General features: G+C 50.5%; 1 protein-coding gene and 1 long non-coding RNA gene across 7 annotated transcripts; both read right to left on the reverse strand.

Annotated features, from left to right (window-relative positions):
• Window positions 1-26,947: 26,947 nt before the first annotated feature.
• On the reverse strand, window positions 26,948-32,568 carry LOC133221876 (uncharacterized). Its single transcript, XR_009728081.1, has 3 exons — window positions 32,328-32,568; window positions 28,928-29,025; window positions 26,948-26,975 (listed from the first exon to the last, which is right to left on the reverse strand). It is a non-coding gene; the product is annotated as an uncharacterized LOC133221876 (long non-coding RNA).
• Window positions 32,569-45,281: 12,713 nt separating this feature from the next.
• KIF23 (kinesin family member 23) lies at window positions 45,282-60,638 on the reverse strand. 6 transcript variants are annotated; one of them, XR_009728103.1, is made up of 25 exons: window positions 60,607-60,638; window positions 60,384-60,453; window positions 60,170-60,298; window positions 59,356-59,461; window positions 58,882-59,018; window positions 58,152-58,261; window positions 57,433-57,603; window positions 56,439-56,480; window positions 55,903-56,015; window positions 55,638-55,759; window positions 54,999-55,101; window positions 54,607-54,686; window positions 54,397-54,516; window positions 53,890-54,049; window positions 53,206-53,373; window positions 52,817-52,974; window positions 52,309-52,482; window positions 51,442-51,621; window positions 50,770-51,075; window positions 48,792-49,022; window positions 48,009-48,091; window positions 47,642-47,723; window positions 47,452-47,522; window positions 46,371-46,589; window positions 45,282-45,976 (listed from the first exon to the last, which is right to left on the reverse strand). XR_009728103.1 is itself a non-coding variant. In XM_061371111.1 (24 exons), the coding sequence occupies exons 1-24, from the start codon at window positions 60,615-60,617 to the stop codon at window positions 45,961-45,963; spliced, it is 2,943 nt and encodes a 980-aa protein (XP_061227095.1). In that variant the 5' UTR covers window positions 60,618-60,638; the 3' UTR covers window positions 45,282-45,960. The 6 variants fall into 6 exon arrangements, 5 of the variants coding, with proteins under 5 accessions (XP_061227095.1, XP_061227096.1, XP_061227097.1 ...); XM_061371111.1 differs by lacking the exon at window positions 46,371-46,589; XM_061371112.1 differs by lacking the exon at window positions 46,371-46,589 and having other exon boundaries at window positions 60,384-60,450; window positions 60,607-60,618.
• Window positions 60,639-60,948: the final 310 nt, after the last annotated feature.

Here is a 60,948-nt window from a genome sequence, read left to right on the forward strand (position 1 = left end):
GCCTGAGTGCATCCCTGTTCCTTGATACCTTCCTGAAACCACCATCTCCTTGCTTCTGTGGGGTTATTGCACCCTTAGAGGCTAAGAGCAAGTGGCTGGGATGAAGCCATCCCTGAGCACTGGCACCAGGCAGCTTCCCTGTCTGTTCCGACCCGCACACGAGGACACCCACCCCACCAGGAATGCACCAACAAAGGTTAAAGAGCAATTAAAACCCAGAGGAAGAAAAGGAAGCGCCGCTTGTGATGTTCCCAGCCCCGGGGCACGGATTGAAACCCTCTGATGTATGGAGCCTGCAGCACCCTGAGGGTGCACTGCACCAGGGTGGGTGCGGGCTAAGCCCCACATGCTTCACCCTCATCCCAGCCTTATCCCTGATCCCCAGCACAGGGAACCCACCTGGGAAAGGCTTTAATCAGCCCAGGGCTGAGCATCCAGTGCTTTCCATAAGAAGAAAGGGGAATTAGAAGCTGGCAGGTAGGGAGCTCTTCCCTCTGAAGTGAGCAGCATCCCCCACATCCCCACTCCTGCAGTTCCTGCCTCTTCCCAGCACTTTTATCTCTGCAGATGGAGGTGATGAAGGAGCACCAGAGCCAGCGGGGATGACCCCAGGCTGTCTCACAGGCTCTTATCAGGCTCCTTCCTCCCCCAGCAAACACCTCCCATCCCCACCTGCCTCTGCAGCTCCCTGCCTGCTCCTCTCCCACTCCAAACCACCCTTATCCCATCAAACACCAGGGCAGGTGCTCCTCCTATGCAACCCCCCTCAAAGCCCATCCAGTGCCATCAGGGAGGGCTTTTATGTTCTTCCCAACCCCTAGAAAAGCCCTGGATTGGATTCCCTGAGCCAAAGCACAATCTCTGCCAGGTCTCCCTGCTCAGCCCTCCTTAGGAGAGCACCGGGCAGCCCTAATTGCAGGGCGGGAGCTGGAAAGCTCACAGATGTCATTAACCACCCTCAGGTTTGTTCTGGAGCCAAAGCAAGCAGCGAGGGTGCTAAGAGCACCCGGGAAGGCAGCACTGGGATGGCTCCAGCAGCACGGTGCTGGTTTAGTGGCACCAGTGTGCACTCCACCAGTGACCCACTGCAGCCATGGGGATGGGTGAGGAGCACTGAATGCTGCATGTGCCCATCCCCGTTCCTCTGGTCCAGTGCCCCAGCCCTTCTGAACTGAGCAAACAGCATCCATCATCCCTAGAATGGCTCGGGGTGTGTGTAGTAACTGCAGGGAAAGGAGGAGGCAGCTTTAAGTGCAGCTGAGCAGCCAAGTGGCTGCTGCATCGAGTGATGGGAGGAGGCAGCAGGGACATGGAGCAGGGATGGGGGACATGGAGCAGCAGCAACCGGTGCTGTGAGGCCAGGGAGGACGGAGCAGGAAACCACCCACAGCGCCTGTGCGAACCAGGAGCTCTTCCAATGTGTCTAAACCCTCGATTAAAGGATCCCACAGGAATGCTGGCCGCCGGCCATCCCGCTTCACACCTTCTGCAGAGCAAACCAGCCTGGAGAGCAGCTGGCACCGAGGGCTCCGGGAGCCTGTGTGCTCCATAGAGCCACCTCGGCCTGCGGGAGCATCCTGCACAGCCTGGCTGTGGTCCCTGCTCCCATTCCCTTGGGGAAAGCTCTGCCTTTTGCCTTCCATCAGCATCAAGAGAGCCTCTGCCTCTCCCGGTGCCCTTTCCTCAAGAGCAGCAGGTCCTCGGTGCCTGAATAGAGCAGTATTCCCAGTGCAGCTCCAGGTTGTGCAGGGGAAGGAGCATCGGCATGGCTGGGAGGGCAAACAACAGACCCCACCAGGGTACAAGGCACACGTTTTAACCTGTTGCAGTGAGAAACCGGATAGTGCTATGAGCTGGAGCTGCTCAAGAGCAAGTGTAAAGCCTGTTGGTTAATGAAAGTGCAAATACCCACTCAGGATGTGTCACCTGCAGACGGTGACTGGCTCCAGCAGCCTGGCTCAGCTGCTCTGATGGTCCCCAGCCCCGCATCATGGCCAGCAGCACCAGGATGCTCTGCCCGTCCCTGGCCCTGGCAGGGAAAGGAGGCAGGATCCAACCTGTGCTATCACATCAAGGGTGCTGCCCAAACACCTTGGCCTGTGCAACGCACTGTGTCACTGCAAGGGTTAATTACTCCTAATGAGAAATGAGTGCACTCACAACAGTACTGCAAAGCACAGCCCGCTGCAGCAGGGTCAGCCCGAGGAGCTCTGGGATCCAGTGCTGGATGCATGATGAACTGCTCTAATCCCAGTGCTGCGGGTGCATGGACAGAGATGTTTGTCCTCCCATGTGCTCAAGGGACAGACAGACATGTCATAGAATCCCAGACTGGTTTGTGTTGGAAGAGACCTTAATGTTCCTCCAGTTCCAACCCCTGCCATGGGCAGGGACACCTTCCACCAGAGCAGCTTGCTCCAAGCCCCATCCACCCTATCCTGTTACCTCTCCCCCTGCTGGCATTGCTGGATGCAGATCCCATTCCCTTCATCCAGCCACCAGCGTGGCAGCATCAGCACAGGGCAGCACCTTCAATGCTGGGTTCAGATAACCCTGATGTCCAAACCAGCTCCTTCTGGTGCAGCTCATCTTCCGCAAGGAGCGGAGCGAGCATCACCGCATCCCTCCCGCTGTTTATTCTAGTGTCTCTTTGGGAAAGCGGCCCTTGGTGGCAGGCTGGGATGTTGAATCAGGTCCGTGTTTACTTTCAGAGCCACTGTACAAACACCACACTGTGGGTAAATTAAACAAACACCGGTTATAAAGTCTACATAATCAGCTTAGACTCAAAGGGTAATTACAAGAGTCAAAACCTACAGCATCATAAAGATAGGCAGTCAAGGACTGGCTCCAGCACATGACAGAAATATAAGTTCACTTTGAAAGATAACCTTGTGAGCTACAATTAACTCACAGGCTTTGACAGTTACCGAAACCCTAAATGAAAATAGCCCAAGGAAAACGAATACAAGGTTTGGCACTCCTGGAGAAACTTAAACCTGAACATACAAATTAAAAGCACCTCGAGAGGCAGGGTGGGATTTAATAACATAATGTCTCCCATTCACTTGGAAGTAATTGATGCGCCGTAAAAACCCCCTCTGTTTCAGCGCAGGCAGTGGGAAAACCAGCCGAGTGGCTGTGGAAATGGGAGCCCTTTCATGGAGAGCTTGGTGGGTTGTTGTGTTTGCATAAAGGAATGACCTGACAGCAAAAAGCCTGCAGGGAACTGGCTGATTCCAGGAGGTTGTTAACAGAAAGGGTCTGAGCCAGGCTAGCCCACGCACTGCGCCCGCTGCAGCAAGTGCAGCATCCATCCCTCCCCATGGGTGCAAGGAATCAGGGTGGAAAACGCCTCTGGGTGCCCGCAGTCCCAGGGAAAGCTGTGTTATTGCAGCAGGGAGGGCTGCCAGGGAAGGTGAGTGTGGATCCGCCGTGCCCACTGCCCATCTAGAGGAGAGGGCATGCGGGTGATGCTGTGCAGGGATGGGGCAGACACCACCTTGCAGCAGTGGGGGTGAAATTATTGGGAGCTCTCAGGCAACTCTGTGGGATAAAGGTGAAAACGTCCCGGCAGCGCTTCGGCCGCTTCTCCTCCCCATTCCCCACACGGTTCCTGCTCGGAATACAAACACATCCACACAACCAGGGGAACATTTCCCAACTCTGGCTCTCCGTGCTCCCCTTGGATGCGAGCCCAGGCGTGACCAGGGATTGTGAGCGCCTGATGGCCGAGATGGAAGGAACCTGCTCCTTCTCATCCAGCTCCCAGCAGCCAACTCCCCTCATCCCAGAAATCATCACCGCTGGGGCTAATTGGGATGCTGGCTGGCAGCCTTGGCAGGGAGAGAAAAGAAAACAACCTGACACGTTATGACTTCCAACAAAGCTTCAGGGAGCAGAAGGCTTTCCTCGGAGACGGGAAAACAAATGCCTTTTAAAATAAAAGCCGATAAACTGACGAACTTTGAGCTGCTTCTCGCTCATAAATCACAGCGCTGCTCTCGCTAATGGCTCCGGCAATGGGAGTTCAAAGGGAAGAAGTAACCTAATTATAAAGTTTGTTAGATTTATTGTCAGTTAATAACAGCGTTTTCAAAGATGCTCTGAGGAAGATCAGTGGGTTCCTCATGCTTTACTCATTTTTCTCTCCTCCTAACAACTATTCTAGGTCAGATTTATTGCGCTGCTCTTCTTTTTCCGTCACGGGGAGCGAGGACACTTAAAGGCAAGGCTTGTGATGCTGTGATTAGCATAATGAGGGCAGGGGAATATATTGTACTTCCTCGTGGCTTTTTTGGCTCAGATCATGAGTGAGAAAAGGTGTCAAGAGCTGCTGGCAACTATTGCAGATATTAAGGTAATGAAACAACTCGACGGCGCTGAATTATTAAAGCTTTTCCTGCGTTTCTGATATTTTATTCCCTTTATTAAATGTGTAAGTGAAGTATCAGGGAGCCGAGCTGCTTTCCTTCTCCCACACCTTTCCCAAAAGCAGTGGAGGGGTGGGAAAGGCAGATGCAGCCCCGAGCGCTGCACAGGGATGGATGGATGGATGGATGGATGGATGGATGGATGGATGGATGGGCCCAAGCATCCCATGGCAAAGCAGGAGCATTTCCCATGGTTTGGAGGTGCTGGAGAGCTGTCTTTCCCCCCTAGCATTAACCAAAATACCCTGCATTAAGCACTCCAAAAGAGGAGAAATCCTCTCAGCTTGATTCTCATTTCAATCTAAGAGGAATGCGATGTTTCCACCAGGCGAGCGTGTGCCAGTCAGCCAGCAGCGAGCACCACGGCTTCTAAACAAACCGTTATTAACTTTAATAGATTGGAGGCATGGAGCAAGCTGGATCCAATTTTAAGTGAAAATTAATGGCAAATCCTTGTAACCACATTAAGAGCCATCTTAGTTCATTTGAAATCAGTTAAACATGAAAACAATATGAAAGCCATCTTGTGTGCCTGGAATATAAATATTTGTCCTTAGCCTTGCCAGAGCAGCAAGAGAAATGCAGCGTGGTTGGCATGTGAGCTCTCTATAAACATGCTCACAAAAGGCCGACGTTTGATGGATTAAACTATTTGTCAATTTTTCCATTTCCTTCATCAAAAAGTAATTAAACATTAAGCAGATGTCGGAATCTAATTGGGTCTGGAGAATATTGCACAATAGGATTTATGGCAATGGGGAGGTTGTATGTACATGTCTGTAAACAGGCAGCCGGTTGCCAGAAGACGCTGGTCACAGGGCTCTTGTTTCTTCTTGAGTATAAAAAAGCCTGGATTTGAAAAGCCCTTCCCAGATTCCTGACCAGCCCGGGGGCTTTGGGATGCTGGGAGCTTTCAGCCTCCCAGTCCCATCAGCTGCATCCCACAGGGATGCCGCAGGCTGGGGGACAGGGACCATGCTCCTGCTACCCCCACTCAGCACCTTGTGAAGAAATGAAAGGGTTTCCTTTTGGTTGAATCCTTTTTTCCCTCTTTCCTCCATGGAAGAATTAGACATGGGAAAACAAATAGGAAACCCCCTTCTCCTTGGGACTGCCTTTGTATTTAGCTTTTTCTTTTCCTGCTTTTTAAACTGAAGGGAAACCCCAGTACAGAAGAAGGAAAGACCCATTTTGGAGCATAGGCTCAGAAGTTTATGGTCAAAACTGTGTTTTCCTTTGTATCTTCTGCCCCAGTTCCCCGTGGTCATCTCAACCAGGAGCCTTAGAGGAATTATTCCCCCTGACTGCATTGTGTTGGGGTGGAGGCTCCAGCTTCTCCCATCAGCCCTGGCCACCAGCACTGGCAATGAGGACATCTGTTCCCAGAGCAAAGCTGCCTTCCTGGAAGAGGATGTGCCCTGGATGATCTGTGCTTTGTGCCGAGTTCCTCTTCCCACCCAGTCCTCACCCACGCACCGGTGCCAGCAGAGCCTTTCCCCCGGCGCTGGCACAGAGGATGGGGAGCTCTTGGACCCTCCAGATAAGCGGGGATGAGGTGTGCGTGGAGCCTGGGACATCCCCCCAGGCAGTGGTGCGTCAGCACGGCTGTCACCACTGGTGATCTGTCTGGTTTTCTTGAGAAAAGGATGACAAGTTCCTTGTTTTCATTGGAAAGACGCAGGTCTGGAGCCCGGGGTTATTCCCTGGGAAAGTACAGCAGGTTTCCGGCTGGTGAAGCATCCATGGGGGATGCTGATGTGGGAGGCTGCTCTGCACAGCTCCACCGGTGGCTGTGGTCCTCTTCCTCATCACCACTCTCTGCAGCATCCAGACTGGGGCGACCTCTGCAAGGACCAGATTTTGGACTAGACGATCTTTTAAGGTCCCTTCCAATCTCTAACATACTGTGATACTGTGACCACATCCATCTCGGACATTGAACCAGGTTGGAAAAGACCTTTGAGATCACTGAGTCCAGATCATGGATGCAGCGCTGATGGCAAGCGCAGGACTCAGCATCACGCAAGGAGCTTTGTGCAGGGATGCTCCCAGCGCTGGAGGGCAGCAGGATGCGGGCACAGGCTCGGCCCCTTCCAGAAGCTTCCCCTTGGCTCGCGTTGAGGCAGCGTGTTCTAAAAATGCACATTATAATTTCCAGTAAAGACATGGGCACGGTGACATTTACTGCAGCCCTCGTGCTCATTAAAACAGGCTCATTGCCTCATTAATTCCATTTTTCAGAAATTATGCTCGTTTTTATGCACTGTATTAGCTCCTCATGCATTTCACATGCTGCTATTCCACATTTAAGGAATATGTCTCGGAGAGGTTTCCAAATCAGCAATCCCAGCGCCCTAGAAGCGAAATAATTACTTTTTCCATTGCTAGTTCCTGTTAACCCACTCAAGATAAATAAAATTAATGTGACTACATTTGTCATGTGAATTTAATTATTCCAAACAGCATTAGCCTGGGCTATAATTGTAGAGCAAATGTGCTCCATGGTATCAAGATTCACCGAGTGGAATTTAGTAGTGGCGGGGTTTATGCTTTCAAAAGCCCTAAGGAAGCAGAGCACTGATGGTACAGAGGGATGGGGCTGCCCCAACCCCACGCATGATTGTGGCTAAGGGGGACCCATGCAGCAGCAGTGATGCAGGGAGTCAACAATAGGATGCTTGCAGAAAATCACAGCAAATCACAGAACCCAGCCTGGTTTGGGTTGGAAGGGACCTCAAAGCCCATCCAGCTCCAACCCCTGCCATAGGGACCCCTTCCACTGGAGCAGCTTGCTCCAAGCCCCTGTGTCCAACCTGGCCTTGAGCACTGCCAGGGATGGGGCAGCCACAGCTTCTCTGGGCACCCTGTGCCAGCGCCTCAGCACCCTCACAGGGAAGAGCTCCTGCCTAAGAGCTCAACTCAGTCTCCCCTTGGGCAGGCTCAAGCCATTCCCCTTGGCCTGTCCCTCCATCCCTTGTCCCAGGCCCCTTTAGGCACTGGAAGACTGTGACAAGGTGGCCTACAAGAAACACATGTACAGTATCCGTATATATCAACCCTTCCCTATACCTCAGAGCTATCCTCCTTCTTTAGAATCAATTATTTAATCCCCCAGAAGGATTATTAATCTCTTTGAAGCATCCTGGGCTGCATTTTGCATGAGGAATGCTACACAGACCAAACCAGTAACACAGCGCATCCATCCCCAGTCAGGCCGGGGTCCAGGGGGAGAGGGGCCATGGGACCAGGACCTGCTGCCCCTGAGCATGTGTATTTAATGCTCCCTATAAGGAAAGAATCCTGGGCTGAGGATGGGCCACAGCATCCCCACTTTAGCATGCACATTGGGCACATACATTGGGCTATACAGTATTAATGAGGGCTTATTGGCTTTTGTTCCCAGGGCCTCACAAAGCGGCACCAAGCCCCAGCCAGCGGGTTATAAATAGGCATGTGTCACTGGGAAGGTCACGCAGCGAAGCCTGGAAAGTGCCAGGGACTTAACAAGAAACAGGGAAATGCAAATTGGAGCGGAGTGAAACAGGCGCTGCCAGCCCCGGAGCAGCATCCTCGGGGCAGAGAGCTGGGAGACACCCCCAAAACACAGCCCTGCTCCTCCCAAAGAGCTGCCTTTTGATGGAGAACTGCAGAGCATGGGATTGCCACTCTGCTTCCCCTGGTACTAAAGGCTGGGAGACCCGACAGTGCCGGTCCCAATGGCAGCAGAGCCAGCAGCCATTCCCCATGCCTGGCTCTGCTCCCCGAGAGCTTCCAAGGAGCAGCCACAACTTTTAAGGAAGCAAATCTGCACTATAATAACGCCGACTCCTCTCCCCTAAATAGAAAACATTCCCTGCCTGGAAGCAAAAAACCCCTTTTTATTATTGTGATTATTTCAAAGTACCCTGTTCAGCAGCAGAGCACACAAATACTCATAGCTACGCAAATAGCAACTCTTTATTTGCTTTGTTTGCTCAGCTAATATTGACTTTCCAGCCTAACACTGCTGCTATTGAGTTTGGCTATTCACAATGATGTTTGACTAGCATTAGAACAGCACGGCGATAACAGCATGCGCAACCGAAAAAGCAATCCATCACCCCTCCGTGGGATAGTGCCACCAGGATGGGGGGGGGAAACCCCCCTCTGCTTATTCAGTCAAGTACAACTGTTGAGGAGAATACAGGCAGTGACACCCCGGGCTAGTTCAAACAACCCAAGGTTACGGTGTTATTGTGCACTGGTGCAGAGCAGACGCTGCGGAAAGGCTGCGCTGCTGCTTGTCAGCCTGGGTGGGACTGCATGGGGTTGGCTTTGGGATGGGGTCAGGGAATGCTGCTCCTTGCCAAGGTACCCTCGTGCCTCGTCCCGGCGCTGTGCCTGCAGCGGGAGAGCAGCACCGCGCTGTGGATGGGTGGATGGGTGGATGGAGGGGTGGATGGATGGAGGGATGGAGGGAGCAAGGTGTGGATGGAGGGGTGGATGGATGGATGGATGGATGAAGGGAGCAAGGTGTGGATGGAGGGGTGGATGGATGGAGGGGTGGATGGATGGACAGATTGGTGGAGGGATGGAGGGAGGGGTGGAAGGGTGGGTGGATGGATGGATGGATGGATGGAGGGGTGTGAGGGAGGGAGCAAGGTGTGGATGGAGGGGTGGGTGGGTGGATGGATGGATGGATGGATGGAGGGGTGGATGGATGGATGGGTGGATGAAGGGGTGGGTGGATGGATGGATGGATGGATGGATGGATGGATGGATGGACGGAGGGGTGGATGAAGGGGTGGATGGATGGATGGATGGATGGATGGATGGATGGATGGATGGACAAAGGGATGGACAGATTGGTGGGTGGGTGGATGGATGGATGGATGGATGGATGAGACCCATCTGCAGTGGGAAGGAGGGTGATAGAAGGGTGAGGATGGCTGCACAGTGAATTTGGGCCATGTGGAGCACCAACATGTCATTCTGTACCCCACATTCATCCACCTAGAGTGGGTTGGCACCCCTGGCATGGTACTTGCTGCTCTGTACTCCCCTTTCTCAGCTCCGCACACTCCTCACTTAGCACTCCCTTTGCAGACACACTCTGTCTCCCTCCCAGATTGCAGAGCCAGACTGATTGCCTTCTTACCTCCCACGGGCACCCACTGGTTTATATAAACCACTCTGTGGGCATATTGGGTGCACGCAGAGGCAGAGAGCAGCGCCCGTCTAGCAGGCGGCATCAGCCAGCTCCCTTCCTAGTAGGGCCCAAGCTGGGGGGACGCAGGCAGCCTGTGGAGGAGAGACCCTCCTCTTCCTCCTCCTCTGGCCCTCAACAGAAGGCACTGGGGGGGAGCAGAGCAAGCACTTGAGAAGCACCCGTGTGAACAAACACTAAAAGGCAAACCCCATGCTGCAAACAGCTCGGAGGGGAGGAAACAAAGAGGTGATTCTCTGTGCTGCGGCAAGGCACAGCTCCCTGTTTGCTTTGGCTGAAGCAGCAGCCCCAAGAGGCACCTGCACACAGGGTTGTGCACAGTGGGGCCATCAGCGCTCGGAGAGAGCCCAGGCATTGCTCAAAGCTGGCTGTAGGCACTGCAAGGCTCCCTCTTGCCTCATATGGAATCCCTATGGGCTCTGCTAGGCTGGGGCAGTCCCAGCCACCGAGTCCTTGCAGCCCATCAGTGCGTGGTGCAAGAGGGGCTCCTTCCCTGCCAAGGGCTGGTGGTGTTTGGATGATGCTTTGGAATCCCTCCACTGCTGGAGCCCAACACGGTGGCCCCTGCATCCCCTCACTTGTGAATTCCCTGGTGCTGGGTCATGTGCAAGTGAAAGACGTTGGCTCTAACCTGAGCTCCATGAGGAAGGGGAGGCTGCTCCTGCACCCGAGCCCTTTGGATGCTGCTGCAGGAATAAAGGCATCCACACGCTCCTTTGCTCTTCAGCCCCCTGGGCAGCCACACGTACCAAGGCTGTTCCCACAAAACATCCCAGCTTCTATCACCCCCATGGCCACACAGCTCCAGCCCCTTTCCCAGCCCATCCCTCCTGGCACCCACGGCGTTTCCAGGCACACTTCCCCAGCCCCTGTCCCAGGATAAGGCAGCACAGTCAATGCAGAGATGGTTTTCCATGACCTCCACAAACCCCAGCTTCACTTCCATGCGCACAGCCCTGATGAGCAGAATGGGCTGACCATGGATGCAGGGGTGGCAGGACATTGCCACGGTCAATTAATACCTTTTGGATGAGATGAGCACCCTGTTTTGGGGAACTATTGGTACCCGAGTGGGGAATCACTAACCTGGAGGGTGCCTCCAGTGCATGGTGGAGCCTGGACATAGAAATGCCCTTCTCCAGATGTCCTCACGCATCAGAGCAGCATCTCCCTTTTTGGGGCCTAAAAAGGGAGGAAAAAAACCCCATTGGGCAGTAAATGACTCATAAAGGCTCTCTTGAGAACAGTGAGTATCCAGTTGCATGAAACCCTGTTTGGAGCTGTTTGTGTCCCGGGAAAAGGCCTAGGGAAACTTCAGTGCCTGTACCCGAGCCGCGAGCGGGTCCATGGCGGGGTTTGGAGAGCAATTGTGCTGTGATTATATGATATTATTTTAAACCATTGCACAGACTGAAGCTCTCTGCTCTTTATGAGCCTGCTCTGGGCGTGCCTGGGCCTCGGGTCTGCCCAGTGACAAATAACAGCCTGTTATTAATGTCATTATTATTATTATACAAGCACTTCTGCAGAGCCCATCACACAGGCTCTCAATTACGCTTTGTGCTCGTGCAGCACCTTCCATTTCGGGGCTCGTGCTGCTCTGCAAACATGAAACCAATGGTGGAATTTTTGCCAAAGGCAGAAAAAAAAGGAGTAATAATATTCAGGGGAGTGGGAGAGGAGGAGGAAATCCCAAGCGTGATGCCTCCATCCCCGCCTGCCACAAAGCCAGGACTGTGTGCAGGAGAACAGGGAAAGTGCTTTCATTTGGGGGTTTGCTGGTGTTTCTAATGAGCAGATTTGATGGAGTGAAGGGATATGGGAAGAGGAGAGGACCTGGTCTGGGTGGATGGATGAGTGCTGGGGCTGGACCCGTCTTTCCTCCCGTTGCACTGTGTTGTATTTTGCACCATCGCATTTAATGCTCAGAGCAATTAAACCCTCCTGCTGCCAGCCCAGCCCAGAGTGTTTTCTGTCTGCATCATCACAGGGGAAACACCATCACAATCCAGTGCCTGCTGTAGGTTTTTAATGGGCCCTCAATATGAAGACACCCAGAGCTCCCATAGGGCTCACTCCCAGTGAGGCATCGTACCAAGGTATGGGCCCGCTGCCCCGAGGTCCTGTCCCTCTGCCTGGGATGCTGGGGGATGCAGGAGGGATGCTGGGGGGTGCAGGAGGGGTCCTGTGGGGGTGCAGGAGAGATGCTGGAGGGTGCAGAGGGATGCTGGAGGGTGCAGGAGGTGCAGGAGGATGCAGGGGGGATGCTGGGGGTGCGGGGGGGTCTGTGCTGGTGCATGAGGGATGCTGGGGGTGCAGAGGGATGCTGGGGGTGCAGAGGGATGCTGGAAGGATGCAGGAAGGATGCAGGGGGGATGCTGGGGGGTGCAGGAGGGGTCCTGTGCGGGTGCATGTGGGATGCTGGGGGTGCAGAGGGATGCTGGGGGTGCAGAGGGATGCTGGAGGGTGCAGGAAGGATGCAGGACAGATGCAGCGGGGATGCTGTGTCCCTCCTTATTATTCAGGTCAAAGCACAGTGCCATGTTCAAACAATTACATTTCATAATGAGTTACAATTAGCCTGCTGGGGTTTGGAGGCCTCAGCGAGGGTTTTATCTACAAGAGCCTGCTGGCAGCGCTCCACCAGGAGGGATCCTGTGTCCCTCACCCTTGGGTGCCTGTTTCCCCATCCTGACAACCTCCCCATCACCTCCTCTCTCAGGGTTATTCATGCAGAGCTGGGGGTTGCTCTCCACCGTCTCTTCCCAGCCAGCTCCCTCCTGGATGGTACCCACTGTGGTGGCTGGTGGGTACCACCCTTGACTCCAGCACTCCAAGGTGATGTCTGGCAGAGCCATCACCTCTGCATTCTGGTGCTTTCCTGTTTCTGAGCTCAACCCACCCACAGAAGAGCACCCAGCTCCTGTCATTAACCACCAGGGCCTTTCCACATCACCGATCCCCATCACCACGTCCTTATCCACCACACAGGCTTCCTTTGCTCTTTGGGCACACAAGGGCTGGCTCCTGTGGAAGCCCCTGTGAGCTCCAGGTCAACCCTGTACCCTAAATAAAGAGCAGTATGGGGACACGTGTCCCCAAACTGGATGGGGCAGGAGGAGGACCAGCATGTGGGTTGGTGGTAATGGCCCTTCCCACCCTTCCCCAACCATGTTGTGTGTCCCAATTATGAAATCCAAGGCCTTTCCCTACCACTTTTCCTCCGGGATAGCTGGTTTGGGGTAACCAAATGTCCTTTCCATCGCAAGTAGTCCCTCATCATGCTCCCTGGTCCGTGGAAGCAGGAGTCATCCCAGCAGGGCAGCAGTGTTTGGGGTACCGCATCCATCAGGACATTGTACATCATCCCTTGGGAGTTCACTGCAACCTAGATAAGGCAAACAGAACATATAATGCTGGCTTTGTAGTTCATGGAGGTTTCTCAGTGTGTTAGTTTGGATGTGGGATAGGGAAGAGCTCTGGAGCAGCAAAATCACTTGTAAGTTGGGAAAAGGTTCCAGCTGGTGGGAGCCGTCACCCCCACACCAGCATTTCCAAACTGTGCACTTTTGAAGCCTTTTGGGAGGCTTCAAAGGAGAAAGAGGCATTTTAATGAAGGATTAATAGATCATAGAATGGTTTGGGTTGAAGGGACCTTAAAGCTCATCCTTAAAGCCAACCCCTGCCATGGGCAGGGACCCCTTCCACTGGAGCAGCTTGCTCCAAGCTCCAGCCTGGTCACTTCTCTTTCCTGGTCCTAACCTCAGTGCAAGCATGGGTCTGCTCGAGCGCATCAGATGTGAGCAAGGCTGCAGGGTCAGGCCCTGCCTGGGCTGCTGGAGCCTGTGCTGGCATGGCCAGGACCACACTGGCTGCGTGCTGGGGCACGGCAGGGAGCGGGCTGAAATCTCAGCCCAGCTTTCTCAATTAGAGAGTTTCACAACTGGCTTCACTGGGGCTGGGGTTTCACCTTGAAGGCGGTGGGACAGCAGCTGGCTCTTGTCTCGAGAGCTTCAGCTGGGAGCAACAGCAGCCGTTATTGTGCAAGCCTCCAAAAGCATGTTTGGGCAGCACCGATGCACCTCACCTGGCAAAGCAACCTGGAGCAAAGGTACGGATGCGATGGGATGCAGGAGGATGGCTCCCGCAGGGTCTTGTTCTCCACCTGCATCACTTCTTGTCCTCTTGTGCAAGCCGCATCCAGGCCAAACTGCAAAGCTCAGGGCAGGCATCAACGGGTGGCTTCGTGCCCAAGGCCTCCTTCCATCCGGGCAGGCACAAGGAACCCGGCTGTGCTCTCACAGGTGCCCAACAGCTGCCCCGCTCCTGTCTCCTCATGATGGATGGATGCTCAGCAGCTCCTCACCTGGAGCATCCAGGTTAATTGCTCAATAGCAAAACACCCTTAAGGTTCTTCAGGAAACGCAGTGTAGACGGTACAAGATGAGATGGGATGCTCTGACTCACCTCGGTGTCTAGGAAAACAACCCAGCAAGGACCTGATAAGGAAAATCAGGCACGACACAGCCGTTCCCACCCTGCAAATTAGAGCACAGCCTGGATATAAACTCAGAGATCTCATTGGTATGTCTGGGGCTCGGGTCAGGGCTCCCATTCCTCCACAGGTCACTTGCTTCCAGGCCCATCCGCAGGAGCCTCTGACCTGTGATTCAATGCACTTTATGTGACCATTGACACATGCCACAGCCTCGGGCACTGCTTCTCATTCCAGCGACCCTGGTGGCAGCCAGGATGAGCCCAGGGCATCCCTTTGGCTTCCAAAGCAGCTGAAGCCCAGCCCAAGCCTCCCTCCATCCATACCCACGGTGTTGGATCCATCTCAGACATCCTCCATGGAGCCGAACGCCAGCAGCGTGGCCGCAGGGTCCAAGCCATTCCCATCTGCGTGGCTGGGAGCTGGGCTGTTACATGCAAATCCCAGCACTTGACATTAAGCAGAGAAGGAGAGAGTTCATTTCAGGTCCCCAGAGCCCCAAATCTTGCGACTCTCTGAGCATTTAACATGTTAATGGGCTGCCAGGGGCTGCCGGGGCAGGCAGCGACACGGTGCCACTGCCATCTGCTGCCCTGCGCCGTGCTGCGGGGCTGCTCCCGGCCCTTGGCTCCTTCCACCTCCACGAGTTGTGCATCCCTATGTGTGTGCTTCTGCCATGCACGTGCATCCGCACGTGGCACCTCTCCATGCCATGGCTGGCATGGCATCTCTCCATGGGGAAGGGAACGGGGCTGCAACGTGGATCCACACGGGGTTTGTCCCACCACGGGGCCGACACGGTCCTTTTGGATGGCTCCTATTTACAGGGCAATGTATTCTGTGGTTTAAACGTGATTTCACCATCTCTGTAAGCAATGCAATGCACAAACATGATAAACAGGGGCTCAAGGCCCCTTTTGCACATGGAGTCACATGAATTTCCTCATTCATCACTCAGATCCTGAGGTTTTATAGAATGGTTTGTGTTGGAAGGGACCTTAAAGCTCATCTGGTCCCAACCCCCTGCCATGGGCAGGGACCCCTTCCACTAAAGCAGCTTGCTCCAAGCCCCTGTGTCCAACCTGGCCTTGAGCACTGCCTTTCCCAGTGTGGTTTCCTCTCCACACCAGACACCAACCCTCCTTCCTGTTCAGCTGTTTCCCCCTGCAGAAGGTGTTCTCTAACCACCATTATCTAATATTTAGCAGCACTGCACTAAACAAAGCGTTGGAGGTGCAGCTACACCTCGCACTGTTGTTTCTCTATGTGTTCAAAGTGAAAAGCCTGTTAGCTGGATGAAATACTGCTCTCTGCATCTTTCAGGTATTTTCTGCTCCCTATCAGAGCCCAATTAGGCTCTTTTTCTGGGAAAAATGGCTCTTTGAGGCAGCGGAGCTGGAGCACCTCACCTTGCAAAGAGAAGTGTCACTTGTCACAGGGATCTATTTGGTTACCCAAAAGGAAGATCATTATCTGTCCCACTTATTCCCCTTCCACAACACGGTGAATTAAAGATGAACCACTATACTACAATCCACCTCCCAACCACCAGCAAGAGGAGCCACCAGGGCAAGGGAGTGGTGTGGCTTTTGGGGGACCTCTTACCAAGAACCAGGGACTGTGTGAGGATGGTTTTATACCTGGGCATGGTCGCTGCTTGGTGCCTGGCTCCACATCATGGGCTGGGTCCAGCCTGGGGGATCGATGCTGGTTGGGCTCCGATTCCTTTCGGCTGCAGATGAAAAGCATCTCCTGGTTTTATGGCAGAGCCTTGGGCCCATTTTCAGCTGGCCATCCCTCCCAGCAGCCTCTCCAGAGAACCACTTGGCCTCTGTTGTTCCTTTCTGTTTGAAGCAGGGATCCAGATTAGCCTGGAGCCCTCCCAGGCCCGACTCTAGTCTCTCTTTATGGAGTGTGTGTGTGTGTTGTTTCGGAGTCAGGTGTTTTCCAGCCCGATAACATCGCCCTGTTTGCTCCACCATCACCTGCACAAACACGCTCTCAGCCCAAGGGGCAAGGTTCAAGAGTTGAAACCTGCGCCGCTGGGTGCCCGCGGGGGAGTCTCGGCCAAACCCCGCTCGGTCCCTTCTCATTATCCCTCCCCATATGAACACATAATAGCTGTACATTTAAGCAAATTACCTCAAATAAAAAGGGGACAATAATTACACTGTTTGTTTTTGCTCCTTTCATTGCTGGAATTATTCTCTGTTTGCCCAGAGTTAAATATTAGCGAGGACCTTTCTGCACTTAATGTCTGCTCAGTTGCCTTTTACTGTTTAAAACCAGCAAGAGTCAGTAAAAGTTTGGGCAAATATTAGATTTGGCAGAGTTTGCTGTTTGTATCAGGAAACCGATTGGTGTTATTGATTGACAGATGTGACCAAATGTTTAGAAAGCCTGTCCTCTATTGGATTCTGCTAGGTGTTTCAGCAAACAGCCCTAATACAAGGCAAACAGAGTTATTGGAAGAAGTACCAGGCTGTGTTAGCACAGTAAACTGAGGGCTATGCAAACAGCTTAAAAGAATCTGGCCACCTTCATATAACCTTTGATGTAGGTATTGATCCTTGTGAAGGTGGCAAAAAGTTTGAACAGGGAGCAGATTGAGTGGGATCAGATATATATAAACACCGTCAGAATGTAAATGTTATCTTTAAGCTACACTGTCGGGTTGGTAATGGATGGCTGTTTGGAATTTATCTTCTTCCAAATCTCTAAATCCATGCAGCAATAAAAATTAATAAGAACTTTTAGATAGACTGCCTCCTAAGTCTCTCCCTCCTCCCCTGGTAAGTGCAGTGTCAGGCTTCCCTAATTCTAAGCTAAGGACAGGCGCTTGCAGCAAGATGTGGCCTCGGACCTGCTGGTCCATGGATGAACAAATAGGGGCGCACAGGGATGCCCTAAGAGGGTGATACAGGAAGGCACTAACAGGGTAGCACATGGGTGCGCAAACAGGGTGGCACAGGCATGCCAGTACAAGAGAACCCTCCAGGGCAAGGCACGGCTGAGCCTTCCACTGGCACATGGAGCCGCAGCTCTCAGCAGCCATCCCACGTGGACTGCAAAGGAACCTGCCTTGAAACTGGTTATTGGAGGCTGATTTGTCAAGTGGACAAAGGCAGATGGGGTGATCAGCATCAACAAGGGAGCAAAAGATGCTCCAAGGCCTGGAGGACCTCTCCTATGGAGGTGGGGGTGTTCAGACTGGAGAGGAGAAGGCTCCTGAAGGGGAGACCTGAGAGCAGCTCCAGTGCCTAAAGGGGCTGCAGGAAACCTGGAGAGGGGCTTGGGACAAGGGCCTGTAGGGACAGGCCAAGGGGAATGGCTTGAACCTGCCCGAGGGGAGACTGAGCTGAGCTCTTAGGCAGAAGCTCTTCCCTGTGAGGGTGCTGAGGCGCTGGCACAGGGTGCCCAGAGAAGCTGTGGCTGCCCCATCCCTGGCAGTGCTCAAGGCCAGGTTGGACACAGGGGCTTGGAGCAAGCTGCTCCAGTGGAAGGGGTCCCTGCCCGTGGCAGGGGTTGGAGCTGGATGGGGTTTAAGCTCCTTTCCTATCCAAACCATCCCATGATTCCACCCACTTGCTGCTGGCTGCCCACAGCCAGGTCACGGTGCCTTAGGGACACCCCTGCCACCTCCTTCCATCTCTCCATGGCATTTGCCAAAGCACCTGAAGCACCACCATGACCACGGACACGGTCTGTCCCTGTCCCCAGCGCTTCCTGTGTGCTCTGCAGCACAGGGTGCACCAGACCTGCATTCATTCTGCATGTGCCATTACCCTGGTGCGATACACGCAGCGGTTCTGCATGCCCAAGTGCCCATTCATGCAGCCAAACACCATCTGCGGTGACAATTACCACGAGCACACATGTAATCAAGGTAATTACACACACAAATTGGGCGTGTGATTGCATGGGCATTCCTGTGATTTGGCTTATTTTTTAAGGTAGACCTCTAAAAACTAAACTAGATTCTAAGTTATGGTTTAAATTATCTGCCCATCTGGTTCTGCTGGCAAATAGAGACTGTTTATAGGGAGAGATATCAAACAGGCGCTGTTGATATGTGGGTTAATCATTGCAAGGGAAGAGAAGGGATCGGTTTATCCCTGGGCATTGACCCCAATGCATAGTAACTAATGACAGGGTCAAATACAACCAGGTAACGACCAAGCTTCTTGCTTTAGAAGTGCCTTGTAATAAAGCTCGCAGTGTACCCAGTCGAACGGATCTGATGAATCATTGCTGCGCTTCAGTGTTGCGATGGGCTTAAATAAAGCCTTGATTAATGATTAAACCCAAGCAGAGCACGTTTCCAGTTGCACAAAACCTGGGAAGAGCTGGCAGAGTCCACAAGCCCTTGGGTTTGGAAAGGGTTTCCATGCTCGGAGCTTTGCCCACCCTCTGCTCCTCACTGTGCACTGGTGTGGGGCGCCTCCAGCTCTCCAGGACCAGTGGGAAACATTCCAGTAACCCCACAGGAAAGCCAAGACGTGCCCAGTTCCATGAACACATCATACAAGTGTGATTTATGGCACTGTTTGACCCATCCTTGCCATCTAAAGTGCGATGCCAGCAGAGCTGCAGCAGAGCGATGGATGAGGGCATCCCTGCCCCTTCTCCTCCTCCTGTTCAGGTGCTGCACATGCACTTAGGAAGGGCCTGTTCTCTGCTGGCTGAGCAGAAGAACAAACCAGTGCCATCAAAAAAAGCCATTAGCACTGCCAACTAGTAGGAAAAGTTAGCATTATTCTTTAATGCCAGGCCCCACTTAGGCAGCACTCAGCAGCGCAGTGGGCTGCTCCAGTCACACCAGTGTATGAAGCCAACCATCAAGCAAAACGTCTCTGGAAGGAAATCCAATAATGTATTTCCCCCACCACCTCCTTCAGCAGTGGGAGCCAAGAACAAGAGGATTTGCTATTAGGGCACCGGTAAGGTAATTTGTTGTGTGCTAAAGCTCTTGCTGGGCTATTCAAGCCCTGGGCTGATGGGATCTAAACTTGTCAATGCCACGTGCAAGGTCCTGTACATGGGTCAGGGAAATCCCAAGCACCCAACACAGGTTGGGAAAGGATGGATGGAGCATTTAAGGGGAGACCTCACAGGTTGCCCAAAGAAGCTGTGGCTGCCCCATCCCTGGCAGTGTTCAAGAAGAGATGCACTAGAACTCCACTGCAGCAGCAGGCAGCCAGAACAGGAGCAAAGGTTGTCCCAGCGTTTCTATTCCAAATCCAATTTCCATGGGTTTAGTGTCTAACTGAGACAGAGAGCAAAGGAATGTGCACTGATGCTCTTATGTTTCCTAATCTGGAGCAGCTTTAAACCTCTCTGGCCATTTCTGGAGCACTCATACAGCAACGCAAATAAACAGAGGTGAGAGTATTGAAATGCTTACTTGGAGCTTTAAAGCCTCCCAGAAGTTCAGGCCACTTCCAGTGCTGCTGTCCCGTGCCAGCATCTCCCTCGGCTCTGCTCCGTCTGTCCATACCCATTGCTGCTGTGCTGCTCCTGTTGGGCTCCAAACCACACTCAGGTTGTTTCCTATCAATGGTGAATGACAGTGAGCTTTTCACCCCGTTTACATGTGAGTTTGGTAACTGCAGCCCTCATCAGCCAGCCCCCTGTGTATGTGTATTGCTAGCAGTTTGCATGGCCAATTCCCAATGAATTCAAGGCAAGAGTGGTCCCAGGTCCCATGCCCGGTGCTCCCACCCCACGCTCTGTGCCCTGGCCCAGCCCAACCTCCCAGCTCTCACCAGGAATCTTCACTTTTGGACACACCAAAAGGGCAGAAAGAGGAGAAAAAACCTCACCCAGGTGCTGACCTGGTGTTGGATGCACTGGGATGAGCATCATCTTGGTGCGTGGAGACAGGGCGTTACCAGCAGCACAGGCAGCATCTGCAAGTCACAAACCAAACGAGATGCTCAATTCTGAAGCTTCATTTTCCTAACAAAGCCTGGGATGAACAGGAAATGGCAGGAACTGCAGGAGCCTATTTACCCTGAGAGAGACTGGGAAAGAAAGAGAAATGGCAGAAAATGAATCCAATCCGCTATACAGTCTGCAAATGTTGCTCATAGCTGCCTTCAAAAGGTGGCTGGTAATTATCCTGCTTTATCACCCAACAACAACTTAGCACTGGAATAACAACGAGGGACAACAAGCAGCAGGAACATGCTGCTGGTTCCATGTCATGCCTTCGCCAGCGTTGCATCATGCTCTCTGTACCTATGACACTTAGAGCAATCAGTTAATAACATGTGTGCTCTGTGTCCTCAAAACATCATAGGTACATTATCTCATGTCTTGTATGGCAACTAAATAAGTCTTAAATCTTCATTTTGAAGGTAAGGAAGGGAGAAGCAGGAGGGAAGTCACCTTCTGCTGCAGCAAAAGCCAAGGGAGAGGCTCATCCACAGGAATAAAGAGGATGAAACCTGCAGCAGGATGAGGGAGTTAAGGACATTCATGACATTACCCAGCCATGCATATACCTAATGTGAAAACGAGCTCACAACACCCCATCAGGAGTAGATGAGGGTGGATAAATCACATACCTGGGGTGGGGGAAATCTCCCATCACCAACAGTCAGCAGGCGGAACGAAATCCAAAAGGAATCCCCGGATTTCCCAGGCAAGGCACTAACTGTGGATCGCTTTCCTCCAGCGATGCTCTTCATTTGACAGGCCAATCCTCCCAGAGCCATAAGTAAAAGCACAAGGGAGAACTGAGTCAGGTTCCTTACAGCAGAAGCTCCAGATTGCTCATGCTAGCAACTTCTATTAGTTCAGTCTTAAAGCATGATGTTCCAGAAGGCTTGGAGCACGGGAAGCACTCATCACCTTGAGGGGGGAAAGAGAAGCTAAATTTACCTTTCTGCCTTTATTCACCGTCTCAGCTCTTTCATCTTTAGCATCACTGATTGATGCAGCATCAGCCCCTTTGGCTGCAAGCTGATATGAACCCCCCCACCAAAACACTGCCCTTCAGAAGCAGCTGCTCCGCTGCACCGGAGGCATCCATCATCATCCTCGCACACAGAACCTGCACTCTCCTACCAGGAATATAACTCCCTTCCTATTTTATCTTGGACAAAACCACCCAACCAACATCTGATTAGTTCCTGCTCATCCTAATTGTCACAGAGGGATGTTTTAGAGGGGTTTGGGGACCGCTTTCACGTCGCTGTCATGCCAGACGTGGCAAACTTGGGCACAAATGCAAAGTCGAGATGGTTTCGAACTTCCCCACTTTAGGTAATTTATCACACGTGCTCTCTGCTGGGTTATAAAAGCAGGAAATTGTCTGAGTGAGCAGGAATCCACAGAGCTGGGATTGCCCCGAGCGATGCGGGGGTCTCCGGTTCAGTATGGAAAAGATGGGCATGGGATTGCAGAGCAGGAATCCTGAGCGGTGAGGGTCAAGGAGGATAAAAACCATGGCTGTGGTAGGCATATCCCCACGTGTGACCTCACCAGAGACTCACAGAGTGGTTTGGGGCCCTTGGGATAGGATGTGGGCAGGGACATTGTGGGGACCCCGACACCACACTGATGGGCAACAGCCAACATGCCCAGTGCCATCAGCAGAAGCCGAACCCAGCAGTCCCTTACCTCCAACACACAGAGGGGTTCCCAGTGCTGATCCCAGTTCCAGGTACTACTGGCTCCATCTGGCACAGCTCCCGGAGCAGTGCTCCCATCCCTTCCACAGTGTCCCATAGGCCTCTGCTTTCCAGGGCTCGTATCCTCCAGCACCGGGCACACCTGAGTGTCAGGCTGAGCTTTTTAAGTCAAATCTCTTTGCTTTTGTTACTTTATTTTGCTCTATTTCGTGTCAGCAATTCAAACACTTAGCACACGTTTTGTGCTCCTTATTAGTGGGAGCAGGGTTTTATAAGGGATTATATTATAATGCATATTTATGAGACAAGCATGGATCAAGAATCCTGATATTGAAAAGATGCAATTACCTTTAAAAAGTTTGGCTTTGTTTTCATTCTAATGAAGCCAATGTTTTAAGGCAAGCTAATTGGCTTGCCACTCATTTAACTCCATTGCCTGCTCATTACAACCCCTGTGCTTCCTCATAAGCAAATTTAAAAGCAGTCTCTTACTCCAGCTTTAAGTATCGGGCCTCTGAGGAATTCATGGGGTATTTTTGTGCCACACAATAAAATAACGCTTCCTAAACACCAGTGGCATCCTCGTTAGATGGAACATCCTTCTGGTTTGATGGGGAAAAGCCCGAATGGGAGATGAAAAGCGGAGAAAGCCTTTTGGAGAAGCTGCTGCCACTGAAGATAACGTGCAAGAAGCTCCAGTCTGAACAGGCTCTAATGAATAGTGTGAATTCAGCCAGAAACGGCACTGTTCCTGAGATAAATGTCACTGTATGGGGTGAGTGGGATACACAGAGCTGGGCTTCGAGTGGCCCCATCCCACAGGCAAGGGCAGCTCTGTCAGTCCAAGCCAAGTCACTGCTTTGGCTTCTTTATCAGTGCAATCTGATTATTGAAGAGCCGGTTGGTCTTTCTCCCATTGAGGAATTATGTTCTGCTGAATTAGATTTATTAAACAACGCAGCCCTGGTGGCAGAAACAAATCCATGGTTCAGTTCAAGAGCTGCTCGCTATTGCAGTTAACTTGCACTATCAGGAGAGAGGGTTGTGGTGGAAAACCAGACACTTGGATGGAGGCTTGGCCTGGAGACCTCTGCGGCGGGACTGATGGGTGACACCGAGACCCTTGGGTACCACAGTCGTTGGATGTATCTGGAGGACCACAGTGTGCTCCTTGGAGGTGTTGCTGATGTTAGAGCTGGCTCAGCTCACTGATCCTCTCTGGTCCAACTTCATGGATGGGTTGCATGACCGTCCTGTTGTTCTTTCTGGAAGCAGAGGAGCACAGATCATTGCTGTGGGCAGGGATACAGGCTGGGATGCAGGTAGGAACAGACCCAGGCACAGCCTGCTGCCTTCGGTATGAGCCAAGATGGTTTCATTGGGCTAAATTAAAGATCATCCGCTTTAACTGAAGTCCAACTCCGCTTTAGCCCACCCAAAAGGCTAGCTGTCAGCAATACAGGACTCATCCCAAAGAACCTTGGACACTAACAGATGCTGAATAATGCCCAGCTCTCCCCATCACTTCTTTCACACATGTAGTTACACCTTTCAGGCTGGCATCATCAGCAGAGTATAAATGGAGCCCAATGGAGAGCACATGTATCTGACCAAGGTCTGAAGGTGTTTCTAGGAGGGGAACATCCCCCAGGGTAAGCCAGGAGCCCCATCCCTGTGCCCCATGCATGGGAAGGGATGCTGGGCTGGCTGTGTTTAGCGGAACACCCCAAACCTAGTGATTACTACAGCCCCTGTGCAAGATACATGTGTCTGCTTGCTTGTGCTTGGCTCAGCATCACACTGGATCAAATGAACACGCTTCAGTGCGCTTAAAGAGAGGTAGAAAAGGCAGCAGGGGCTTGCTGCTGGTGATGATCTTAAGGTCCTTTCCGACCCTAACTATTCTATGAGTCTATGCCTGAGCTGCCCCAGCCCAAGGAAGCATGAGGGTTTCCCAACCTTTTCCCTGAGCAGGGCTTTAAACCCAGGTATGGGCACCCCACTCCAAACACGCACCTCCAGACCCAATCTCTCCACCCCACATGTGGACATCGGCGTTCCTGGTCCAACCGCTCCTAAAACCCCCCTCAACGGCAACCCTTAGGTGACACCTTAATTCCATTTTCCAGGAGGTTACAAGGAAATGGTTTCAATCACGGAGTCAATTCAGATTGCAATAAAACATCACATCAATATTTACATCAGCCCTGGCTTCATTTTAAAAGGAGGGATTTTTTCCCCCTTGCACACGCTGCCAAAGTAGTTAGCTGGCAAAGCAGCGCAAAAACAAGGCCTGGGAGTCACTTTTTCCCTTTGCACATCCATCATGGAGCCATCCGAAGGTTTATTTTTCCCCCAGATTCCATCATTTCCCATCCTAAAAGATTCCGTGTGTATCCCAATCTCCCAGGTAAGGCAGCGACATCAGCTCTTTATACAAATGAGAGGAAGGAGGGGAGGGAAGAGGGGAGGGAAAACGGCTTCAAAGCTGCAGCACATTAAAAGGAATTTATTAGATGTGCTGTGTGGGCAGGGTGCCAGCCAAGTTTAATATGGATCTATATACAAAGAAACTGTCTCGTTACACAGAATGAATATTTAATCATGCATGGATCAAGCAATTTCACTGAAGTAATTAAAAGCAGGCTTTGTTTATTGCTAAAAACGAGAGCTCCCCTATTGACCCGGTGCGGGGCTTCTTGTGCCATATTGAACATGTTACCTGCTGATATTAAGTTATTCAATGGGGGATTAAGGCTAATTTTTCCCCCCTTTGCAGATAAGAGCTCTTAAGCTATCTTGTCTGTTTGTGCACAGAGCAAGGGGGGGAAAGAGCCCCACAGTGGAAAAAACAAGCCTGCCTGAATCCCAAGGGTTAGGAAAACACTCATACCCATAGCAGGCAGGCAGAAATGGGTAAATTCATTCAATAATCAATGGATTAGTTTGGTCCCGGTGGAGCAGCCTTGGGGCAAAATCCCAAGGGAGGAGCTTGGTGCTGCTGGGAGGGTACCCAGGGTCATGGTGTGGGATTAAATCCAAAGCAGAGCCAGACAGAAGGATGCTCAACTGGGACATCCATCACAGAGAGACAGTGGGAAAAGCACTTAAACTGGAATGAGGGGGCTGTATCCCAGCCTTTCCCTGTGCCATAGGGAACTGGGGCTGTTGCTGCTGTCTCTTATGGTTCGTTGGATGTTAAACACCAATATGCCAATGGCTCTGAGTATCAAGCACTCACTGTGGATTAGCTTTGAAGCAAACTGACAACCAGGGATTCACTGTATAGAGCCTTAAACACATCTGTATTGCCAGGAATGGATGCTGAGCACCTGTGGACATGTGGCAGGACCAGGGGAGCTCCTTACACAAGCAAAGGCCACTTTGGATTGTACCATTTAAACCAGTGCTTGGGCATCACCCATAGCAGATCCCTCAGGTGATGGGGAGCCAAAGGAAACAGCTGCCAGGTAACCCCGGTGCAAGCAAATACGACTTACCTGGAAGAAACCCTTCAGAAACGGCCAGACCCAGCCTTGGTGCTGCTGTGATCCCTGGGGCAGGAGGCCCCAGGAGCGACTGAGCCACTCAGATGTGTCACAGCTCAAGATCCTGGTGTAGAAACCCTCCTGCAGCACCTCCGCCTTGCAGGGTGCGGGTACCAGTGGAAGAGGCCGTGAGCATCAATCCTGAGCCTGCTGGGCGCTGCGGCTTTGGGGTGCAGAATGGGGACCCCACAAGGCTCCTGCAGGGAGATACAACATCAACATTTGTGTGTTAAGCACCCCGAGCCCTTAGGCAAAACCAATAGCTATGGACAAAATGCCTGTTAGAGAGAAGCAGCTTCAACAAGCTTAAATAAAACTATCCCTGGGAGCAAGAACTCAGAATCCCAGACTGGTTTGGGTTGGAAGCCCCTCTCCAGGCTTGTTGCATCCCCTTTAGGCTCTAAGCTCTCCCCAGGGCCTTCTCTTTCAGAGCACAAGAAAAATGAGGTGCAAAGGGCTGGAAAAACAAGAGCAGAGGTTGGGGAAACCCAAGCAGCAAGGAAAACACCCGAATGGAGACGCCTTAAAAGCCAAAGAGCATCAGAGCCATGGTACCAGACACGAGGCGCTTCCAGGATCCTGCATCCCGATGCACCTCTCCCTGCTCATCGCAGCCATCTCCCTACTGAGAGCCTCTTGTGAGCTATTAGCAGATGAGGATATCCCTGCTTTACCCTGACTTTGCGTAACTATAAATGACAGAGCAAATTGCCACTCGGTGAGAACACGGGCCTGATGCATTTAAGCTGACAGCATCTCTTTACATGATGATTATTTATAGCACATTAGCACCAGGGCGGCTTCGCCAGGCGCAACCCGGGGCCGGCGGCTCCCGACCCGCAGAGGGGCTCCTTAGAACAATAAAGCACCACTGCTGCTTCCCGGAGCCCCAGCGAGGTCATGGAACAAAGTAAAAGCCAGGGGTGATGACATTTATAAGCACTGAGATCTTAAAGACAGAAAAAACACTACTGTGGATGAAGGCTTTGAATCAAACTTTAATGAAAAGATGGAATTCCGGCCAAGAGCTGCTCGGCTGGAATATGAAGAACATTCACGCCCTTTGCTAGCTCCACTTTTGCTATGGGATGCTTAAAGACACGTGCACATACATATGGAGGCGTGTATGGGCATGTATATATGCACACACATGAAGGGGGACTGTGCGCATATATAGGTGTACATAGAGATGGATGGACAGATGAAAGGGGAGGTTTCCTCTGTATTCAACCAGTATTGATCTCAACATTAACCATTAACACATCCAGCTGACTCAGTGCTTTCCCAATAAACCCTTCTGGCCTGTCACACTCACTGCTTAGCAGCGCTGTCAAACACAGCAGTGATGCTGAGCCTCACTGGGGGCTGCCCTGTGGCACCAGTCTGGTCCTCTCCGCAGCTGGTGATGGCTCCTTCTCGCTGAGGCAGAGGGATGATCCTGCACCAGGACCCTTCCAGGGCTGACCTGCAGGTAGTTATCTTGTCTATCCCTCGTGTTAACATCCCCTGACCTGCGTGTGTGGAAGGGAACCGGAATCACAGTGTGTAATTAAGATGTGAGCTCTGATGTGCGGGCAGGAAGGTGAGGGGAAACATGGCCCCTCAAGGTCAGGCACCAAACCCGGCAGCAGCGTTATCTCCAGCTGATTGCATCATCTGCATACGGAATGAAAGACAATTAATGTTTGCCATGCACAGACTGGTGCTGCGATCCCCTCGCCCCCCCTCCCTCATTCATCTCCCAGTAACATCCCGAAAGTCGCGTGGGGCAATGAAACACCAAGAACCCTCTCTGGTGATGTGAATGGGAGATAAACCTCTTCTCTTGTCAGCGAGCCTAAAGGCAGGAGCTGGAGCTCCCCCCGAGCCAGCGATCTCACCTGCAGCCATTTGCTTCATTAGGAGAAAACCCTATTCTCCACTAAATTGGGTGGCTAATGTCTATCATTACAACCTGCCAAGGAAGCGGGTTTGCCCTTCTCCTCTGTGCCAGGCAGACAGCTGAACCTTCTATTTACCTACAAAGTATCCCTCAGCCCTATGTTAAAGAGGATGAGAGACAAATTACACCTTCACGCTAATGGTTGATGATGCTCCTACTGCGCGCCTGGAGGCCTCTTCTGTCTTACTTCTCCAAGCCATAAACCAATGATTTGTCCCAGGTATATTTTTCATCAAGCCCATAAAAACTTCCAGTTGATGGTAATGGAGGAAGAGTTTATCTCCAATGGGTCCCAGACAGGCTTATGGCAAGAATATGCCAAGTACCCATTAAACAATAAGACATAACAGGGCATGTGTTCGAGCGCAATAAGGATGCGCGGAGGTGAGTTAGAGTGATTACACCCTGATTGGAAAAGCTCTTTTAAAGCAGCTTCGTGCTGGAGATGGGTTTGGGGAGGGGTGGTCCCGCATGGGTACATGCACGGGTTCCCCAACCCCAGCTCTGCAAACACCAAAGCTCTTATTCACAGTGATGTCTCCTGCAAAGGAGCACCCAACCCAGCTCTGTTGGGAGAAGGGGAACAGCACCCAAGTCCTCAAACAGCCATAAACTTATGGGCACACACTTGAACACACACAAAACCCCAGTGCAAGCACTGAGCTCATGGGAAAAGCAGGGCTGGGACCCTGTTCCAGCCCCAAAACCTCAATATTCCACCGTGACCAAACGCCCATGTGGGTTTTCACACAGAGCATCCCCAGGCACCCGCTGCTGCACCTTCTCTTAAAGCAAAGAACCATACTAAAACCAGACCCCAAAACTGCAGAGACCTTGCAGGGATGGAGCTACCCAGGGCCTGCAGCTTCACCCCCCCCCCAGAACTCACAGCCCTCTTTGGTGCTTGCTGCATCGTGCTCACATCTGCAGCCACAGGCTGGGGTTTGCTCGGGTTCCTTTAAAGCTTGGCCCAGCTCTGAAGCTGCAGCCCAGGTCCTGCTTCTCACACAGCCCTGTTCCACTACATCTTTTCCCTTTACTGCTTATAACCTTTATTAGCCCAGCAATAAGAGCAGTGCACACCTCAACACAGACCTCATAGGGTTAGGGTCATAGGAGACCACGCTATCTCAAGGCTTACTTTTGAGTGCAGTTTATAGCTGAGAAACAGAGCCCAGCCTCTGCCCAGCTCCTCTGCTCACTTCTCACTAAATCCCTGCAACCCCGTTTGCCATCCAACACCTTCTTTATGCCGCTTCCCTGCATTTACACTGCCCAAACTGGTGGGATTCCAGTGTGCAAACTGGGCGCTAACCAGCACTTTACCCACCTCTGGTTTTGACCAAACCTCACCCCGGTGCACCCCATTTGGTCCTGGTTTTGGGCAGCACACAAAGGCAGGGCTGTTTGTATGTAAAAGATGGTTTACATGGTGGATATTACAGGGCACATTTGCACCCAGCCGTGCTCCAAGCTGGTTTGAAAGCCTCACAGGGATGGGGTGCAGGCAGGTCCTGCTGCAATGCAGAAGGTGAGCAAGCTCACACACCTCTCCCTGCAGCCCTCCCCAAGCCTTTCCCATGGTGAGAAAGCCACCCCACACAGCCCTGCTCCCCTAAAGCCTGGTTGAAGCTGCACTGAAGCACTTAAAACCAGCCCAGTGCACTTCAGAGGCTTGACAGCGACAGGAATGAAGGACTTCCCATGGCAGCCTGGAGAGCGCATCCCTCTCATCCCATCTGAAGTGGCTCGGAGAAGCTGCAACTGAAAGTCTCTCATGAGAAGCAAGCACCGGATCTCTGCACATTAAAGACAAACCAGCCTCAAAAAGGCTCCCCTGATCCACGTATCCCAGGGCTCATGCTCCAGCACACCCCAAAGAGGCACCCGACCACCCCGCACGGACCTGCTCCCCATTGGCACAGACTGCCCAGCTCCAGGAACATCACCAAAATAGGATGAAGTGAAAGGAAACTATGCAAGATGAGGGGAATGAGTGTGGAGATAAAGCAAAGGGAGCCCGGGAGGGTTCATGCTTGGGGATAAGTGGTATAATGGGGAAGGAAATTGAAACGGAATTCCTTGGAATACAACGTGCTGCTAATGGGTTCCCTCTGCACCGCCGGAGCAGAGCCTCTCCCCATCTGGATCCAATGGCAGTGTTATCCCAGGCCGGGTGTGTGTGTCAGAGACAGCCAGCCGCTCCGGAGAGCTTTGTCTGAGCGTGAGAAGTGAGCTGCACCGGCACAAATCCCATTGGGAATTATGGATGGATCCCTCCGGGTTTAGCTGGATGAGGTGGATGTGCAGGTCAGCGGCAGGACACCGGCAGCTTCCAGTCACTTCCATGAACCCATTGCATGGAGGTGATGCCTGCAGCAGCAGAGGTGCTGCAGCATCCTGGGCACTGGAATCACCCCAAAACTGCAGCGGGGTGCGATGCATCCTCCCTGCAGCGCCCAGGCAGGCAGCGATGGGCACAGCACAGCTCTGACACTGCCGATCCGAAGCCGTGCCTTCTGCCAGAGGTAGAGCCTTGGCATCTGCACAAGAGCAGCGTTTCTAGCAGTGCAATGGCCCTTTTCCAGCATGCCATTATTCCTACTTTATAGCATTGCACAGCGGCCAGCGAATGGATCCGCCGAGTCTCTTTGGCACCAGGGAGGTTAACATTTTCCTCTTGGCACTTGTGCATTGATAGCTGTTAAGTGCAGGCTGCTCCTAGGCCAGGGCTATGCCTTTCAATAAGCTCTTCCTTTACCATTTCAAAGCCTCCACAATAAGTATTACTTCCTGGCAATTCCCGTTAGCAGGCGGGTACGTGCTCTGCCTGTGAGACAATGCTCTGGGAGCAGGAGAGGGCTCTTTGCTGGAGCCTTGCTGTCGTTGCTGCTTTTGTGGTAGCGGAGGAATGGGGCTGCTATTATATTTTCATCTCTTTGTCATGTGTTGCTATTGGAAAGCTGCTCCCCAGGCTCGCTGGCCACCACATGAGCTGGTTAATGGTAATAAAAGATTAAATTCACTACGGGATCAGCGAGGCTTTCAAGAAACACACAACGTTCTATTAATCCCAGACATGCAGATTATTGCACTTATTACTGGGTTTAAATATGGAATGGAAACGAGAGCAGGAGAAGGGACTGTGCAATATCTGAACTATCCAAGCGTGCCCGTTACCCGGGGAGGAAATAAATCCCCTCGGCCCCTCAAGTCCTTGCCACTGGAAGTGCTGCACAGGCAGAGCCCTTTGTCTGCCATTAGGCATCGATCCAGCCCTTAATGAGGTCAACAGGAGGCTTTCCATGGGCTTCAGCAGCCCTTGGAGCTGCTCCTTCCCTAACAAATCCAACATGAAGAAGGCTGAGACAAGCACAGCTCCATCAACGGGGCCATTAAACCCATGCTGGGAGTAGAGAAGCTGCCACCACCAGCTCACCTCTCTTTAGATGTCCGAGCATCCTTGTCCTCTGGGGCTGGTGGCCATGGCAGCATTGAGCATCACAGAGGGCATCACCATGGAGGGCACCACAGCAGCTCTGCGAGGGGGAATGGAGCTGGGCTGAACCAGAGGGGCTGGTGTGAGCGTTCCTAGTGACAAGCTCAGTCCCACGTTAGGAGCCAAATCCTGATGCTGAAAACCTCCCAGCAGGATGCAGCCCCAGTGAAACACCCCCTGCTGCATCCCCACCGCAGCCTTGCGGGGCTGGTCCTTGTGTTTCATGGCTTGGAGCCCTGGCTGTTGGCCCCGGTTTTCCCTGTATTTCTCCTCATGAGTCTTATTTCACCCTCTGGGCTCACCGATGGCTCAGCAAGTGAAGCATGTGACTTCTGGGGGGACAATATCCCATGAAAGGGTCAGAGAAAGCATTGCCCAAATATCCATATTCACCCATGCTTGTGGAGTCCTGCCTTCCCTTCCGCATGGACCACAGAAGTCAGGCAGCAGCCAAGAGCATCACGATGTCTGGGGTTTTCTCCTCCCTATTTTAGCTACGTTTGGTGCACGGAAGATACCCAGAACATTATCAACACACGAACATCTTCTCCTGCTTCTTGTTTCAAACGCACAGAACGGAGGCAAGAGCATCCCAGGGTGTGAAGGAAGCCCAATGGAGTCCATAGGATGAAAACGCTGAACACGCAGAGGGAGGAGCAGAGGCCTGGGCTGGCCGCACACATCTCGCCCTGATTTAAGCACCGGAGACTTGCGATCGTCTTTTCCTGGCGCTGGATGAGGGCAGCAATCCCCCCCAATGATAAAATGACTGCTGCGGGCTGCAGATGAGCCCGAAGATGGCTTTCTGTGCTCTGCTGCCATGGATTACACCCAGAGCCAGCCAACAGCGCCCCAACTCCTTGTGCCACACTGACATCTGATGGCAAAAGCCTTCGTTACAGCTGCGGGAGCTGGAGAGGCGCTGCCAGGGCAGGTTTGCAGCACAAAGGCCTGGATCCTGTCGGCATCCTTGTCCTAACAAACTGCTCCTTTCCTGCGGTCTGAGAGGCACAAAGATCAATGACAGTGCTCGGAGGTTAAAGCTATAGAAACCGGAGACGGGTTTGTGTTGGAAGGGACCTTAAAGCCCATCCAGCCCCAACCCCTGCCACGGGCAGGGACCCCTTCCACTGGAGCAGCTTGCTCCAAGCCCCTGTGTCCAACCTGGCCTTGAGCACTGCCAGGGATGGGGCAGCCACTTTGTCCTTTACCCTGTGAAAAGCAGAATGAGTGCAAGCAGCATCACCAGTGAGAGCCGAGCACCACCTCCACCAGTTTCCCCATCACCTCTTATAACTGGGTGAGTTTTGCAGGGGAGCAGGAATAACCCCGCTGCGAGTCACAGGGGAGCTCATCCGAGCCCCTTCGGTTGCTGTAAGGTGACCACTCCCGAGTGAACGGGACTAATTCACAGGATTCAGCAAAACTGCTTGAAATAACCATCACAGAGAGCAGCCATCCGTGGATCAAACAAGGCTGCATCACCCTCGGGGGAGCCCTGCCATAACCACTTAACCAGCCCCCACCGCAGCCAGCCCCAAGCCCCACAAGTGTAATGGGGTTTTACCTCCAAGCCCTGTATGGAGCAAGGATCCTCCTGCCTGCAGGCAGCAAACCCGGGGGGCAGAGATGAAGGTGCCTGGGAGTGATGGAGCTGGACAGGTCCCGAGATGATCTTCGCCTTGCTTTAAAGCCCTGGTGTTTCAGGCATCCTTTGTTCTTGCACAGCTCCAGCAGGACTCTGCTAAAACCCTTGGCCAGCTCCAACACCGCCTTTTCCTTTCTGTCTCTTAACAGACGCCTGCTGGGAGTTAATCCTCTCTGCTGCGGCCACGAACAGAGCGTCAGGAGCGCCCTTTAGATAAGGTTGCTGCCATTCATTAGCCAGTATTTGCACCAGAGCAGGAAGATGCAGGGAGCTTCCTCAGCGCTGAGCATCGCGACTGTGGGCTGCGGAGGAGCCACCTCCCTCCCTGGGAGCACCAGGGCATCCCTGGCCGGGTCAGGACCGGGATGCAGCAGGATGAGCATCCCCTTCTCCCTGCTTGCTTCCTGCAGGTCTCCTTGCGCAAGGAGCTGGACCACCAGCACCAAGCACCGCACCCCCGAGGGCAGCTCCCCAAACCCTTCCCATCCAGCAGCAGCTCCCAGGCCCCAACCTGCCTGCAGGTGATGAGCGGGAGCCATCACCCTTATTCCATGTGCTTCAGGCAGGCGCTGATGACTTGAGGTCACAACCCCTCACTAATGAGAGGCTATTGTGTGCCTGACCGATGCCCCGAGGCGATTTGTCCCTCCCCACGCTTGTTATTCCTACATGGAGCAGACACCGAGTGATTTCTCTTACTCGGGGCAAGGTTTCCTCCCTGTAAAGTAAATAAGTGTGCCCGTATTTGCGCACAGCGCTCCTGAGCGCTGCAATATCTATTTATAAGACTTAGGGAGTGTAAAAACCCAAACTGAATCCCTGCAGCAGCTTCAGCCAAGCCAACCACCGAATGCATTAACATCTTCCTCGCAGCCAGACCACACAAACCCCGTCTGGCAGCATCTCCCCAGCCCATACCATGCCAACCGCTCAGACCACCCAAAAAGCCACACTGGCTGCAGAGTGCAAACTGCTCCCTAGAGATGGGGCTGCAGCATCTGAAACCCAGGAGCACCCCGAGGAGCCCCACAGCCTCCATCAGGGACATGATACCAAGGGCGAGATGCAGCAAAGCATCGGATGTAAACCAGCCTATGAGGACCTGGCTGCTGCTTCCACACCAAGGTGTCCCCTCAAATCACAGGGCTTCTTTAGCCTTGGGGCATACCCAGATGCTCGCAGCTCGGATGGGGCCGTGCTCCTTCAGTGTGCTCTGCAGCGCTGGCCTTCTGGAAGGCAAACAAGAGCAGTGTCTCCACTCAAAAGCCCTCTAAAGGCTCGGGGGTGATTGATGTGTTTTAACGATCAACCGCCGCTGGTTGAAGAGGAGATAAATGCAGGACCGAGCCCTGGGGCTACGCAAACAGTGCCAAAGAGCAAGCAAAGAGCCCGACCAGACCGGCTCTGCTCCGCAGAGGAAGCACCCGGCAGCGAGAGGAGGGAGCCCCATAGCAGGGGGCTGGAAGTGGCCGAGTTTAAAGGCCCCTTCCTTGCATGAGCAGGGTGGGAAGGAGATGGGGGCTCCTCAGTGCGTGGAGGGAATCAAAGCCAGCAACCAAGGGATGCGCGGGACTTCAGGTGGGGTTCAATGGGCCATTTAGCAGGTAACTGTCACTTCAGACAACACGGATTAGGCAGACAACGGGAGCCAAGCTAGGGTGACGCCGCTCATAACCCAGTGGATGCTCAAACGCTGGGGCGGCTGGATAAATAGACAGTTTAATTAAACCAACAAGTCATCGTTTATTTTCCCATCACAATAGGTTAAATGACTTTTTATTCCCATTTTCCATCTCAACAGAGCAGACTTTTTGGTAATAAAAGCTCAACTCTAATTAACAGCTGGTGTGGTTGTACTTGGCAGCACTGCGAGTAATTCAGTACAAAGCAAACACATTTACTAGAAATGGCTTTTGATTGCAGAGCCCAAGGTAATGGATGTTTTGGGAGCGGGTGCCAGCGGCAGTGTGGTTATTGTTTCAGGATGGAGGACAAGGGGAGAGCGGGAATGGGGCTGGCCAGGGAGGTGGAAGTGGGAAAACAACTAACTGATAAAGCAGTTGGCACCCATGGGTGATGCTGAAAGGCCTCTTGGGGCAGGCAAAGCTCTGTGTGATGAGGGGGTTCAAGGGGAGCCCCATGGCAGGAGGGTCACAGTAAGAGGTGAAAACACAAGGATGAATGATCCCATGGGCACCCGGTGCTGCCTTATGCCAACCCCATCCCCTGGGACTCGGGTACCACTCACCCAGTGGGCAGAACCATGTCCCCCATTCCCATGGGTGCTCCCCATACAGGCAGAGGAGCATCCACCCTTGCTGCTACTGTTACAGATCAACAGATGCCATTTAGAGCTGCGACATCAAATCAGCCCAGCTCATCATTTCCTATTATAACCTCTTCTTTTCCTTTCCTTTCCATCAGCACTGCTTGATGCAGCAGCTTGCTGCTGGTTAGTGCCAGGGAGGAAGAGGCTGCTGCTGTTGGCTGTGTCAGCAGCTTCACTTGCAGTGGTGTGATTTACACCCCCCCACCCCACAGCCCCAGGGTTTATCTAGTCACACTATGGGGCACATCTACCCCTTTCCTAATGGCTGTCATTATTTATGCAGGAATATTGACAACAGCTTGAAGTCCTGGCCATAAAAACGATTTGAAATCAATCTCCCATGTTTCACTTACTGATTTCCCATCCAAAGGGGCTCTCCAGTGATTTAAATACCACATCCTCATCCCGGCCTCCACATCGATCCCTGCTCACATGGAGTGGTCCTCGCACCTTGTGATCTGTCCCCCGAAGGTGGCAGCTTTCCTATAAGATGGAAACAGATTTCATCAAGTTAAAACAGGGAACAGGTTTATTTGGGGGTGTAAGGAGGGATTTGACATCCAAACTGAGGAGGGATGGATGCTCAGAGGGAGCCACGTCTGCCCCTCAGAATGGGGTTTGGGGCACCAGCCTCTGCTTCCAACAGCAGCATGGATTCTGGCACGGTTTGGGTTGGAAGGGACCTTACAGCTCCTCCAGCTCCAACCCCTGCCATGGGCAGGGACCCCTTCCACTGGAGCAGGGTGCTCAAAGCCCCATATGGGAGCAGGTAATCTTGACATAGAAAAGACAGAGGCAAAAGAGCAACTGGGGGAGAGAGGAACCCAACTCTGATGCCCACCACCAATGGCAGGAGTCAATCTGGATGCTGCATCCGAACCCTTCATGATCTTCTGCACGCCTCTGATAGGTAAGATGTCCTTGAGCAGAGCATCTTCCTCCCCAGCCCCAACCTGCAGCAGTCAAACAACCAGTTCATTTGACTTTGGGCCATGCAGATGTGCTGGCAAGCCTGGCTCTGCAAGGGAGAGCAGCCACCAGGCTCCAGTAGCTTCACAAGAGGCACAGCCCTGCACATGCACCCCTGTAAACCATGCCTCTACACCAGCCAAGGCTGCTTTCTTCTGCCATCCCCACCAGAACATGAGCTCAGAATCATACTGTAATTTGGGACAGCAGCACACAGCTTGTGCAGAGCCCCATGAGCTGCAGGATCAGGCAAAACATCATGGAAACAGGGAAGCAGCTGGATGCAGAGCACATACTGGGCTGTCTGGGATGGAGCTGGCTCTAGGGTGAGCAGATTCCAGGAGCCCTGTTATATATATAATAGCAGTGCTGTAGGGAAAAGGCTGGAATGGCTTTGGGAGATCCAGCCCGGCCACTGAGCCACCCAGGCTGTGTGCTTGCCAGAGGTCAGTGAGCCAAGAATGCAAGGGGCTGTGTGAGACTTGCCATAGTGGCTGTGCTGGGAGCAACGTGCTGCAAAGAGACATGGCTTTGGGAAACACATATTCCCTGCTGCTCTTTGGGAAGTGCTTCCAGTCATCCTCCAGCCCCAGTCCCAGACCTGTCCCATGCATCCTCCTGCATCCCGTGGTACCCGGCAGGGCAGGAAGATGTATGATGCTGGGTGGGATGTACAGCATCGGACCCTGGGATGCAGCTACCTAATGGAGGGGTGTCCAGTCCCTGGAGAAGGGGGTTATGCTCCCATTAGGATAACTCACCTAGCTGTAATATAGCTCTCTCTATGTATATATATATATATATATATATATGTATGACTATTACCTATATAATAAATACCTGCTGGACGTTATAGTGGTGGCTTTGAAGGCGCAGGCTGCAGGTACACGGTGATCACAGGGTGACTTTAAGCGAAGCAAGAAACCAGGAGACAGCAACGTCAGCCCTCAGCTTCCTGGGAAGAGGTGGAGAAAGCTGCTGCCCTGGGGGGGGTGAATGGTTTTCCACTTCATCCTTCAGCCTCTCCCAAGCAACCGGTCCAGTTCCTGCTGCACAAAGGGGGAACGTGATGTTGGGTGGGTGGTGTGGATGCCCCCTCTGCCTGCTCAATGAGCTCTTATGGTTCTTGTCACCTCTCCTTTGCTCTGTCTGGGTTTGAAAACCTGCCAGGAGGGAATAAGGAGATGCATTCAGAGCGGCTTAACCCAACCTCAAAACACAAGGTGATGCTTTCAGAGCCCAGCCACTGATGGGAACGAGCCAAACCCAACCATGAGACACAACCCAGGGAAGGGAAAGGGAAGGGAAGGGAAGAACCCTGCACCTGCATTTGCTTTGTGTGACCTCTAACTCCAACTGTCACCGAGCAAATACAGAGAGGAGGAAAAACCACCGTGTCCTAAAGCAAACAGCAAGGACAAGGCTGATGAGAGCATTTAAGCGGTTATTAGAGTGTGCTTGATTGCAGCCCTTGCCGGAGCCCCACGGAGCATGTGATGTTTGTTTTACCAGCACTTAGCAGCTGTCCTGTTAAGGAAGAGAACAAAGTGTAGGTGTTATAAAGTCAATATTGGTACAAGGAGGCGTGTGACAAAGGGCTACGCGCTGCAGCATCGCTCCCATCGGGTTCATGCAGCTTAGCTGGAGCTGACAGCATCCCCCTGAATTACACTTCCAGATGTGTAGGACAGGAACGATCAAGATCCCGGAGCCAGCGTGGTTGTTCCCACTGATGAGATTCGGGTGCGGGGATGGGGATGGTTGGGGTTTTAAATCGGAAGTAGAAGATGGATTTCTGGATTGAATCGAGAGGGTTTGCAGATGGTTTCACTCCCCCCCCCCAGAGCTGCAGCACTGCTGCAGGTGGAGCTGCTCATCCATACACACCCCATTGTTGAGCCCCATCCAAAGGAATTACACCTGTACAGTGGAATTTATCCTGTTTATTGTGGCCAAGAAATGCATTGAAATGAAAGGTCCGTGCCCCGAGAAGCTGTGGCTGCCCCATCCCTGGCACTGCTCAAGGCCAGGTTGGACACAGGGGCTTGGAGCAAGCTGCTCCAGTGGAAGGGGTCCCTGCCCATGGCAGGGGTTGGAGCTGGATGGGTTTTAAGGTCCCTTTAACCCAAACCAGGCTGGGATGCTAAGATAAGCTTCACCTGGAACAACACAAAGGCTGTTGAGATGCCTACCCACGTCCCACCCCAACACCCTTTGGCCACACCGCATCTCAACAGCGGCAATTGAGAGACCACAGCCCAAAACACGGCTCTGATGTTCCCACCTGGGCTCTGCTGCAGTCACCCCCCAGCTCTGTTTATAAAGGCAGTGCTGACGTTGTTATGAAGAGCAATGTCCATTTGATAAAGTTAATTACTTCTTATTTGCAATCCCTTTGCTTTGGGGGCTGGACTGGGGGATGAGCATCAGCAGGCTGGGACTGATGGGCAGGGCCTGACCCGTGCTGCTCCCACCCGCTGTCAGAGCACGCATTAACCCAGCAGATGAAGGTATTAACGGAGCAGAGCCGAGCATTCCCAAAGCAATAACGCATTCGGAGAGCCCGAGCTCCAGTAAACATTGACTCAGTCTTATTTTCCCCCTGAACTCCTTGGAGCAGCCGCAGGATCGCGCTTCCCGCTCCGGTTTCAATCATCAGGGTGATGTTTAATACACTTCTATTATTGCAACGCTTTGTTTGCATTGGTTCATTCCGATGCCCCTGCTCCTGAACCTCAGGATGCCAAGCCCCTGCAGAAGGCTCACCTTGTAAACGATGCACCCCCATTTGCAGCCACCATCATTCCTCCATCCAACAGCCTGGAGAATACTCAAGCCAGTTGGGTTTAGTGTATCCCAGGCAGAAAACAAGCCCCAGGCTTGCTGGTCCCTAAGGCAGGAGCAACACCACACACACACACACTCACCTTCCTCTACCTACAAGACCACACATCCTCGTGAGCAGATTTTCTTCCTAAATCCCCTTCCTGAAGCCCATGGGAATGGCTTGAACCTGCCCAAGGGGAGGCTGAGCTGAGCTCTTAGGCAGAAGCTCTTCCCTGTGAGGGTGCTGAGGCGCTGGCACAGGGTGCCCAGAGAAGCTGTGGCTGCCCCATCCCTGGCAGTGCTCAAGGCCAGGTTGGACACAGGGGCTTGGAGCAAGCTGCTCCAGTGGAAGGGGTCCCTGGAAGGGCTTTGAGGTCCCTTCCAAACCATTCCATGGCTCTATGAACTCGTGCATCCAGAGGCCTGCAGTAAGCAATGAAGCACAGCATGGGAGATCAGGCGTTCCTGTTTTCCCTGTGTACATCAGGAGTCAGGTGCCCCACATCACCGCCCTCCTCCAGAGCATCCCAGCACCCCCATTGCCACTATTTTCCTCTGTCCTTCTGCTTCTACTGCCCTCCAAAGGCTGCATCCCCCAGTACAGGAGGCCTGGAAGTGCTGCTTGTGCATGGACCAGTGGCCGCATGGTACCCACTGGTGGGTGAGGATGCTGATGCACCAGGACCCCCTATGCTCCCCTTTGCCAGGCAGAGGCTGCATAAACACCTACAAGGAAAAGGCTAACAAATGACTTCAGAAGAGCTCTGAGCAGAGCAGAAGGGCTGCTCCACCTCGGGACACAGCAGGGTATGAGGGTTACCAGGCAGAGCTGGTTGTTACTCACAGGACGTGGTCCATGTAAAGGTTAAACCTCCACCAGACAAGGGGGGTTCAGACCTCACTGGGACCAAGAGCTCCCCAGGCTCTTCTCATTCCATTCCTCTGGCTTTTGTCTGCAGAACACCTTCTACCCCTTTCACCAGCACGGAGCCAAGAGCCCAAAGCTAATATTTATGCCTTGATGATGCAATCTCATCGCAAATCACTGCTTCGATAATCCGGCCATTTAATCATCCAGAGATGGGGAGAAATAAGCGGATTAGCTTCTACTGCAGGGAATTGGGTTTGACAGGCTCGAGGGGGGCTTTTCCTAATGAAGAAACAAGAGCAGCTCGTTGTACACTAAACCCAGGTATCCAAAGCTGCAGCCCAAGAGGTGGTGGGGCAGGCAGAGGCTCTTCCACAACCAGATAAACCCATTGCTCACCAAGCAAGGAGTTCTCATGTAAACCAAGGGTTAAATGATGCATTTATCTCTTGCACATCCAGTCCTGGGGACCTAAGCAGGGACAAGGTGGGAATGAGCCCATTGCCTTTCCCTGGGAGCTGGCTCCAAGCAATCTCAATGTGCCGACGCTACCCCTGGATAATAGGTTTAGCCAAGGCAAAGGACAGCTTTCTTCCCTATAGAAAACAGCTGTTGCTCCCCATCAGCACCCAAACACCCGTTTCCCCCTCCTTTCACAGGCGCCCTGTCCACGAAGCTGACTATAATCCCAGACAATGTAATTTTAGCTCGTGGGTGGCTTATTTTTAACAGCCTCTGAAGTGCACATAAATCAAGGCAGACGCTGCAGACAGATGCTATTCTGGGAAGCAGGGAGCAGTGCTTTGGAAAAGATCGTTCCTTCCATGGCATTCCGGCTGCCGGAGCAGGTCCTGCCCAAAGGGGGATGGCCACCGAAACATCTGCCCTGGTTATAAGGGAGGATAAAGCCCTGTCCTGTGGGCACTTGGTGCTGCCAAGCTCTCTCTGCTAGAGATGCTTTTGTCTCCAGCGTTAAGGCTCAAGGTGACTTCCATCAGCCCCAAGCCCTTGAGGCTGCTCCCAGCATTGTCCCCACGCTGCCAACGTGGGGTCTGTGGTTCACCCACGGCCGTGACTCCATGAGGGCTGCTCCTGCCTGCCAGGGTTATTGCTCCTCATTATTCACACTGTGCTGTGGACAGAGCCTCTCCGAAGGAAAGCAGCTCCAATTCCAGCACCTTCAGGCACTCTAAAGCTTAGCCCTGCAATTAAGAGCCAGCTTTCAGCTTCACACCCAGCCCCTAAGTGCCACTACAGTCACTGTGGATGTAGCCAGGGGGAGATGGAGGCCACCCCACCATGGACCACCCCTGGCCAGCCAGCACTGTCTGCCCCATGGAGCCACAGCGCAGGCCACAGACTGCAGTGATCAGGGTTGGACATGAGAGAGGAGACCACAAAAGGGGGTGGGAAACAGAACACAGTTCACTGGGAGAAAAGAAGAAGCAGCAAGCAGTGAGTGTGCCCCAAGCCTCCAGCAGCAGCTGCTCGCTGAGTCCTGCCTGCATCCAGAGGGATGCTCTGCTGTTCAGAGCCAGGTGAATCCCTGCATCCCTGTCGCACACGGAGCAGGGGTTCACAGGAGCCCAGTGGTGATGGGGCAGCAGCAGAACCTCAGGTTCACCATCACAGCCCGTTCCTCCTCGCCATCCCACAGCAGCACCAAGCACAGCCAAGGGCAGTGTTGCTCAGTGGCCACAGCCAAAGCATCGATGTTCTGCAATGCCTTTGAAGCAGAAGTTGACTTCACCCAGGCAGCCTCCCTTACCTCCCAGAACCAGGATTCCCAGCCATGCCTTTGATCCCTCCCTGCAAATAGCTTCCAGCAGGGAATGCAGGACTGAGAGTGCCCGATGAGGGGCCAGGCTGAGGACAGCTGTAGCCCTGTGGGTCAGGGGCAGAGCCAGTGTGAAGCACGCACAGGAGCTGCCAGGTCCGAAAGCAAACAGGTTCCTCCGATCCCATGCTTTCCTCCCCTGGCTCCTGGACCCTGCTGAGCACGCAGTGGGAATGCTGAGCACAGCAGCAGGGTGCAGGCATCTTTTCCACCATGCAAAGTGCTTGGCAATGGGAGCAGTAAAACCCCATGAGGTTCACTGGGAAGAGTTCATCTTCTCCTGCAGGCTGCTGGTACTGATCCCCTTAACAGCGATTCACTGCCAGGGATGCAGGATGGGGTCCTGAACCTTTGTCCCTTCCCTCGCCCAGGTTTGGATGGCAGAGCCTGGAGCAGCCCCAGCTCAGCAGCAGCTCTGCTCCAGCTCCATTCCAGGGTGGAACCTGAGCGTTCTTCTGCTTCTCATTACTCAGCAGAGGCTGCAGGCAGTTAATGCCAAGAACATCCAAGCAACAGAGTCCAGAGCCTTCACCTTCTGCCAGTAGGAAACTCTGACGGCTCAGAGCTGGCAGGGAGACGGGGCAGCGTTAGCTGCAGCCTGCGTTCTGATGTGGTAGGAATCTGTGCCCTCAAAAGGTAAGCACGAATCCAGCTCAGCATCCCTGACAACCGCTGGCTTGCTGAGGAGTTAAAGGACAGGCAAACTGGCAGAGATCCTCTAGCACCAGGCTTGCTCATGGAGGAGCATCCTTCCAGAGAGGAGCAGCTGATGGAAATGATGAAGTTTTGCAGAGCTCCAGCTACAGGGATCAGAAAGCACAGAAGTGAGAGTCAAAAGGAAGGCAGTGCCGAGCTGCTTTCACCAGCCTTTGCAGAGCAGTGCGATGCATCCTGCTGGGGTACAGCGTGGTCCAGTTGGCAGAGAGAACTGCCAGAGCCGAGGACCTGCCCTGAACCCTGTTAAATGCAAAGAGTAATCACAAAGCATCATGCCTTCACATCACCCTGGCTGCTTTGTTTGCACAAGGAACCGAACGCTCCTCAGCAACAGGTTCAAGCATCCCAACAGGAGGCAAGGGGGAAGCTGCCTCTTCCAAGCACAGGGCAAAGAGATGGCAGGGAACATTCCTGCTGCTGCAGAGAGACACCAAGACCATAGAATCCCAGAGTGGCCTGGGCTGGAAGGAACCTTTAAAGCTCATCAGGGGCCTCAGCTCTATAAATTGCCCTAAGCCCAATGATTTGGGCAATAGCAAATTTGGGGCTAACCCCCCCCAGAAACTTGCCTGCGAGCAACTTGAGTTACTTCATAGGGCTGCTTCCTTGCCCACTCAGGAAAGATGAGCTGCACCCAGTGCACAGCTCAAGGGGAACAAGGAGGAGGTGAACACGCACCAAGGAGCAAGGAGAGCTGCATCTCCAACACTGAAATCCTGCCACCACAGCCCACTTGCTTCACAAAGGCTTTTCCATCCTCCCTGGCAGCAGACTGGTGGGAGCCAGCTCTGGCCAGCATCAAGCCGGGAGCCTGCCCAGCTACTTCAGAGCAGGGTTGGTGCAGGCAAAGCCAAGCCTCCCACTGCTGTTTGCTTTAACGCTTCCCACCGACTGTCAACAGAGACTGAAGCACAAGTGCAGGGAGATACCCACAATAAATGCCAGCCCTTGTTAGCTCAGTAAATTGTGTGCTTAGCTGAGTCTAGGAGGAATCTTTGCAGAGTAAACACTGCTGGGACTACGTGCAAGGGTAAATATGGGAAGAAGACACAAAGAACGACTTGGGGAGAGCACAGCTGAATGGCACCGAACCCAACTCTGCTGATGGGGAAGCGCTGCCAGAGCTGGGCTCCATGGAGCTCCTCTTGCCTTGGTCTTCTCTTCCCCTGAGCTAAGAGGCTGCACAAAGTGAGCCCAAGCCCTGTTTCTTGCCTAAACACAAACCCAGGAGCTCTCAAAGCTCCTTCTCGCTCAAGAGGCTTCACTTTCATCTATGGTGTCCATCACAGGAGGCAGCAGTAGCATTTGAGTCATTAAAGATGTAACTGAGACAGGAGCGCTGTGTTGACTGCAGTCAAGCTCCCAAGCCAGGAAGAGCAGCCCAGCCTTCACCCTCCCCTCAAATCCCACTCAGAGGCAGGAAGCCAACGCACTTACCTCGGCCGCAGAGCTCAAGGACCATTGAAGCACACGAAGAACAAGCCATGGACTCCAGACAAGCTGTTACCGCGCTGCCACCTTCCTCCCAGTGCCAGCAAGGACAGGCACCCTCCTCAGCAAGGTCTTGTGCTTGCACTGCTGATTAACCTTCACAATGGGACAAAGTGCCTGCAGCCACTGTTCCCTTTGACCTCAACAGCTTTCTCCTTCAAAAGAAGGCATTTCTGTGCAAAGCCCTTGCAAAACAGGGTGTCAAAATGCATAACTGAGAAACAAACACGTTGGCCACGCAGCCAAGAGCTGAGAGTTAACCCAGGCTTCCACGCTGCTTTTCAAACAACCCAAATGAAGGCACATTCCACAGCTCACTATTTCCCTTTGCAAAGTTGGGAGTACCAGCTTCCCGTTTTCCCCCCAGGTTTCCCCAGGAAAGCTTCCCATGATTTCTGCTGACAGGATGATGAAATCCAAATCAGAGAGACGATGTGTCTGCCATCTGGCTCATCAATAGATCAATGACTTTAGTGTGACGTTCATTTAAATGCTAGAAACAGGAGCATGAACCTTATTGAGGTTTCTTTCCGTATTTATGTTGGCTGCTCTTCCCATCTCTATCTTCCCCCAGGGTAGCAGCAGAAGGCAGGAAGGGAACCTACAGTTAGGGGTACCCCAAGCCTCCACAGCATGGAATTCCCAGGCCCAGGGCAGGGGTACAGGGAGCTGTATGCAGCCCCTGATGGCTATTCCACACCATCTAGTGGCACTCGCTCTCCATGCAGCTGCAGCCGCGCTGCTTCCCACTCCTCCAGCACCAGGCTTTGCCTCCGGAGCTCATGGAATTGGTCAGGTTGGAAAAGGGCTTTAAGATCAAAGTCCAGTCGTTATCCTGGCACAGCCAAGGCCACCACTAAACCTTGTCCCTAAGTGTCACACCTACATGTCTGTGAAATACCTCCAGAGATGGTGACTCCAGCACTTCCCTGAGCAGCCTGATCCAACACCAAGGTCCCAAAAGCCTCTTCTAAACCCACCTATTTCTTCAGGCTGCTTTTTCTCCTTGTTTCTGCTTCTGTTAGGACTTACTAGACATTGCATTCAAGTAATCAGGCAATAAATACGACTAGGTTGAGGTAAACAACAGCAACAAAAGCATCCTGAACACACATCTCACAGATAAAGGCCTGCCAACACAGGGTGAGTTATCTCTGCTTGCAGCTTTTTGAAGGCTCCTTGTTCCCCAGACCAAGTGCTTTCTCAGTGATTATGGTTGAGCCTGCTTACAGCTAGGAGAAAGCCAAGACTACTGCAGAGGACAGCACTAGCACCAGCCCTTCCTGCTGCTGTGCTGCTTTCCATTCCAGCTGTGGGCCTTTTCCTTCAGAAGTGTTTAAAAAAGAAATCCCCTAGGATTTATAAGAAAAATGGGGTTTAAACTGCTTGGGAATAAAAGCTTTTTCATACACTGGAAAAAGCTCAAAGCTTCAACACCTTTTAACAAGGCACTCACAAAACGCAACCAACTGCCCCTGAAAGCAGTTTGCAGACACAAAGATATAAGGTTGTCCAAAACACATCTTGGGGTTATTATTGATCAAGCAGATTATAATAATCTGCTATTATAATATTATTATAATCTGCTATGATTATAATCTGCTTTATTATTAATCAAGCAGATTCCTTGGTTTGAACTTTAGATGCATCCCAAAAAGTGCCTTCATTGCCAGCTCTGCACAAGACACCGTCGAAATGCTGTGGTGCTTATCTTAGTTGCTGCAGCTTCACATGCCCCTAAGTAACAAGAACATGCTTTGTAAGAGCCACTGAATAGAAGTATTTATTTTAACAGGTTTACAGAGACATATATATAAAGTTCTCACTGCGTCTGTGAGCAAATTACCCCTTCACCCTGTATCTACAGATGTAAAACATGAATTACACTACAATATAAAGTAGGTCTGATGTCAGGTCACCATTACCCATCGTTTTCTTGCTTCATTACTATGAAAGTCTGAAGATTGAAATGTTTTTTACAAGCTGATTGGAGTATTAAATAATTCAAGGTAATTCTTCCAAGAAGAAAGCCATGTTACCAAGCTAGTGCTAGTTAATATAAAATATGAAATGGCATAAAAACACTCTTAAAGTGCATTACTGCATCTAAATAAATAGCAGCATTTATGACTCTTCGAAACAGAGGACCTGACAAGGAAGAGTGACCAGAAGTATTTTGCACTATAAAAAGCTGGAAAAATAAATGCAAGGCAAAAGCCTTGTGTCATTAGTCTATAAAGATACAATTCAATACATACAAGACAGAAGGTTCTTCAGGAGTCTGGGGGGGGAACAGCAGAACCCCTGATATCTACTGAAAATACACACAGCCACGCACATGCTTCTTTGGGACTGCAAGAGGTATCTCCCATTTAACCATTGCCTACCACAGGAGGTTATAAAAGCACCAGCCTGTGGGGATAGCACAGCAGTTTTCATCAGGTTTATCGCTGGTGGCAAAGATTACATCAGTCTGACAATATCAAGAGGAATCCAATGCAGTAACACGTGAAGTTCACGGTTTTCTTCGCCTGAAAAGGAAAGAGAAAAGCCACAAATAACTTCCAGGTTTTACACAGCATCAGTTTTCCTTAACAATAAATGCCTTGCTTACCTAGTCTGCTCTATACACAAGTCTCACATACTTCCTATGCTAGGAAATGCAACAGTTTAAACATACTAGCAGGAAACATGCATTTGACTTTCTTTCTTAAGACAGTTATGAGCATAAAACAAAGGCTTAAGTTATTAAATAAGCTAAACTAAATACAAGCTCCAACTCAATATGCAGATAAACTAAAGGATATACTACAATACTACAAGGCTGTAGCAAGGCTGCAAGTAGCAGTAGCCACCTTGAGCACGTCTCTAATAAGAGATGTAACAAAGTATACGCTAACATGATGAAAGGCTCATATTTGTCACCTTATCTGAAAGGGGGACACTTTCAGATACTCTCCAAAATACCCTTCTGCCATAGTTCTAAACTTTCTGGGTTCCAAACACAGTGAGTTTAGCTGATTTTGCCTTCACAAACACTCTCTGCCTCCCTCCAGCCCTATCTCCTGCTGCAAAGGTCCTGCAAAACTGCATTTTCTTCCTCTGAGCTGAACAGGACACCTCCAGAGCAGTGCCAGCACCTAGCTGCAAGAGGCCAAATCCAGACTGAATTCTCCTCTGAAACCTCTGGTTTAACAGAACTATCCTATCTGAAGCATTTCCTCGGTCAGTGAAGTGTTTTGTTGGATGTGAGGCTCAGATGCTAGCACCAGCCTTACAGACTGCAGGATCATTTGGACTCTGTTAGAAACTGGGACTGCTGGCTTGGTAAACTTCCATTCCTGGGTGCAGCTGCTACTGATCCCATCACATTAAAGGCAGCCATGAAGAATTCAGGCTGTTGTCTATGCCTTTGAAGGGAAGGTTTCTTCTAGCACAACTAGAGCCCAGCTTCCTTAGGAGGTGCCTTTATAATGACAGAGCAGGCAACAACTGGAACATTAGCTGTGTTCAAGTAAACCATTAGATATACCCTGTGGTCATCCCCAGCTGCCTCCTCCCAAAGCCATGCTGAAACTTACTTAAATTTATCCAAAATGAATATTCTTTACTACATCAGCATCTGATAAAGGCTGGGGGACAGAAGAGGGAATACAGATTAGCACTCGGTCACTGCCATCCCTAGCCCTGTTCCACTCTGGACATGCCAGGCATCCAAGTTCCCAGCTTTTTACAGCTGGGATGGCAAGAGATCAGACTCTGGCATTCAGTGCAGTAAGCAGAATACTGAGTTCTAAGAAGAACTAAGTTGTCTTCTCGGTGGTCTCCTACAGGCCTATCCCAACACCAGCTTCCAACACTGAACAATCCTGCCTCTGCACCCCAAACCTAAATTAGGAAAGGCAGCAAGGTCAATGGGGGGTAAAAAAAAGAAAGCTCTCCCATGTTAGATGTTACTAAGAAAGAGAACACAATCCCCCAGCTACAAAAGGAGAGAGGCACTTACTTGGGCTGAGCATGATGCTGATAGCCAGGTCCGAGAGCTGATCCTGCCCTCATCTCCACTGCCACAGAGCACTGCCAAGACACACAAAAATCAGTCTCCATGGCTAACCCCAAAACACAGCTACGAGCATTACCCCAAATTCTCATCCAGATCAAGCATGAGATAACCCCCTTCATCCTTTTAGGCTTACTCTGGTTTCCACATCAGTCCATTCTGATTCTGCAGCATCCTCAGGCTGGTCAGGATTGGAAGGTGATGATCTTCGTTTTCGACTGAAAGAGTATGAAGAGAGTTATAAGCATCACGTATTTTGGCAGATTTTCATATGCAAGAGAACACATTTTATACTTCCTAAATAAATCCTTTGCTCTCAGCAGCAGCCCAGCCTTAAAAGCAGCTCCAGTAGCTATAAGCCTCACCAAATTACTTTGACATGATTTCAAGTTAGCTGCAGCAACTTCCTGTCCAATCATTTGGACCAGAAGCGGTTCCATGTGCACTGCTGGAATCACACAGCTCCAGCAGCATCAGAACCTCAAGTTAACACCACAACTCACCCAGTTGGAGATTCCTGCTTCAGAGTCTCTATCTCAGTGAACTGCACAGCCTGTCCACCACCTCTGGTTTTGAAAACATCACCCTGGGAAGCAGAAAGCAGTTGACAAGGTACAGTCAGTAGATCAGCACAACTGCTACAGCACTGGCTTTCACATGAAACTGTTTTCATGAACACACATGAAAGAAGTGAGGGCTTTTTTAAACTCAAACAGAAAAAGCAATATCAGAAGGCCTATGAGTAGAGAAAAAATGAATCAAAACCTTCTTGTTCCAAATTACAAAGAGCTCTCAATTTGCCTTAGGTAAGTACAGTCAGCATTGTGGGACACAAACACTGCAAGTGTTCAAAGCCTGGGCTCTCACCACTTTGCTTGTCAGTTGACTACGAGAAATTGTGTCCTAGAGCATTCGAGCATCCATCACTGCAGCAAGTTACTCACACTGCTACTGGAGATGAAACAGCACCGCTCCAACAGGACTGACTCTGCAAGATCAGTCTAAATCTTTCACTACAAATGGATTACTGCACTTTACTAGAGGAAAAACCAACACTTCATTACTTTCAGGGAAACTAGCGACCGAGTTAAATGGGTTTGTAACGGCTTACAGAAACTAATGACAAAGAACAGTATCATCAGACACTAAAAGCTCCCTTGAAGGACAGAACTTTCAATTCAAATCTCACAGCAGATTAAGCCAAACACACCCTTTCACAAGCCAGTAACACCAGAAAGGGCTTTGACAGAGTTATCACAAGTCCACAACGAAGGCATTTGCTTTACCTTAATGAGCTTAGTTTCAATCTCCCCATCAGAGGCTAGCTCCTGGTGCGTCAGCATGTACTTGTCACACTTAGCTAGCGCCTTTTCGCTTGCAGCTGCCACCGTGATGGCATGAGGCACTTGAGGCTGCATGACTGCCTCAGTGGGCACATTAGAAGGTGGTTTATGATCCACCCATCTCTCCCCAGCTGAGCGGGACCGTCTGTGTCTGAGGCGAACTGGAGGTGCGCTCTGAGCAGAGTGGAAGAGAATCAGGAGAAATCAGCACACAGGAAATCACTCGCAGGGTATCATTAGCAGAAGGGGGCTTTGCAGGTCTGGTTAAGATGTGTCTGTGGGAAGATCAAAGCTTCCTTCCTCGAGTGCTTTCAGAGTGCATCCTGAAAGGCACCATTACAAAGAGCCTTGCAAGGGGTTATTAATGGATTCTTTCTCTGCCAATTTCTGTTTCTTGGGAATTTTAGCTGCTACCCAGTCTGTTGCCAATTCCAGACCTAAGAAGGTCGCCTTAAGGGGGATATAATTATGTTTGGTAATGCTCCTCCCAAGTTTCCAAATCAAACCCAATTGCTATGAACATATTAACCAACCACAAGACAGAAAATTGCCTTTCCATGGATGCATTCACGATTCAAAATGGATTTTTGGGGTAGCAAAGCAAGCAGGGTATGGATTCCCAACACCTTTAAAGGAGGCAAAACCTAACACTGAGTACACAGCAGAAGCAGCATCCCCTGCGCTGGTGCTATTGCTTCTCAACTCAGCTGCTGGAAATCCATAAGAAGTTTAAACATTTCCATTTGATGAACATTCTTGTCAGGTGCTCAGGAAAGTCAGAACACTCTGGAAACTCAGTTAAAAACCTGGGTCCCTTCAAGACTTTTGAACAGGGTTTTGAAAGAGTATTTGCAGCCTCTCTCTGCTCCATTCACATGCTCACTTTGGAGACCTCTGAAGCATGGTGAGCAAAACTATGAATGCAAGTGCCCTCTGCTGTATCCTCACGTGACGAGCATCAATTAGGATTTCTTTGACCAACAGACATTGACATTGGCTGGACCCTTTACAGATAAACCTCTTATAAAAGTCTAAAGCAGCTCTTCATCATTATACATACATAGGGAAACAGTGCTTTCAGCAAAAATCTTCCATTAAAAAAAGCAATGATTTCAATACATTCTAATTGGCATGGGCTTATTTCAGTTGATTTTCTTATGAAACCCTTCTGCCAAGGTGCCTTGGAACTTGTGTTCTGAAGAAAGGACACGTTATTGCTGGTCACATTTTGCTGTGGCACAGATCACACCCCATTCCCTGCTGACAGCAATTCATGTAGTAGTTAATTGGAATAGCATTTGCTTAAAAGCCTGTCCCTCACTTCAAAGGGCCAGCAAGTGCCAGGAAGTTTGAGAACGCTCAACAATTAATCATACCATGATTAACTTTTCTCCTCTCAAGAAGCTCTCTTAGAGGCTGGGGTGTGCAGTTCTCTTTGATTTACCTGAGCCACTGTGACAGCACCGTAACGTGGTGGAGATGCCACTGAATCAAACATTTGCATGCATCACTTTAATGAAAAGGAAGTCTCCCACCTGTATGCAACACCCCAGTTTTAGCAGATTTTAAGCAAGGCTGTTCTGGGGGAGTTAAAGTTAACAGTTACACAAGCAAGACGTTTGCCCAAGCACTGTTTCCACTAGACATTTGCAGGCATGGCTCATAAGACCACCTTTTAAGCTGCCCAGACTACGGTAAATTGCAGGCTGCAAGATAGGTTTGAGGAGACAGACACAAGTTAAAACACAAGGACATTTATAGCTAGAGAAAGAGTCTAGCTGGTTCAGAGCTCCTCACAGGGCTATCAATGCACCAGCAAGAAATACAATAAGGGGGAAACTACCATCTATGTTAGGTGTGCTCAGTTGTAATGAGTTTTTGAGCAACACTACTTTGAGCTTTTGACAGGAGCAGCACTAACCCTGTGGCATTGATCCTCTTCTATTTCTAGCTCATCTCTATGCCTGGGAAGCTCAGTGACTCCAGTCCAGCACATCCCTCGCCTTCTGTTTGAGATGTTATAGTCTCTATTTTGTTCTGGTTCTTGTTGTCTATTCCTTGCATTAGAAGTGCCACTGGTAGGCTTGTGCAAAGGGGTTTTCTGCTCCCATTCCATGACACAGGTTGCCACAGAAATGTTGCTACAAGAGTTAGAACGTCTGTGCACCTGCGGGTTGCTCACAAGCCGCTGGCTGTTAGGGACCTGAGTAACAGAGGTACTAGGAGGCTAGAGAGAACAGGAAAGGAATTAGTGAACACACACAACTGTCAACTTTCAAGGCAATAAAACATTCAACACTGACAAGGTGCAGAGTGCCAATTCAAGCTCATGGGTTTGGAAAGGTATTGTGCTGCAGTGACAGCATTAAGAATCAGGCATTCTTCCAATAACAGTAGCATTAGAAGGTAGAAGCAAGAACAAAAAGCAATGATAAATACAACAGGAGACAAAGAACTCAAAGCAAGTTTAAGTCATCCAAATTCTGTGCTTGGGAAGTATTTTCTAGCCACTAAAGAGAAGGGGCCTGCACTTTAGTTCATTTTTATAACTGTGCTTTTCCCTGTACCGAGAAGTGTTTTAAGGGCAACATACAGGTGCCGGTGGAGGAGACACTGATCTCTGGACAGGCTTCTCTCGGTCTCTCATTCGTGAAGGCCTCTCTGGCTTCTTATTTTTTGGTTCAGTAACAATGGCCTTCAGCTGCTTCAGTTTTTCATCTTTAACCCAAAGTTTGTTCTGCATTTCCAGCTGCTTTGCTGCCACACGACGCTCCTACAAAGACATGGGAGGAAAAGCATGAAGTACCTTACAGGAAAGCACAATAGTGCTGAGAGCTTGAAGGGATTCCACATGGAACAAAGTTATTCCTCACTGAGATACAAGCTATTGGAAATAACGATATATCAAGCCAAAGACAGACTTTGCAGATTATAAAATAATACCATGCTTAATTCCATAAGCATTTTGCTTCCTAAATTACAACAAATAGGAACATGTCTATCTATAGTTCTAGCAACGATGCTGAAGTAATAGAGTCCTGCAGTAGTAAGAGTTAATCCCTCAGATTTCCTTTCCTTATTGCTTGCCAAGTACTGAGCAAGACTTTACATGCGGAGAAAGGTGAAATTCTGACATGAGGCTTCTACTGACAACTGATGGAACAAGAGAATCACTTCTTAGAGTGCCATAAACCCAAAAGAACAAATCCCACATTTTGAGATGAAGTGACATAGAGCTCAAGAGCTGCTCTAGCTGCATCAGAAGTCCTTGAGGACTTCATCATATCATTGTACACATAGAAAAGCTAAGCTCAAAAAGTCTGAGTCCATAATTAAAAGCCAGACACATCTCCACTCGTAAGACCACTATAGCAGGAAACCCCTCACATAATCCAAGGTGGCTGGCACAACCCAGCATCACCCCATTACACATTTCTAACAGATGTAGTCATGTACTTACACACTCCTTCTCCCATTTCACGCTGGTTTCTGTCACCATGCCTTGCAATCGTGCCTCCATCCTGCGCTTGTCCGAAGCCTGACGCTGCAGTTGCTGGCTCTTGCTTTCTAGCTCTTGCTGAAGATTACGTTTGTCTTCTTCATAAATTGTTGTCGTTTTCTCCAAGATATGAATCTGGAGGAAGACAGGAAGGACTTGGCAATGCTTCTTAGAAGCACAACCACCTAAGCCCAGAACTGCCAGTTCTATTTGACTGTTAACACATACTGGAATGTATCAGAAAGTGGTCAACATTCCACAAGGTTTCAGAGATTTTACAACTGAAGTTGCTCATCTCTATGTATTAAGAAAAGCCTCACCTCATAAGAAAGCCATAAAGCGTTCAGTAAGAGCTCCCCACAAAATACTTTTAACCTTGTTTCTAACACCCATCCTACAAGCAACTCCTGACACCAAGCAGCTTGCCAAATGACACACGTGCTTCACTTTAGACGAGGAAGAAACTGACCTTGTATTCCAACGTTTTTATTTTCTTCTCCAGGCGTTCCAGCTCCATTTTCTGCCCTGCTATTGTTCTCTCTTTTTCAGACAGTTTTCCTTGAACATAGTTTTTGTTGGATGCAACACTGGACTCAAAATCTTGTAGCGCTGCTTTAAACGCATGCACTGCAAGGGAATCGATATATTTTATGTTCTCACTGTATCTCCACATTATCAAAAGCACTTCTGGTTTTCTCCTACCAACAATGCTTTCAGCTGTTTCATTACCTTAGAAAAGGCTTTTTAAATGATCAATCAAGGCAAGATATGTCATGTTGCACAGAAGATACAGGACAGATCCCTTGAGTAGTAATAAGGGCACCAAATCTAGCTCCAAACTGATGCTCAAACACTTACCAGTTTGGGCAATCTCCTCTGACAACAATTGCCGTATTTTATGGCGTTTTTCCAGGACTTCAATCAACTTTGGAAGTGTTTGATCATCATTAATATCCAATAGTTCACATGAAGGCCAGGGAGGAAAGTTCTGCAAAAGCAGTTCTGGAACAGCTTGCTCTTCTGTCTCTGTAAGATTTAAAGCCAAGAGAGTCTGTCAGCAAGCTACAGAACAGAAAAACCCCATTTGACAATGCACAGCCACACATCATTCATTCCAGAGTATCATGAAGCAGACAGAACTTGGAATTATTAATGAGAACTTGAGGTTTCCAGAAGACATGACAGCATTGAGACAAGATTAAATGTCATGTTCTCAATTCATTACCCTATAATACCTCTGGGCTACTCCCAATTCCTAAAGGAAGCCCTAAGCATACAGAAACAAAGTATCATCCCCAGCACAATTTCCTTTCGGGGGCTGTAATAATAGGAGCATGAATTCAACTCATCACAATAACACTTCCACAGTATCTAGGTTTATGCTACAAGTAGCACAGCTGGATGAAAACTGTGCCTATCGCAGAGGAGGCTCAAAGCTAAGCTCCTTTTGCACATCCAAGGCTCAAGTAATTTGTTTTAAAATAGCCTGAAACTGCCAACAGGAAAAAACCTGTTGTAACCACCCAGTATTCTAGCATTTACCTTCATTTATTGGGCCCCCCCTCATCTCCAGCTTCCGTTGGAGCTCCTCTCTGAAGTCCTGATTCCTGAAGCGCCGGCCCGGCGTCAGGGCACAGATGGGTCTGTCAGTAGGTCTTGCCACTTCAACCTCCTGCGCCATCTCTGCAAAGCGCATCACTTGCTGCAACAGAACAAAAGCAAGCTGAACACTAAAACTAACCAAGAGGCAAGCCACTCTAAGTGAGATTGTACATCAATGAAAGTATTAGAGACAGTATCAAGCTATAATCTCAACTAGATACTTTGGGATTGGAGTATCCAAAAGCCTTCCCAGTCACCCCTTCCCAACCTCAGCCCCCAAAGGGACCATAAAACCAACTGTACAGTCACAGCTCAAGTTATTTTCTACTTGATCAAATGAAGTGCCCAAGCAACAGAAATTATTATTCTTCACATCTACTCAGTAGAAGAATTCAGTGACAAACATGAAAAAAGGAGAGAACAGGGTAAGATCTGCAAGGAAGTTACCAGGCTTTCTTCGTAGTCCTCAGCTTTGGGGTTAACACACACAATCATACGCACTTTCCCTTCACCATCAAAATAGTTCTTGAAGAGATGAGTCAGTTTGCAATCTCTGTATGGAACCATCTGAAAATAAAGTACATGAAAGACATAGAAACCTTCCATTATGCCAGATGCTTGTCAAGCCAATAGGTGATTAGATAAGGGGTTGCATACCTTATTTGTTCCATACATTTGGTTTTCCCGCAGGACTTCAAGACATGTTCTTAATGTCATCAGGGACTGATTAATATTACCTTAAAGCCAAAAAAAGAAAAAGCCCACAAGGCAGAACAATGATGTAAGCAGCTTTCTGGATCACATTGCTAAACTGTTTAGCAGTTTAAGAACAAATTGCCTCAATTTAAGTTCTATTTGTTACACCTAATTGCTGTAATTAACTGAAGTATCAGAGTAACTGCTACTAAAAACTGCTGGTTTCCAAACTGGAGTATTTAAAAGTCATCAAATGAAACAATAGAACACTTCAATTCTTCCTACAACATCTTTTCTAGGAGTAGATCTAATAGCGCATACAATTACCAGGAAGTCTAAAGGTGGTTACATACCTGCTTCTCGCAACCTGTTCCCTTCAGCTTTTGTTCTATTAGTTCTTTCACTTCCAGCCAGATCAACTAAAGACAGCTGGCTTAAAGTTATCTGCTCTTTATCCTGTTACAGAAGAAAAATTACATTAGGCTAAGATCAGCAACATATTCCTTTTAACAGGGTGGGGAGCTCCCCCTCACCTCCCAGACCTAAACTAGTATGCACACTTTAAAAGAATGCATGTTCTGCCTTTAAATAAGGTCTGAGCATGTTCTTATAGCCCTTAATGCAAGAAGCTGGGTACCACAAGCTCTTCTGGTGGGCAAATTTAGCAGATCCCCTCGTCCTGGGCCACAAGACAGATACAACTGTACTCATTCAAATCCTCCACTTCTTAGATTAACAGGTTTTGCTTAAAAGCAGCAGAGGTAAAAGCCAAATAAGCAGCTTTGTGCTCTCTTTTAACATCCTGCTTTCATTACAAAGAGAAGACCAATTCTGTTAAGAGACTTGAAATTCAATAACTTTGATTTCCTTCACATTGAAGTTGCTAACGCTCAAGACACAGGAGTGGTTTTGGTGGGCCATGCTTTATGGTTCAGAGCCTTTTCCAACCTACATGCACACACACACACGCAGAGCTGTGCCCTGGAATTCACCTGCAGCACGTTGTCTCCATCTGCATCAAGCGGTGCCTGAGCCAACTTTATCATGAAAACACTATGAGAACGACTGGATTCTCGATTCAGCTGCGTGTTTGCAATCCGCCTCTTCTTTTGACCTGTTTAGAACAGAAACAATCCTTCCAAGGCCCTGTTTTACCTCACAGGCTCGCCACCTGGCAAAGCCAGTCTGTTTTCAGCATGTTAGGGTAAAGGATTACAGATCTGCACTGCATTTCAGAAGTTGGAGTGCAAGACTTACCTCGCCAGAACACTTCAAAAGCTTCTTCTGTAGATTTCACCTCTACTTCTGTGCATCCTGTTACATACATGTTGTGATTCTGGTCCTCACGAAGTGTTTTGGACTGTGGAGGTCTTAAGGACAGAGAGGAAACAAAAGAAATAGACACCACCAGCATTGAGTTTTTGGTATAATACATTGTCATGGAAATTTTCTTTTGTTTAAGTACAAAACTCAGACTGAACAGGTCAATTATCCATACAGCAGATGGAAGAGGAAGTGCAAGTACATGGACACACACTCAGCCAAGATTAGTTACACTTCAGCTACTGCTTTAATTGAGAAGCTATGTTTAATTGCAATTCTTACTAGAAATCATGGGTTTGGGTGGTAGCTATTGTTTTTCTACATGCATACAGAAGCAAGATGGCTTCAGCAGTGTTCTATAATTGCTAGGAAAGCAAGAAGAGACAGAGAGCCGGTCAAGTTTGCTTTCTGCTTCTACTAAAAGGAAAGGTCACTTTTCAGTATTGGCAATAATATGCTTGTGCACATACATAAAGTCACCATTTCGCACAGGAGTGTTGCAATTGTTCCACCTACCAAAAAAACAGGGTTAAAGAAATATTAAGTCATTCATCTTGTGTCTAAAACTCATTTCACATATAACAGACTGCAGTTTCCATAAATAGAAACAACCCAAGACTCCTCATAGGCTGATTTTTGGGTATTAGCAGAATACTAAAGCCAATAATTTCATACTTGTTTAAAAAGCATTCCCAGAGATTCAAACCCTTTCCCAGCCAGTGCCCTGGAGACAACTCCTGACGTTTTGCTCTAGTTAGTCTTTGTAAATCAGCCAACTCTTTAATTAACACATGTACCAATGGGCAGGCAGGGGGGTTGCTTTAATGGGTTTAGGATGAAAACCAATGTATCCAAAGTCTGTTTTGCAGACAGCTTTTTCTGACAGCCTCAAGATTCACCAACTTTAGGATCAATTTTAGACATCAGTTGAGTACAGACCTTCCCCCAAAATATCGCAAATTTCATTTATGAGACAATCCCTTTCTGGTTTCATGGGAAACTACTGACATCAAGAGAAATCCTATGCAAACTCGCACTAACTATAAATCAACAAAACAGCAACTTCCACCCAATACACTGTTTCCAGGAAAATAAAGTGTCAGCTAAGGAATGGCTGACTCCAAGTGGCAGTCGCCTGCTAGGAATAGTACTCACAGAATAGCATGAAGAGATTTAGAATCTCAGTGGGATACAACACACTGCCTAACAAATTAAATATTTGCATATTAATCTCCCATTATAACAGGGATGGGAGTGCCAAGTCTTAGCAGCAGAACAGCCATCAGCACTTGGCACACTTGAATACTATTGTCTGGCCTCCTTTGCCATCACCTTTTTCATGTGATTTTTTTAAATGATTCCCATGAATTGAGCCACATTTGCCAAGATTCCAGCTGCAAAGCCATATTGTAGCTCCTGCAAAAGCACAACTAAAGTAGGAGTAATGGTATTCATAAAACTAACTTGGGTTTTATAGGCTCAAAGGGAGCTTCCTCCAGGAGGTCATATATGTAGTTGTTGTAGATCTCAATATAGGAGACAAAGACACTGTAGACATTATCTTCATCAACGTCTTCCACTTTGCAGTGATCCTGCACATTGATCATATCTGCGAATTCCGGATCGATTTGTCGCCTGTTGGACACACACAAGAAGTGATTGTAATGAAGCATCCGCAGCCAGTGACAAGGCAGTGAAAAAGCACATCTACTGACAGATTACATGCTGTGAGTTGGGAAATGCTCACACCAGCAACTAATGACAGCACACCCAGTGACGCCCCATTAAAAAAAGCAGTGTGAAAATTAAGTAGATAAACTCCCATCTGACACTGCTGGACTTGGTGTCAACAAGAAACGCCTTGCAAAATCCCAGTCAACACTCCTATCCTCCTTTCAGCAAATCACTCCTTTGCAGAATATCCCCAAGTTTAACTTCACAGCATTCCTGCCTGGTAAATTCACTTACACTCGGGTTAGACTTCTGTCACCTGATTCCAAGTCTTTTAATCAAAACATTTATATGACTCGTCAAGCCCCATGCAATACCCTAACTTCCCATTAACATTTGTCTTTATTTTTTTTGAAGGAAAGGATAATGAGACCAAGATAAGCTAAAACCACAACAACAGAATAACATTTATAGGAATTCAATAGATTCTGCATGTTACAATAGCAACTTACTTGCCCAGTGGAGTTTTTGGAATAGGCATGGCATCTCTTTTCTGGCGCTCTAATAGGGCATCTACTTCACACTGAACGTCCACACCATTCTTGTCATCAAGCTTAAACACCTGAGCAGCGAGTATGTTCAGACAATACAGCAACAAGCATTAGAGAACATAAGTGTTGGGCAGCAAACCAAATTATTTGATCAAGCTGTCTGGCACACACCATGTCTAACACACCTCATGCCCCTCATTGTCTGCTAGCTAACGTGAAGTAGATCCGACAGAAACTAGGTGTTTCTGAGATAACAACCCATAGACGCTCCCAAGCTGCACACAAGCAAGGAAAAGACTTGCAGTGTTATTTCCAATATATTTAGATAACAAAATCCAGATATATTTGACCACAAGCCTCACATCTATATCATTTTCGATAAGGTTTCCTGTGGCTTTGTATCCTGTGGCTAGATCTCATTCCCTAACCCAGAAAGCTTCCTCTTTTCATTATTAATTGAAGAATGAGCAACAATTATAAGGCCAGCCACACCGTACACCTTCATGGAATGTCCATCCTAGTTGCCTCCTCAGCCCAGCTCCTCAAATCTGAAGGGTGTGGGTTCTTTTTGGTTGGTTTTAAAGTGCTCCAGCCACAGGAGTGGACAGGAGCACTTGGAACAGAAGGCTTTAATAGTGGGTTTAAGCTGTTACAGGCAACAGAATGGAGAATGCAGCACAAAACCACTCACAAATCGCTTGGCCTGAAAGGGTCCTATGCTGTTGAAGATCATATCCAAACACCGAGGGAGAAGTCCTCCATCACCAGGAGATCCTGTCATGGTGTGTGTTTTCCCACTGCCTGTCACACCATATGTAAAAAGGAGACCTAGAAGGGACAGTAAAGATAGTTAATCCTGCTTGCTGTGTCAAGAAACAGCTCAGTTATAACCAAACCCCCCATCTTTCCTGGGTCAAATGTATTTGGGAAAATCACTATCTCCTTTTAAACAGTTCACAGTAAAGTAACACACAAAGATAAATGGGTTTAGATGCAGTAAAAGGCAAGAAGAGCTTCCGAGGATGCTGAACCACAACTAGTCCATGGCAAACAAGATACACATGTTTTTGCCCAGGCAACCTAAGGAACCTGGAGACACATGAAGTCACAGTAACACAAACTGCACAGCAGACAGGCAAGGGGTAGAGAACAAGTTCTTGCTTACCATTTCTCCCACGAATGAGATCTTCCACTAGAGGTTTAGCCACCACGTCAAAGAGCTGCTTCTGAGCAACGAGGGTGCCAAACACCTCTTTAAAGGAATATTGTGTCTAGAAATAGAAGATATATCATTTTTAGCCTTCATTTTTCCTGTCCAGAGTTACATTGCTCTGGCTCCCCATACCACACATATGGCCAAAAGCCTCCTTTCCTAGGAAACATCCGTCCAGGATAAATCAAGGATTAATTCATTTGTGTCTAGTTCAGTTTAGAGCTGGTTTCTTTCAATTAGTCCTTCAAGGAATCTAAACATTTCATGGAACCCCAAGCCTCGTTTGTGTTGGAAGGGACCTTAAAGCCCATCCAACTCCAACCCCTGCCATGGGCAGGGACCCCTTCCACTGGAGCAGCTTGCTCCAAGCCCTGTGTCCAACCTGGCCTTGAGCACTGCCAGGGATGGGGCAGCCACAGCTTCTCTGGGCACCCTGTGCCAGTGCCTCAGCACCCTCACAGGGAAGAGCTTCTTCCCACTTCACCTGTGTTCCTTCCTCTACCCCGCAGAAGAAGCCTTTTTGTCTACAGAGACCATATTGGATAGTTAAGGCAATGGGTGGCTTTGCTCTAGGTGGTTTTCTGGGTTTGAAAATGCGCTTCTCTAACAGCAAAAGCTGCTGATTTGCACACTAGAGATGCCCCAAGCCAGCACAAAGCAGGGTGAAGGACCTCAAGCCTCAGTTCCAGGCTGGAAAACATCCCCTCCCGCCCAGCCCCAAGGCGAGGTCCCCCCCTCCAAGCTCTTCACCGACGCCAGCCGTTACCTCCCGGTACTCCCCGTTGCGAAATATCCGGTATCCCTCGGGCGGGTGGATCTGCACCGTGGTCTCATCGATCACCTCGATGCAGCACTCCTGGTCCGGGCGGCTCAGCGGCCTCACCCTGCAGTACACCTGCGCAGGGAGGGAAGAGGGGCACAGGGCCCGTTGGGAGCGCAGCTCCGGAGGGACCCCGCAACCCTCGGAGCCCCGCACTCACCCCCACGGGATCCCTCACGCAGGGGTTCGATGGCTTCTTCGGCACCGGCCTCCACGGCGTCCTCATTCTACTGAGGGAAGGAGAGGCGTGAGCGGCCACCACGGGCCGGGCCGGGCAGCACCGGGCCCAGCCGGGCAGCACCGGTCCCAGCCGGGCAGCACCGGGCCCGACCCCCGCCGCCGGGCAGGGGGGGAGAGGGGAAGGAGGCCGGGATCACACTCACGCTGCCTTCATGTCGCGATAGAAGGCGACGGCTGCTGCGCTCCCTGCCCAGCTCTGCTCTGCCGCAACCGCCACCGGCGCGCTCGCTGCGATTTAAATCTAACCAATCAGCGCTCACGTCGCCCAGAAGCGCCGCTGCGTAAGGGGCGACGCCGGCGCCCTCCCCGCCCCGCCTCAAGCGTTGCTATGACGACGCCATAGGGTGCGTCTCGGAGCGCGGCTGCCCCCTGCTGGCCGGGAGGAGTCGCGGCCCGGAGGAGCCGGTGAGGGCCGAGCCCTGCGCCAGCGCCCCCGGAGCGCTGAGGCCAAGCGGGGCCCGGGCGCGGAGGAAACCCCGAGGGCT

The sequence above is a fragment of the Neopsephotus bourkii genome, unplaced genomic scaffold, assembly GCF_033783945.1.
Source record: "Neopsephotus bourkii isolate Nb327-2 ecotype Australia unplaced genomic scaffold, CSIRO-AGI_Nbou_v1 NB_1572, whole genome shotgun sequence".
NCBI lineage: Eukaryota > Metazoa > Chordata > Aves > Psittaciformes > Psittacidae > Neopsephotus > Neopsephotus bourkii.

Bases quoted from the DNA above. Each gene is read 5' to 3' on its own strand.
- KIF23 (XM_061371111.1), bottom strand. The intron at 52,483-52,816 runs GTCAGTTTCTTC...GTCTTCCTCCAG, and splicing joins TAAAAACGTTGGAATACAAG to ATTCATATCTTGGAGAAAAC. The intron at 48,092-48,791 runs GTAAAGCAAATG...TCTGCTTCCCAG, and splicing joins TTGAAACTAAGCTCATTAAG to GGTGATGTTTTCAAAACCAG.